The sequence below is a fragment of the Aythya fuligula genome, chromosome 20 (genome assembly GCF_009819795.1).
Source record: "Aythya fuligula isolate bAytFul2 chromosome 20, bAytFul2.pri, whole genome shotgun sequence".
Taxonomy (NCBI): domain Eukaryota; kingdom Metazoa; phylum Chordata; class Aves; order Anseriformes; family Anatidae; genus Aythya; species Aythya fuligula.
Genome location: NC_045578.1, coordinates 7271252 through 7342772, shown reverse-complemented (window position 1 = coordinate 7342772; position 71521 = coordinate 7271252). Strand labels below are relative to the sequence as shown.

General features: G+C 40.7%; 3 protein-coding genes across 4 annotated transcripts in view; 1 reads left to right on the top strand and 2 right to left on the bottom strand.

Moving 5' to 3' along the window:
• The window catches only part of SLC6A4 (solute carrier family 6 member 4), a 22579-nt gene extending 13742 nt beyond the window's left edge, over positions 1 to 8837 (top strand). Inside the window, exons 8-14 of the mRNA XM_032201094.1 lie at positions 118 to 245; positions 332 to 444; positions 1199 to 1330; positions 2469 to 2568; positions 2932 to 3032; positions 5737 to 5904; positions 6722 to 8837. Coding sequence (XP_032056985.1) covers positions 118 to 245; positions 332 to 444; positions 1199 to 1330; positions 2469 to 2568; positions 2932 to 3032; positions 5737 to 5904; positions 6722 to 6796 — 817 coding nt within the window. The 3' untranslated portion in view covers positions 6797 to 8837. The remainder of the gene's footprint in view (positions 1 to 117; positions 246 to 331; positions 445 to 1198; positions 1331 to 2468; positions 2569 to 2931; positions 3033 to 5736; positions 5905 to 6721) is intronic.
• Positions 8838 to 11956: 3119 nt separating this feature from the next.
• Positions 11957 to 27377, bottom strand: NSRP1 (nuclear speckle splicing regulatory protein 1). 2 transcript variants are annotated; one of them, XM_032200990.1, is made up of 7 exons: positions 27336 to 27377; positions 26443 to 26530; positions 19271 to 19327; positions 17466 to 17597; positions 16361 to 16568; positions 15587 to 15695; positions 11957 to 13648 (listed from the first exon to the last, which is right to left on the bottom strand). In XM_032200990.1, exons 1-7 carry the CDS (start codon positions 27353 to 27355, stop codon positions 12610 to 12612), a joined length of 1653 nt encoding a protein of 550 aa, XP_032056881.1. In that variant the 5' UTR covers positions 27356 to 27377; the 3' UTR covers positions 11957 to 12609. The 2 variants fall into 2 exon arrangements, with proteins under 2 accessions (XP_032056881.1, XP_032056883.1); XM_032200992.1 differs by lacking the exon at positions 27336 to 27377 and adding an exon at positions 27109 to 27124.
• A 793-nt stretch (positions 27378 to 28170) lies between these two features.
• On the bottom strand, positions 28171 to 58926 carry EFCAB5 (EF-hand calcium binding domain 5). The gene is made up of 19 exons (XM_032201006.1): positions 58361 to 58926; positions 55154 to 55310; positions 54484 to 54547; positions 52875 to 52945; positions 49400 to 49555; positions 45371 to 45470; positions 44438 to 44721; positions 43859 to 43997; positions 41750 to 41964; positions 40334 to 40490; positions 36751 to 37040; positions 35704 to 35876; positions 34742 to 34970; positions 33854 to 34006; positions 32546 to 32649; positions 31440 to 31693; positions 30393 to 30619; positions 29666 to 29762; positions 28171 to 28386 (listed from the first exon to the last, which is right to left on the bottom strand). The coding sequence occupies exons 1-19, from the start codon at positions 58924 to 58926 to the stop codon at positions 28244 to 28246; spliced, it is 3579 nt and encodes a 1192-aa protein (XP_032056897.1). The 3' UTR covers positions 28171 to 28243.
• Positions 58927 to 71521: the final 12595 nt, after the last annotated feature.

Sequence of the window (71521 nt, the reverse complement as noted above, 5' to 3'; positions counted from 1 at the left end):
TTTGCATCGCATTCCCCTAGTTTCTGTAGGACTCTGTTCAGATCACCCCATCTGGTAGCAACCTACCCTTCCCATCAGACGCCAATTCCCTGATATGAGTTAGGTCTTCTGTTGCAGAGATGCTCTGGTTACCAGTACCGTGAACTGCTTGACTAGTTTTGTGTCTGGATTTGTCATTTTCACTGTGCTGGGCTACATGGCTGAGATGAGGAATGAAGACGTATCAGAAGTTGCCAAAGACACTGGTAGGCTAACTTTTTGTACAGATCTCTCCAACTTCTAAGAGATTTAGTTGCACCGTGCTAACAATTACCTCTAATTCCTACACCAGGTCCCAGTCTGCTCTTCATTACCTATGCCGAGGCCATTGCAAACATGCCTGCTTCAACTTTCTTTGCCATCATATTTTTCCTGATGTTACTCACACTGGGATTAGACAGCACGGTGAGTAGACGAGACCTCAGGGAGCAGATCTGGAGAGGTGGATGAGTGGCATTGGGTGTATGATGGCCTTACCCCAGCAAACACCAGAAGAAACACCAAAGGGCTCTAAAGCAAGACCGGCACCTCCACGCACCTTCTGTGAGACAGCAGCTCTTCCTCCAAATTTGATGTTGGAGAAACTGAGGCAAAAATAAAATTAAATGCTTTGTCAAAGTCACTGTGATAAATAGTAAGAGATCTGGGAACACAGCTGAAGCACTGGATTCATAAACTCCTGGTTGAATGCAGCCTCCTTCTCTTCTGTACTCGTAAACTTAGAAATCAATTAGTAAATTCTGTTACTTTTTTCCACACTAATTGGCTTTAAAAGGTGGAAGCTAGTGAAAGCCTTCTCAATAGCACTGCAAAAAAGATGTTCTAACAATTTGCTATGTAAGCCTGTTTTTAGAGATTGTGAATCAGCTCCTTCCAGGAATGCTGAACTCGGCTGAGTGCACAGTCTTGGCTGCAGTCTTATCAGTAGCTTATTACTTGTAATAAGTGCTTATAAGTGCTACAGTGCTTACTCTGGGTGATAGGCACTTCTTACTGATGACTAAATCCCTGCCCTATAGAGTTAAAAAATTCTGAAGAAAGTCTGTTTGAACAGCAGTTATAACCAACTCTACAGGCAGAAGAAAACACAGAAGTGTTTCAATCATCTAAAACTCCTTTTCCTGGTAAAACTGTCCTCTGTTTTTCATTGATGTTTCAGTTTGCGGGACTAGAAGGAGTGATTACCGGAGTACTGGATGAATTCCCTCATGTCTGGAGCAAACGCAGGGAATTGTTTGTCCTCGGCCTGATCATTATTTGCTTTTTGGGCTCATTAGCAACCCTGACATTTGTAAGTATTTTACCCGCTCCTCAGCTTTCCTTACTGGCAACTTTCTGCAGATGACGTCTTGGAGAGAGAGTATTTTTTTTAACACAGATTGAGGAAGTCAGATTAAATCTCTCGCCTGTTTTCTTTACGCATTAGAAACCTGTATTTGTAATGAACATAAACAGTATCTCCCACTAGGAAACGTGCTGTGAAACAATCGCATTGCAATTCAGCAAAACCCTAACATGCCACAAGTCACAAATGACGCAGCTGCTGCCCCAACTGCTAAATCAGCAAGCAGAGATGTTCCCACATTGCATACGTGGCTTACTTCTCACTGTCCAAACCTCCATGTTTAAAAATGATGGGACTTGTTACTTTCATTTACCCAGTGTTTGAAAAGTATATTGCATTTTAAAAAATGATTTAAAAAGTATCTGCTAGAGATTGCTGTAACTATTGCTGAACTGCTCTCCAGGAATTTCTGCCAATGAATGTCCCAGATCTTCCTCATCAAATCAAGCTGGAAAGCATCATCAGTCACACCTTAATTGCCCCTTCATTTCTTGTGGGATTTCATTTTCCCAATAAGCTAAATTTTGAATTATGAATGCAATGATCATAAGGACACGGAAAAAATACTCGCCTTTCCTGTCACACTTCACTCCCCTTGCTCATTAACAACTCTCTTCTCGTTTAAAGCATTTTACAGTAAAGGCAGGCGTAGTTCCTCTCTGGGACGCAATGTCCTCCTCCTTCATCTGATTCTAGGCACCCCAAATGGAAGGAAAGCAAAGCAACACACTACATGTTTCCTGTTCTGTAACTATGACTCAGGTTGGAAGAAGAAGACACAGAGGGCATGCAAAAAGCCACTCCCTCACACCCCAATAAACCTCATTTTTGCATTAAAATCCAAGTAGAACAGCCAGCAGATTTTTAGCTTTTTAGCTCTTCTGCACGGCACTGGGGGAGGATGTTCACGCGGAGCCAGAACAGATCAGCAGCACAGCCAGGGTTTTCACAGGTCACAGCGCAGCAGAACTTACACATCTGCAAATATTTGGGTCCAGATGAAGGCAATAATAAAAAAAAAATATTGTTCCAGGACTTCCGTCACTGGATCTCTGGTTCACTGCTAATGTGATCTCCTTCACAGGGAGGTGCATATGTGGTGAAGCTGTTTGAAGAGTATGCCACCGGCCCCGCTGTCCTGACAGTGGTGTTCCTGGAAGCAGTTGCTGTGGCCTGGTTCTACGGTACGTCCGCTGCCGTGGGGCAAAACGATGCTGGCGAGCACTCCTGAGCACGTGAGGAGTGGCATTTCCTGTGTCTGCAGACAAGATCACTGTCATCTCAGGGAAAAGTTTGCCTTTTTTTCCTCCCAAAAACTCTCTAGTTACCAAATCTGTGAGAATTGTTACTGATTGTTCTCTGACAGATGCATCCTGACATCTAAAAACAGTAAGAGATACCACTCGAATAATTAAGGATTTAATGTAGTTAGGACTTACAGGAACAAAACAGTATTTCAAGATGGGTTCTGAATTGATTTGCTGTGCATGCGTCTACTTGGAAAAATGTGTTTCTTCTGCCACAACTCCTCCTGCTTGTCTCCACAGGCATCACGCAGTTTTGCAACGATGTGAAGGAAATGCTTGGCTTTGCCCCAGGCTGGTACTGGCGAATTTGCTGGGTAGCAATTAGCCCCATCTTCCTTTTGGTGAGTTTTCTTTACACTGTTTTTTTTTTGGATCCAGCACAAGAAAATAATCATTGTACAATGCAGCTCCTTAGACTTCTAGAAGTTGACAGGATTTGCTTGTGAAGTTCTTTAGAAACAATTCTTGCTAAATCAAAGATGCCCAACTAGTGAAAAACCTGATACAACGCTGCAAGGTCTTGCTACTAAACCACAATTTTAAGGATTTTTGGAGATGAGCTGTGTAAACAAGACTGGGTTATGAATAATTCTTCTCCATCCCCCTCATGAACAAATATTACTTTGTTTTGTTGTTTTATATTTGCCTCAGCAAATAAAAATGATGAGGAAACATACTGTCTGCGGAGCAAAACCAAGGTAGGTAAATACACTGTCCCAGTAACTGCTGATGGACACTTAGAGTACTCCATATAACATTTACAGCAGTTAATTGCAGCCTTTCTAAATCTACATTTCAGAATTGGAAATACTGTCCCGATGTTTGACTTGGCAGGATTATCGATAACATTTTAACATCAAGTGTTCATTTCCTGATCCCAAATTAGTTCGTGCTGTCTTTTATTGTCACCAGCCTTAGTGGGAGCAGGGCAGGTCAAGATGGAGTTTATGAGCACCGAACTAGATTTAAGACCTACAGAACGAATTCCAAACACTATTGTAATGATCAATGCATGTTTAACAGATTTTGGTTTTATTACCCACAGAAAAAAAAAAGAGAAAAAAAAGACTGTAAATAAAAGTGTTACACCACAAATAATTTTTACACTACTGTCCTCTTTGTGATCCCAAAACAGTAAAATAAACAGAAGCAAACAGCTTTGGTGATGTGGTAACTAGGCAGAGCTATTTGTCCTCGCTGCGGAAACTAACCCAAACTAAGGAAAGCCCAGAAGGCAGCATGTTAGTTTTCTATGGAAATTTTAAGGACAGAATCCTTATCTTCTAATAATAATCTGGAAAAACCAAGTCAGAGATCCTTCCAAGGGCATTCCCAAATATTATTCACGTAGTATTCAGCTACAAAGTACTTGTTGTTTCACAAGAAGGTTCTCAGTCATGAAGGACGTGCACACTGAAGATGATGAATCAAATTCTGAGTAAGACTTGGCTATCCAATTTTTTTCCTCCTGGGAACACACGGGACGAGGAAGACCTAAGAGCAGCACTGAAAAACAGGCACGTTTTGTAGGAAGCCTGAAGCAGTACAACCTCTCTCAGGACAGGCAATCCCGGAATCACACAAAAGTCATTTACTCCCTAAATCCCTCCTTAGGGACCTAAATCCATTAAGAACGGTTCTCACTGATGAAAATGACAAAAATAAAATGGGTGTAGGCACACTGGTATCTGCGGAAGTTGTAATGTTTGTTTAACTTTAAAAATCCACTCATTTATTTTGATTATACATAAAAATAAAAAGCACACTCAGATTATAGAATAAGGAAATGACCACAGAGGATATGAAAGAGTTATGAACTGTTAGGAAGCGTATCTTAATGCATCATTCTTCAACTATCTTAAGCAGGGAAGAGGGCAGAGCACCAGGAACAATGAAGTTGGAATAATTAAAATGGGTCCTAGATTACTTTTTTCCTGTTCCCACGTAGTTGTTTAATCGCTACAGTAGGGATTACTTCTCTTCCCTCTTGTTTCAGAGTAGACACTTGCAATATTTGTAGAATTTAATTGAATGAGCAAATAAAAACCATGTTCAGAGCTGGAATTTCAGATCTCAATTCCAAGCTATCTGTACATGTCAGGGCTGCTGTGATCTTTGGATTCACAAACTACACACAGGAAAGCCATCTAACAGCATTCATACAGGTGACAGCAGAATACCATATCCAAACTAGGATTAGCATTTGCAAAAGCTACTGAAGAACAACAATTACTCGGATGAATATCACAGAAAATATGCTAAGGCTGTAGAACATAAGTAACAGAAAAAATTGGAACCTGTATAGCCTATCACAGAGAAAATGGGAGGCTGCTGTGAGTACTGTATGTAAGTACTTTAATGGTATTTGAGAGAGCATGAGCAGGGTCTTGAACCCAACAAAGAACAGCATAAGGAAAACAATACAGGGGCTGGAGGTTAAATTCAGGCAAACCAGAACTGACACTGATAATGGTTAAATACGAGGCAAGTAGCTAAAGGAAACAGCACAGTTTTCATTTCTGGTGGCTTAACATTCACGTGATGCCATTCCCATGGGATTTTTGAGCAGAAACCAAGCTGTAGGGCTCAATACAAGGGTAACTAGATGAAATTCTACAGACTGGTATCGACTGATCTGGTTTTGTTCATCTAATCTCTTTTTCTTTTCCTTCAAATATACTAGTGTCGTCCTGAGTTTTCTCCCTAATGCTTCTTAGGCAAGAAACACCAGCACGCATATTTATGGAATAAGCAATCCATATGGCACTTTTTACCTAGGTCATTGTAGTTGCTGGTTGGCTTATATCCTAAAGCTCCTGAGCTCCTTTAAATTTCCTGAAGGAAAGTTTGGATATCCAAAAGCTTTTTATTAATTGATACTAATGTCATCTGAGATTTTTTTTTTCAGGATCAATATACATTTAATCCTTCTTAAATCCTAGTATTTAGGCTTAAGTTGACTGCTATTCTGGGCCAGAGAGCTCCCTAAAGAAACAGTGCATGCTATCAAAATACATGCTTATACTTTTCTCGTTTCTTTTTCAGTTTGTCACTTGCAGCTTTCTGTCCAACCCTCCTGAGCTACGGCTTTTTGATTATAATTACCCCTACTGGACCACAGTGGTGGGTTATTGCATAGGAACCTCTTCTGTCATCTGCATCCCGATCTACATGGTTTATCGGCTGGTCGTCACTCCAGGAACACTGAAGGAGGTATCCAGTAGGCTCTGTTGTTTCTATTTGACTGTTAGGAAGGAGGTGATATCTATAAGTATTATACGCTATTTTTTTCTAGGATTTGATGCCCTCAGCTGTTTTGTTCCTAGCCTGCTGACAGCTAATTGTCTTTTGTCCATTCTGAGGGATTTACAAATCTCCCAGGTCTCACCGAGGGGGTTGAGATATGTATTCATATCAATTTATTAATCATAGAATGGCCAGGGTTGGAAGAGACCTCTAAGATCATCTAGTTCCAACCCAAAATTAAATCAAGTTTTTTTTAAGCACTGGTGAACTGGAGGCATTCCCTAGAAATCACACATGACACAGCGCTGTCTGTGTGCCTGAGCCAGTGGAACACCAGTTCCCCTGGGTGAGCTTACAAGAACAAGTTTCTTTTGCTCTCCCACACTTAGTAAGATTTCTCCACCATAAATCCTTGATGGTCTGTGATTACATTTTGGGGATTTCTCGTAAGTTCATGTAAATACCAGCTCAGAGAGAATATGTTCAACTAGCTCAGGGTACCCACGTAAACATCAAAGTCCTAAAGCATTAACATGACAGCTATCAAACTGATTTAATTGTATCTGTTACAAATAATTAGTAAATAATGCTGTGCACTTCTGTAGCCCTTTACGATTTCATAATGCTAGGATAACATAACCCTGAAACATCCTTGTTTTGTAGCTGATGAGGTGTAACTCAAACCAGAGTCACGTTTTTATTACAAATCCCTTTTCAAATGGTGCTAGTGTTATTTATTACCTATAAAATGAATCAGCTTCTAATACTGATTTCTTTCCAACAGCGTATTCTGAAGAGCATCACTCCGGAAACAGCTACAGAAATTCCTATTGGAGACATCCGCATGAATGCAGTTTAAGCTCACCTGTCTTCTGGGGGAGAGGTGGAGCAGAAAACCTAACTTTCCCCGTACTCTTCCCCACCCAAAGAATTACGTTTCCAGCTGAGATAACAACTGGAGGAGCTTTCAGTGGGGGCTCTGTCACTGACAATGGGCATTTGGAAATGTGATGCCTCCAGCACATTTATCCAAGCAATCCGATGAAAACTGCCGAGCACTTCCAACCAGACTGAACCGACTGGGACCAATCCGTTCTGGAAACACGAGGACGTCTGCGTGCATGAGAATACCACTGCTCCACGCGTGGGCACTGGGGCTGGCTGAAAGCCTGCGTGATTGCCAAAGCCTCTGTGGGACGAGTGTCAGCGGGGGGGATTAGGTTTAGAATCGCACGTGTGTGGCAGTACCCCTGTATTTTCCTCAATGTGATCGTTCGTACTGGGCAATGTTGTATTCGCTTCTAAGGTTCTAATTGCTTAAACTACAGTGAAAAATACAAAGGTATTTCCGATAGCCATATATTACTCAAGTAACACAGGGTTTTATAAACTGAAATATATTAGTAAATTCTGCAAACCCTCGGTCTGTAGGGGAGTCATGATATAAGAGGGAACAATCCCAAGCAGCACTAGGTAGCACTCCGCACGAGTTAGCACACACATCTGGTAACGTTATCCTCCTTTTCATTTCCCACATTTCGTAGATTTTAAGTTTGTTAATTGTTTCTTGTTTAATACATTCTACAAAATCCATTTTTGCAACGTAGGCTTCACTTTCCTTGAGACGCAATCAAGCAAAATACATCATGGGTTACCTGACAAGTATTTAAGTTGCTAGCACTTACTCTAATGTTTTCATAAATAAGCTAGGTATTCGCAGAAGTCATTGCACTGACAGACCTAATGTTTATTCCCAAGGAAACTATATACCAACAGTGAATTATTTGGAGTTCAGATGCCAAAAAGTGGACTCTCAAAGATCTGCTTTTCTTTTCTTTAAGTCAATTCCACAGCTAAAATTGGCTGGAGCCTGTGGCTTTTTCTATTGCTTCCTAGAAAAGAACTAAAGCTTAGAACAACCCTTTTGACTGGCTGACAAAAGTACGTTTAACAAACTACACAAGCCTACTCTGAGGATTTACTAGCTCCATGTGAATTACATTTAGCTTTCATCCCAAAGACGAAAAGATCATTTTTTTAACAAGACATTAAGTAGAGTTCAGCAGGACAGGTTCTGATCAGAACTATTTGTGTCAAATTTTGAGGCACTGATACACAAATTGACTTCCATACACATACTGATCTCTTCCTATTAGATATGTACATACGCCTTCCAACAGGAACTGCCCTTTAGAGTCGCTGCAGCCGCCAAGTCAGCTGGAGGACATCAGTCTTGCTGCAGTTAGGTGGAAATTTAGATAAACCTAAGTAGTCATCATTTATGTAAAGACATTGTATTTTTACTCTACCACATAGATTATAACAGTCTATGAAAAGTAAAATAAAATAGAGCATATAAGTCTCTTTTGTATTTCATGGTCTACTTAGGCAACATACTGCTATAAGGAACGATGTTACGTACACATTCAGAGCAGCAGGCATTAAGAAACCCACTGGAAAGTTTACATCAGTACAAAGAACTTACCTGGGTAGAGGAAAGCAGGGAGGGTACAACTGCCTTTTGAAACCATTTCCCTTGCTTCTGTTGTTTTGCTGCTTAGGTGTGCAGATACCTCGTGGAGGAATGCTTCCTACACCTCAGCTGCTGACTTCACTTACCTTTAGGTCTTAAGCCCAGCTTCCAATGAGGAAATAACTTAAGTGAAGGTTCTTTCCAAACTACAAACATAAGTCTCCTGCACCGTTTTAAAAAAGGGAGTAGGTTCTCACGTTGCCACCAGAAAAACATAATAAATCTGTCTTACTGGATAGTTACTCATACAAGCTAGTTCTGAAGCTTACTCCTCAAGAATATTTGAAAACTACTTCAAAAACTGACTTCATTGTGAGGAAAAGACAAACAAGTTGAGAATCCATTTAATAATAAAAATGCATTAAGATCTGAAGTTGTCAATCAAAAAATTACTGTTTTTTTTAATAAACTTTTCTGAGTTCATTCATTGAAAAATTACATACGAAATGTCAATGTAAAATGAAAGATGTACTCTTATGTATCAAGTGTGGGAAATAAAGGAGAAAACCCCAACCAGCTTCTCCATTCTTTAGACTGGTGTCCAACTAATGCTAGGTATCTTTCCTCCTAAATGGGAATTTTCAATAGATATATCTTACAGATGTATTTCTTGCCAGAACTGATACTCTGTTCCATGCTAGGCTCATAAATAAATAAATATTTTAAACTCTTACAGTTCCAACTTTTAGTCATTTTTGTATGCCCGCTTGCAAAAGTCTCTTTTAACAGACATTCTGCTACCTTTTATTACGAAAGGCGACAGGATAGCAGAAATGGTTGAATTAAATATGAACATTATTTGCATCAAAGCCAAAGTTTCTCTTTCAGCCATTGCAAAGAAACTGAAACTGGGAACATTATTTCTAATGGAATAATTTGCAGGGTAAGAACTGCAGAAATCACTGCCATTTAGTGTCCAATACTACTGACATGTTATTCCTTTATAACAGCATTTGGAAAGGCAAAAAATGCATCTTTAGTTTGTATTAAGACACTAACATACAACAGCCATTTATTCTCTGGGTGGATTTAGCACAGAATGCTGGGAAACTGCCCAAGAAATGCCAGTTTTTTTCTAGTGAATTAAAACTCAGCCAAAAAGCCCCGATCTTAATATAGATTCCTGTTACAGTCACAGCGTAAAACTGGGCAAGTTCTCTCAGCTTGAATTTTGTCAGTTGAAAAAAACAGAATAATGCACTGTGACTACAGCTGTACCATGAGAGATGAAAGCTTTTAAAAATATTTGAAGAGAGATAGAAAAAGCAAAGCAGACATGTAGTCACAGGAAAAAAATATTTTCAGAAGAAGGCAGTCCAGAGGATCACTAGTGATGTTACATCTTTATTCTCTTTTCACCAGGATAATCCTGGGCGGGTAAGGAAACCCTAAAGAAGTAGACTGAAAAGGCTTTTCTTTTCCTGAATAATGTAAAGATAAAAAACATCTGTGTTTTCATTCTAAAAAAGCTGATTTTGCAAAGTACTTCAGTTCCCCTTCATTTTGTTTTAGATGGCATACTGGTTTGAGGTTTTCAAAATCTTCTTATGATAAATTAATTTTTCTTAGTATCTCTGTTTAGCTGAGTGGTTGAAAAAAATGAGAAATTGATTTCATTTATCATTGATCTGCCTTTCTTCTTTTTACACATCCACCTGAAACCATTTGCAGTAACCAATATTTATCAGGTAGCCCAACAAGCAGCCATACATAAAACACTCTTTTTGTCCAAAACATAGTTGTTTTGATACCAAACGGGCTGCACTGCAATTCAAACTGAGGCAAACAAAATTCTTCAACTCACCTTCTGCTTATCTACCACACTAGTATATCCCACCCTCTATAATGGAAGGTGAAAAGGGACTTACTGAAACTGGTAAATTAGGAATGCATTTGCCTTTCAAGCAGAGAATTAGGCTGGAGCTTTAGCTGTACAGAACCAGGTATTCCCTCCACCTTGTACATGGATGCATCTGTATTAATTTATGTGGCTGTTAAGTTACAAGTGTTGCAAGCTGAGTGTAAGTCATCAGTATGTGCCTTGTACTGTAAACTGTTATTGTAATAAATTTAATATTCATAATCCATCTGTAGATGACTCTTGTGCCTCTCTCTTATGGGGAGTTTCAAGCTGGCCTACAACAGTTCCCAGTTTTTTTAAAGCAAAGATAAAAGAATTCCAAGAAAAAAGTAATCTAGTTTACTACACCACTAAGGCCTCTTTGACAAAAAGCAGAGTATTTCGTTTGCTGTCTGAACCTTTTCCACTGCTAAATACTCCGCTTTCATTCTATTCCAACAGAAAAAACAATTTGCACGACATTTGTTTAGACAGAACATCAAAACCAAACTGATCCACACTTGGGATAAATGCTTAGCTACTCAATTTATTTACATAAGAAGACAAGGTAAAAACAAAATGGTAGCAAAAGAAAAGGACAAAAAGATAAAATGACAAAGCCTTTTTTTTTTTTAGAGCTTCATCTAGGAAAAGATAAATAAAAAATTGGAAAGAGGATTAGTCCAACACAAGTATTTCTACTTATATATTTCCTATTTATAAGCCTAACATATTTCCCGACCAAAGAAAACAAGCATATCATAAGGCAAAGGGAAAATACAGATCAAACAGAACTCCAATTGGTTCTATTCTAAGATACGTTATTTTATAACATGTCAAAAAGGAGCCCAACAGTTTTGGCAGCATTTACTAAAACTAGGACACAAAAACACAAATGACTCAGCTGTTCTTCCTACTACAAACCACTGCAGTTAAGTGAATCATACCATGCCCTTCCCGATGAGTTTCTTAAAATGACACATTTCAAGTTTCCCCACTCTTAGCAGCAAACGATCAGCTCACAAGACCTGGGCTACGGAAGTCTTAATTGAGAAAGCACCACAGAAGTTCTCAGAAGTAAAAGAATTAGTAAATCAGAAGGTTTTTTTTGGAAAATAATGTAAAGGGATCTGGAGAGAAAAAAGAAGAATATCAGTCCAACATTTTAAAATCTTGGCCAGGAATAAGGGTTATCATTTCCCATATAAACATTTGACTGTCACAGGCTTTGTTCTGAAACTAGGATTGCCTTAAATGACTTTGATTATCTAAGTGTTCAAAATCATCTTTGTGGCACTTATAAAAACTTTTATTTTTAGTTCACCTTATTATGAGAGAAAAGTGAGATTTACTGAAAAAATAAGTGAAAGAAACCATTGTGAAAACTGTTGAAAAAATATTCTAAAATCAATGCCCATTGCCAGAGAGCCTACTTACCAAGTTATAGTTTGGAGAGAACTTTATTTCTTGCTTATGAACCCCTAAACAGACAGAGTGACAAATCTAAAGTACTACCTCCAGCAGAACAAGCAAATGTGACTGCAATACATGAAAAAGAATTCATTTACCTTATTTCACATACAAAAAATATGAAGCTATTGCCAGTAAAAAGTAACTCAAGCATTCAAAAAGACCCGCACATTAGATGTAGTACATATCTTACACTTTATTTAAGTATTTCTGTACATTAGGTCCCTAAAACCAAAGCCCACACATATATATATACAAAATCCATATGTCAATATGCATTTAGCTTCCCAACCATCACACTACATACAGACATCTCCTGGATTGTTGTTTGGGTTGTTTTGCTGGCATTTCTGCCTCAGTTACAGGCATGTTTCCTATTTTTGGGAGCATCTCTGGGCATTGATAATTCTTGGTAAGGCCTGAGAGCCGTAAAGCATTAAGAGCTTAAAGAGCTCATTCTGCTTGAGCTGGTGAGAGGAGTAGGGGCTGCCTGGGGGAGGCATTCTCACTTTAGGCTGTTTAACATTCTTAGAACTTCCTACAGTCTTCAGATGAAAAACAAAACACGACAGGGATAGGATACTGCAGGCAAGGGTGGATTGATTCAGACAAATTTAATACTTTGACTGGATAAACTAAGGGTGTGTTATCAACTGATCCATTAATCCATTTCAAAAGATGTTCTTGTTTTTAATAGAGCACAGAAATTTTTAAATGAAAGCCAAGAATAAATAGCTAAGGTACACTTTTACTTCTGTACAAGAGTCCATGCAGCAGTGGATTTTCCTCTTGGTTGAGAGACCAAGTGGTTTTGTCCACCACAGCAGCATTAATCTTCTTCTTTCTCAATGTAAGTTTTGGCACTGACACGTGCCATTTGCCTTGCCAAGTAGCGGTCCCTTGCTGACATGACTGTCTCTTCATTGCTCCGTTTGGCAAATTTGCTCATGCTCTCGGATGCTTTGTGTGTTTGTTCTTTCTCCTCTTTCTCCCCTTCTTCTCCAGCTTTACGTTTCTGCTCAGACAAATTTCTAGAGCTGGAGCTCCTCTTCTCATCCACCTCTCTCTCTTTTCCCTTCCTCTCCATTTCTAAATCTCTCTCTCCATCTTTTTCTAAAGATGCAGGGCTGTCTTCCCTCCTGTCTCTGTGTTTTTCATCACTACCATGTTTCTCTCTCCTCTCCTTTACATGATCTTCCTTTTCTCTGTATTTCTCTCCTCTCTCCTTCTCTCTATCGCTGGACCTATCTTTACCACTTCTTACTCTTTCTTTTTCTCGTTCCTTTTCTGAACACTTCTCCTCTCTCTCTTTTGCCTTCCTCCATTCTCTTCCATGTCCCTCCCTCTCTTTTCTTTCCTTCCCCCTTTGTTTATCATCTTGTTCTTCTCTCCTTCTGTAATTATCTTTAGTAGCATGATCCCCATGTCTATGTCGCTCTTCCTTTTCCCTATGGTGATCCTTTTCATGGGTCCTACTTCTCTCGTAATCTTTCTCCCTGTATTGTTCATCACTTCCCCTTCTGTCTGATCTGCTCTCTCCCCTCTTTGTCTGATGATTTGTCTGGGCTTTTGTGCGCAGCTCTTCCTCCACACTGGATGAACTTGGTGACCTGGAATGCCTCTGGTGCTTGTGATGTTTAGCCTCCTCTTCACTGCTCACAAAGCTGTCTCTCATTTTCTTCTTTTTCAAATTTACTTTACTAGTCTTGTTTCTCTTATCATCATCGTTGCTATCACTTCCTATGTCGGTATCAGCATCTGGATTATCCTCTTCCTTAGCAGGGGGCTTGAGCCTTTGCCTTTCGTGTGGGCCTTTGTTCCTTTGGTCGGATTCATCATAACTAGTGTTAGTTTTTTCTTCCTTTATCCTACATTTTTATGTTAAAAAAGAGAAGAAACATTACACAGACTGAAATCTCAGACTTTTCTATAGAGTGACTTCTGGTCAGGGCTTAAGCAAGACTGTAAACAAACGATGCTGCTGAGAAGTCTAAGAAGGCAAATCTATCTGTAGCTCAGGTTCCAGGAATCCAGCATAAATGATTTCTATTAAAAATCTGCATGTGGTTCACTGGTGAATGAAAGCTGATGAATTTATCTAAAAGAATGAGTATGGTTAAGTATCTGCAGTCTCCTTCTAAAGAACAGAACAGAGATTTGAGTTCTTGTATAAGCTTTCTGGCAAGCTACACATTTTTTCCTATGCACTTACTCTTCTATTCACGTCAAATAATTGTCCAAAGAAGAAGCACGTTATGTATTTTTGTTCACAGAAGTAGGAACATAGCTTCCATTAGAAGTAGTAGATTTTTACTGCAGTATTTCTGAAGTTCTGATTCTTGTGACTAAGTAACACTTCTTAACAGCTCATAGATTCTCAAACAAAAAAGACAATCCATGAAGGACAAATTTGGGAACTGGGCAGAAAAAGTTATGCTTCGTCATTCTTTTCTGACTGATGGAAATGCATGTTTAATCACACATAAGCCATGTGTCTCCTCTTCCTAATCATACAGCTGCAGTTACAGGCTGTGGTACATTCTTATGAATCAGCAGACCATCCAGATAGTTTGAATGTTCGATGCATGCTTTAAAGTCTTTGAACGACGACTAAAAATTAAGTTGGGAAATCCAATAATCTGCTTTATTAACCCAATTAACTAGAATGAATGTAATGCAAATTCTGAGATGTGAAAGTCAAGCTGTGTTCTCTCTGTATCCTACAGTACCACCCTAAGAAAGATTAAAATATAAGCTGGAGCTCACACGAAAGGCTTTCTGGAAGCACCATCTAAAGTACTATTTGCTTTCCCACAAATTAATTTTATATACAACTTTCAAAAGAAACACTTCCTTAATATGCAAGATTAAGAAACCACCATTTCAGATATCTCTACACAGTAGAAAACCACATTTTACTGAAGAGGCTTTGAAAGACCTATTAAAGCAAACAGAAAACTACGTAGGCTGTTACACTACAAAAGCTATTGCTACTGTTTTACACAGATTCAAGAGAATAACAAAGATTGCATCAATAAAAAAAAGAAGAAACCATAAAAAGCAAAATTCATTTAACCACTTCAGTAGCAATCTTTGTAAGCCACTGAAATCAAGCAGGTCTTTCTCACTGGTGGATGTTTTTCCAAACATATGTGTATACTAATACTTTAAGACCGAAATGACGAAACTGTGGCCTCAAATTTCACACTTTTTTGCTTAAATTCAGGTGTTCCGCTTTTCTTCCAGTTGGTAATTCTTACTTCCTATTTCTTTTACACTACCTTTTCCTATTAATTCCAATAGGTGGCATATCTTTATACCAAACACATAATCTAGTACAGTAAGTATAGTAGAGTTCAACATTTTTTTCAAGAAATTCCTATCAAGATTTCCTCTGACTTACCTCTATATGCCCATTGTTTTATTTTACCTTTTGCCTCCTTTGTGATTCAAAGTATGTAACTTAATGCAGGTTGCAAAATACTTTGTAAACTAAAGTAAATATAGGTAGAATAATATAAAATACTGTTACAAGTATGACTGTCCTCTGACACTTTTTAACCTCTGACACTTTTTTAAATTTTTTAACCCTGTCCTCCTTGTTGCTGTCTTATAGTCTAGATCATTGATGATCATTGGACATTTTCCAAATAATTTTGTTAACTAGCTGTATGTATGAAGTAATCAGGTTACCCCTACCTGTGTGATATACTATTCCCTATTTCTTGCTGTATTCCAGTAAGTCTGGAACCACAATCAGCCAGAAGCTGTTTTATATATGAAAGCTTTCTGGAATTGCATCGTACCTGGCTTCACGGAAGCTGCATTTCGGCATCTCTTCTTCCCCTACCGTCTGGTTTAAAAGATGTCTGTAAAATCCACTGAGATCCTTCTGTTTGGTCACATCCAAGTATGCTAAAGGAAAAAAAAAAAAAAAAAAAAAAGCAAGGTTGGATTTAGTGTGTCATAAATATTCATCAGACATAATAATTCACAATTGGTAAAGACACAAAGAGTGCAATCTCTGGATTGCAAACCTGGAGGTTTTCAAGCCTGGAGTGCAAAAAGCTCTGCGCAAGCCGATCTGACCTCATAGCAGGCCACTCTTTAAGAAGGCTGGAACAGACAGAGGTCCACTAGACCAGAATTACCTTATTCAACATGCTGAAAATGCAGGAGATTACATAGTGATCAAACATGCTTTGTTTGTTATTCTAACATCTACTTATAGTTCTAATTTTTAAGCCCATTTCTGTGACACTACAGAATATTTGGTAGGGAGTGCAAGCATAATTGTACTCCAGGCTTACAAGTCTTCCTTCAGTAAGAGACACTTCCTCAAAAATTAAAGCCCAAATAGTACTGACACACAAATGGAGGAGCTTCTTCTGCTCTCAATAACTTGCACAAGGGAAAATAACAGATGGAAAGCGGGATCTGATTCAGTGTCTGTTATCTGCTCCTTTTTTATACTTAAACTATATCAAGTCTTACAGAAAGACCAGATGACAATGCTGTAAATCTTGTACAAGGCATACTTCTTTTTAAGAACAATTATACTGGTTTAGTGTTAATCTCACCCTCCAGAGCTGCCTGTCTTCTTTCTCTTTCCTCCTCCTCAGCCCTCTCTTGCAGCTTCTTCTTATAGGCCGAAGTCACAAAAGCCTCTTTGTGAGCAAATTCTCCTCCTTCCATTTCACGCTCTTTCTGAATTTTTCTTTCCATTCTTTTTTCTTGTTCCTTCTTTCTAATCTCTGCTGCTTTGAGGATATTGTGGATGTATCTGGGCTAAAATAGGAGGGGAAAAAAAAGTTTAATGCTGAGAGATAATTAAGGTGGCTAAGAAAACACAAATTGGGACTGATGTTGATGGAAGTTTGTAATAGGATAAAAAATGACAGAAGCTAGTATAACACATTCTCACACCAACAGCAGTTTTAAACTATCATCCTCTTTTAGGTCACTACTGTGGCATGCTCCCCAATAACAACACAGGTTGCTGTATTCAACGAAAACATTCAGCCTGACAGACTATGATGGCTTTTTCTCTGAGCGAAACTAAATCTTTTTTTTTTTTTTTTTTTTGACTTCTCAACCCTGTCTTCTGTCTTGTAAAGTTTTGCCTTTCTACTTATATAAGGGAGTAGAAAACTTTCTTTTATATCCCCATAACCTGACAAGCCCTTTCAAACAAAATAGAATAAGTAAAAACAAAAATATCACTTGTCAGGATAATTCTGCAATGCTTTGAAATTAGGCATTGGGCTGTGAAAACTGGCTCATATTTCACCAGCGAAAGGTAATTACTTTAGTCTTCTGACAGGTTTCCTGTGAGCACACCAGTGAGCAAGAAGGGACAATTTATGTTCATCGTCCTTTATTACCAGAAGTCATACTGCTGCAGGGCCCATTGCCTCTAACCCTATTATCCCACCATAACAGTCTCTTAAGAAATAGAGAAAGATATGCTAGACATCCTAAGTTGGGTGGGAAACTTGCAGTCTGCTGCTCTCCTGAGTACTCTGAAGTATCTGATGAACTAGTAGTTCTACCAAAATTGTTGCAAATTACTAGCTTAGGTAACAAAATCAGAGAATGAATTTAGCATAGCTTAGAAGTTAAGCGACTGTAGTTATTCCAAGCACACAGAGATAAGACAGACAGCATACATTTTCAAGTATCGACCTTTTTGTCATCGTTTCCTGATAACATTCTGGCATTATTTTCTTTCTTCTTCTGCTGCATTTCATCATAAATACTGTCATACTCATACACTGTAGCATCTTCCGACAAAGCTTTCTGAATTTCCAATTTAGTCTAAAACAAAACAAAACAGAAGTGTGGGGAAGAGAAGATAAAGGAACGAATCACGAATATGTTAAATGAATGATGCATAAATATCTTTTTCCTTCTAACTATGTCTTCCATAGCTTTTTTTAAAAGTAAAGCTCATGTTTCTTCTGTATAACTTACTCCTCAATTACAGCCACAGGCCCACTGTTGGCATATATTTAAATATTAAAAAAAAAACAAAAAAAACCAACAACACTTTGTAACATTACATTCTACAAACAAAACAGTTTGAGAAACTAAAAACATAAATGCATTTTATGCCATAATACAAGCTTTGCTTTGTATTGATTAAACTTAAATTTTTACTGTTTCAAGTTATGACCAGCTCTGTGTTAAACCTCAGCCACAGACCTTTCATTAGGCAGTTCTACAGCCACTCTGGTTATAGCAAGAACCTAAAAAAAGAACGATCTTGCCCACAAAACCAAAAGAAAATCTTTGCTGGAGGAAAGGCGCTGAGAATTTCATGTTTAAAGAAATTTTATGCTGTGAAGAGCAATGCATGAAATTATAAAACCACGAGGAATTTTTTAAAGGGTAACTCTAACTCTGAGAATACACAATTATGTTTCTGCAATTATTTAATAAAATGGGAAATGTAATTGGTTACAATTTTATCTTTCCATATTTAGAACACTTTAGATTCCAATTATTATGCTTCTGGAAAATAACCATGAGCATTTCCCTACTGGTAAAGTTTAAAAAAAACATTTTATAACATCCTTAATCTGTTGACCAGAGTAACAAAAAAACCATCTTGATTACAACGAGTCTTATCTTTGAAAGACATCTGTGTGGAAGCCTAGAATTAGGATAGTAAATTTCATTCTGTAACTGCAGTAAAAAATAGAATCACATTCTATTTGATTCTGATCGCACTTAAATACAAACCATATAATTTGAGTTATATTTTCATTCAGTCAAGACAGGAGGCCAAAAACTAGTAAAGGACTTTCTCACTTCCTTTGTCTTTTCAAGTATACTTCAGAAAAATTGGGAAGCGCACTGCCTGCAGGATGTGCGGAATCAGCAGGATATACGGCAGTGCATTTTGGGATACATTACCACATAAAGAACTGAAAAAAAACTAACACACTGGCAAACAATTTATGGAGGAAGTTTAGGAAGGGAACACATTTAATCAATACAGCAAAAAACAAATTAAAATGCACATCCATATATACTGATGTCACTGGCAAAGCCAGATTAGAAAGCTCCTCAGCTTCACTCACTCCATCGAGGTTTTTTTTTTGTTTGTTTGTTTGTTTGTTTTTTGTTTTGTTTTGTTTTTGTCTTCCCTGTGTCCCATTTACTCCTCTCTCCACAGCCCTGCTTTTAGGTCTGCACTGTCAGGCTGCTTGTTTCACAGGTCTCAGTAGCAGCACCGGTTCACAAGCCACTACTCCAACACAAAGGTGCAAGAGTAAAAGGACAGGAGCAAGAATTTCTTATTCTTAGCTGGAATTTCTGGCACCTTTGCCAGCAAAGAAAATGTGTGTGACTGAATCTGTGCTGAACTGGCTGCTGGCCTGAAGACAAACAACCAAAACCAGGTAAAACTACCATATCTCTGCAGATAGTAAATGCAGTCATTTCCAAATTTGCCATGGGCATGAAGAGTCTCCACTGCACCTTACCTGTTTCATCACTTGTTTTTTCAATGCTTCTTTCTGAAGACTTTCACCAACAGATGGCTGTAAGAAAAAAACATTGCAGAAATAAATTACACTGACGCAGCTCACATTATTTTTGTGCCATTTTAATGAACAGTTATCTAAACAGTCTCCTTACATTAGGCAGTCTCTCACTCCATCAGCATTTTTCCGTAAGCAAGAAAAGCTAAAAGTTCATTCATAGGCATACAATGAATCAGCCTTTTCCGTGAGCAAAATACTGCCCTACCTCAACATATGTATGTCTTTTATAAAAATGGTGATGAGTTTAAGAACACGATTTTACAGACAGCGTACCTCAAAAGCTACAAATAATTTCCTGCTATTTCACTAACCAAGCAGCCTCTGCTCAAGAAATGCTCAGAGATGTGAGGTCTGTGGAAATTGTTATGTCCCAATGCCTTTTTCCAACCACTGCCAAAAAACTCATAGAAAAGCCATGTCCCTCCACTGCAGCGTCAGTCTACTGGTGCATAAAGCTAGCATATCAGGAGTCAAAACACCCAAGAAAGGGTATCTAAGGCAAAAACTGAAGCAGATTCCTAAGAGATAATGCTTGTGATACACCTGTGCACTCTTATAAACACTGAGCTTCTTTCCGTTGTGGCTAAGAAAAAAAAAAAAAAAAGGAAAACACAGACTACCCCAAAATCAACAAAACCTGGAATTATATCCTCCTACCAATTTATGTATCAAAACCGTTTTAATGTTCTTGCAAACTGTTCTTAAGAATACAGAAGGATAAATATTCTCAATAATTTTTGAATTATATTTCTAATACTCTGTGAAATAGGTGCTGTTCAGAGTATACATATTGCTTCCCGTGTGTAAATTTCAACAGAGAAGTGACCGTGCCGAGCAGACATTCTTAGTGACAACCCCACAGGAGAACTGCATTCATACAAATATCCGAAAGGATTTGGCAATATTTCAAGTTTGATCAGTATCGTTAATTCTGTATTTTTAAAAACAAGAATGTTGCTGTTTTGAGCAGCATGTACTTCAGGCATTAATGGATAATGTTTCAAGATAAGTAAGCTAGAAAGCAGCAATACTAATCTTCCCCAAGAAAAACACGTATCCACTACTGAAAACGTTCCCTAATCAGCATACTTTCTAAAAACAAATAACAGAAATGAACAAACAAAAAACACAACTGAGTTTTATTTAGTTTTGTCTTTTAATTAGTGTTGAACCAGACTGCATATCCTTTTCTGAACCAAGAGATAACACTGTTTATTAAACAGACGTTCTATAAATGTCAGGACTCCTATCCTTGTTTATGTAATTACATATCGCTTCATCTTAAAAAGCAGAAATAGGAAGGAAAAAATCCTCTTGTGTTTTGGCAGCTTCCCCAGCTTTGTGACTTTGACTAGTACGTGGATTCACAGAATCACAGGACAGTTTGGGGTGGAAGGGACCTCAAAGCCCACCCAGTCCCAAGCCCCTACCACCTCCCACTCGAGCAGGCTGCCCAAAGCCCCATCCAACCTGTCCCAGGGCTGGGGCACCCACAGCTTCTCTGGGCAGCCTTTTCCAGTGCCCCACCACCTTGGAGCACACTCTCTCTCTTTCTAAAAAGAGAAGAGACTGTGTAATCAGCTCTTAATAAAATTAAGCTGAAAACCAACTAGTGGGGAGCTTGAAACAGCGACTAGGATCTTCTGAAATCAAACAAAACTAGCACAAGGCAAACCCAAACAGATTCCCTTATCAAGAGGGCTCTGAATTTCACCTGATGCTTACAAGTAATAACGTGTCACGACCTCTTTTTCTTATGCTATTGAACTTTTAACAGATGGGTCAACAAGGAAAGACGCCCAAGTGCTTTTCCATAATTTTCTACATGACAGACTGTAAACAGTTCAAATCTTTGTCACTGCTTAATTTCAGAAACAGAACAAGTTGTGCCATAAGCAGCAGAATTAATGGACTCTCATTTTATGTGACTTTGTGCTCTCTGTCTCTTTATTCCCATTATCACCCCCTCAAACACCCTACCTGCTTGATTTGACCCACAGCTACCCCCGTGCTGAGCAGTCCTTCAATTATGCCTTCTTTGGGCAGAGGAAAATTGGAATCACAAATTCTCAGCTGTGTGTCCTTTACTCAGATGCCGAATTTCACAAAAAACAAAGGAAGAGAGTGGTTTTGGGCCCTCAGTGCTGGGAGAAGTCGGTATGGTACCCCCTGACAGCATCCGCTGAATTCGGGATAGTGGATTATTTGGTTGTAACACCCAACAAGACTCCTGGCTTCAGCCATCAGTATTTCCCTCTAGCTCTCAGGATTGCAGAGCTAATGTTGAGAAATACTTACAGTACTGTATGTAATTTTTACGTCGTATGCTTTTTTCTAAAAATACTGTATCTGAATAGTGTGATTTCCTTCACATAAATGACAATTTTAACTTGGCAGTGGAACACACGCCAACATTTAACACAAGACCTGGATTTCCAGAGTTCCTCCTGGATTGCAGGGAAGACGATGTCACTCTGCTTGACATTAAGAGTCACCACTGCAGCATTCTTCTGTCACTCTCACACTGGCTTTCCAGAAAGGTGCCTGAACACCAAGGAGTTTCCTCTGTGTTATGGCAGAGAGCAAAGGCTCGGTAACAGACAGAACAGACCCCACGGCCCTATTGGCAAAGTGAGCTTTATTCCACTGAAATATTTCAGACACTGCTCAGAACATTTTCCTTGTCAGCCTACATGAAATGAATGTGTTGATCTACAAAGATTACACAAACACAAAAGTAATATATAATCCTCATTATTGTACATGTAATTGTAAAGAAGTCCACCTGTGATATGTTTGCCTAGAACGGCGGCAGGTTTATAGAAAACAAACACCTTCCCTAATGGTTTATGGTTGACAATTTCCTGTTGTGCTATGAGCTCTGATAGATGAGAACTTCCTGTTCTTTTGTATTGTTTTTACTTATCAACTGCCCATTTATTAAAGGCCCCAGAAGCTCAGCAATCTGTCTCCTACTTTCTCCTTCCCTGAAGTCAAGCTATTCTTCAGAAGCACAAAGCCTGTAGTTTAATATTTTCTAGAAGGAAAAGATGGTTTAACCCTATCCTTTGATTTGCGTAGAACCCAAATAAAAAGATAAATAAACTTAAAAAAATAATAATAAAGAAACTTAAAAATGAGTCTCTACAGTTTACCAGCTCTACAAGGCCATGGAAGAAAGCTTAGATGCAAACAAAAAGGTTAAAAAAAAACAAACACAAACACACAAAACAGTTAAAGAAATGGCTTCAATCTATGAACACTTCTCACTGTCACACATCAAAGCTACAGACCAATGTTTTTTGCTCATCTCAGGTGTGTTCAAATTCTAACAGAGCACTGCAAACCATTTGCAGCTTTATACAAAAAGCACAATTCAAAGTTCAAAAATCCAGCACCTAAAAAGGGGGGTTCCACATGTTTTCTCTGCCCTCCCACCAGAACATCCCTGTCTTCCCACATCTCAGGTCTCATCTGCGGCTCTTCCCTTTCTCTCTGTATTTTCTGCTTCCTCCCATCTCACCTTGGCGAGGCAGCCCTCAGGTCCCAGGCCGACCAAAGGGAATGGAGGGTTGGGACCTTCTTGTCTGTCCCTTCATCAGGGCAGGAATGGGGTCTGGGTCCTGCAGGCAGAGAGCTGTGGTCTCATCAGACAGACCAGCATTAGGTCTTGCCTCATGGAGACCTGCATGATCTAACTAGATCCTGCACAGGGACACAGTCACTACGTGCACAAGAGACTCAGGCCTCTATGAAAAAGAAAAGAACTCAGACAACAGATTCACCTCAAATCATACGCTGTACAAACCATGGTGACTGGTACAAGGTGACGAGACAGAATGCGTAAAATAACTCCTGTACAGAACTAGTTTTCCTTGGCATACCCACCCAGCTTCCAGCAACTAGGAGTCTTGGGGCTTCCTGAGATGGAGGATGCATCTGGACCATTGTTTGACACCAGCAGCATCCCCTGATTTGACGAATCCATTCCTGAACCCATTTATAGCTTTGGCCATGCCACAATATCCTGTGGCAGTGAGTTCCACAACTTAATTAGACATTGTGTGGAGAAAAACAACTTCCTTGTGTTTAGATGAAAGCTGCTACTTGGTCATTCCTTTAGATCCCCTACTGCTCATGTTATGAGAAATAGCAAAATCACTTTACTTTCTCTGAATCATTTTTGATTTTACATGCTCCCTTGGGAACCATTCCTCTCCACTTCCTTTCTGTCAGTGAGCTAAGAGCCCCTCAGTCTGTTTAGTCTTATCCTGCTTGCAAACTGCTGCATAAACTCCAGTCATTAGTGTTACTCTACCGACTTCTCTGCTCTTTTTATCAGTCACAGTGTCCTTTTTGAAAGGAACTGTAAGCAAAAATAAAAATTTGAGTCTACACGTACATGCTGCAAAACGAGCCTCCATTTACACAGCGATACTTTCCACTAAATTCCAAATACAAAACAGAACACAGAACAGTGCGCTAGGAACACTGACAAGCCACCTCTGAAAGCACAGTGCATGAATATTTTGGGATAATATTTTGGGAGAAAATGGATATACAGCAAGTAACAGTACACCAGAATAGAAGCTTAATTCTGACATCTCATAGTTTGCTGATGTAACATCTGTTCTCTGTAACAGGTTTTCCTAGGGATAACCTTCCCTTCAGTTTTTAAAAACAGTAACAGTTCCTCATTTTGAAGGCAAGTAATTCAAGACTATGTTGTCTAGAAATAACTGCAATCACCTGGTTTTTCTTTTTGCCACTCAACACTGGGAAAATTTATTTTAAGCAAAATTTCTACCCAAGGTGTTCTTGTTGTGAACTAACCCAAAGAACATCTTCATCAGCGACTAACATCCACTAATGTACTTAGTCACGGTAAAAATGATCACATTTTGAATTCCTTCAGCAAGGGTACAGGCAAAATCTTAATGAAATATGCATAGTAGCATTTTTTTTTTTTTTTAAAAAAAAGGACTGAAAGTTTGGTATCTAATATATAATCACAGACCAAGTCAGGTGTGCAGATTTCCCAGCACAAACTTTATTAGAGTTCAGTTAAAAATACATAATCTCCAGACATTTGAGATGTAGTTCTGACTGATAAGGCAGCAGACAGGAAATGAAACCCCTCCCAAATGCTGCTCCTTATCTCAAAAAGCTCTGGAATTATTATTGAACTAATAAAGTAATTTTGCTTTTTAAAAAATGATCCTTTTTGATAAAGGCAGTTATGAGATTATTACTTTTTGCTGGGTATGTACCATACTGATGTGCATGACAACTTTAAATAGTCTGTAGAGCAGCCTGGTAGCGAATGTCAGCTCTTCGGAAAGGAACGATACTTGATCTGTTAAGCTACAAGTTAGCTGACACCAACACACATTGTGATTATTACCAATATTATTATTAGCATTATTTTACTTTCATGTTGAGATATTAAAAAGAGAAAATTCAGAAATAGAAAATATGCAAGTCACGCCTCACCCACTGAGGGTTCCCAGTCCTACCATTTAATGTTTAATGACAACAGATTAATTCAGTTCTTGGGATCTGGAAAATGTGGGGTCAGTCCCTTGATGGAGGATACCAAACCCCATACTGCCACAGAAAGGGAAAGTGCTCCTGGCACTGAGGACAGTGGATCCCCATCACATCCACCAGCTGTGTTTGAAGGAAAGCCTCTCTTTAGAGCCCTGCTGTCAGCTGTGAGCTGTTGGAGGGACACACCTCCCTGCAGTACTGAGGAGAGCTGCTAAATGAGGAAAGGAAGGGGATTTCAGACATGTTCCTGCCCTCTGTGCTTCCTATAAGCTGCAGTTTCATGTCTGGGGTTGAGTGGATATTACTGGGAAACCTCTCAGTCCTCTCATGCACTATGTAAAGGGAACTCAGACATCTTCAGCAGCGACTTTCTGGATGCAACCTCTCACAAAGGTTGGGAATTGCTCAATTTGTCATAGAAATATGACAAAAAATAACAACTGCTAGTTCATTAAAAATGTTTTGATACTAGGAGTCAGAGACCAACAAAGGTTATTTGATGCTTTATTAGCATTGGTTTTTCAACTACACAATAGAAAGAGCATTTTCTGGGTTTTGGAGGAAAAAAAAAGGTTAATATTCACGTATTATGACTATACTATGCATAATGATTAAATAATCACAGGTAATTACTGCTTGATATTACCCAGCAAATTGTAACTTTATCTCAAGAAACAGAGAAAGAAATTGTAACCGTATCTCTCATCTGTGTAGGGAGTTCCTCTCCACAATTCTATCCTTTTCCTGTAACATATGAAACTACTGGCTCTAAAGTCTTCTAAAATTCTGTTTAAGAAGCTGAGTATCTGTAAGTGTTCAAACCAGCATACACTCCGAGCCAGTTCTTGGATGGCCCCATGTGTAGAGCAGTACATCCAGAAGTGTAATTTTTATTGTGGACAGCACCATCTACTGGATCAGGTAGAAAGCTAGTATTTTTAAGGTAAGGCTTAAAAAAATAAAGACAACTATATAAAATAACACTATAAACATCATGCAATATTGCCATACATCACAGAATATCAATAAACTCTGCAGTCACTGAAAAGCTGGACACTGTTTGATATGTTAAGGCAGGGATTGTGCATTTTGTTGCCTTTTTTTTTCTTTATAACTTTTAGTTTGTACAGCTCTGCTTTTGTTTAAAGTGAGTACCAACAATAAATCAATTATATTGAAGCTGCGTGGAATAATCTAAAGGATACAACACACTTAACAGCTGTACTTTACAGTTAATATTTGAGAAACAACTGTTGCTTGCTACTGGCTGTTCTGTTTGTAGACATAATCACCTAGGTAACCAACAAACCTATGAGCTAGTTGCTGTTAACTCTTGCAAATATAAATTTGACGAACTTTTGGAAGAGTTGTCAGAAATTAACAGTGAAGTAATCACTTGCCTTTAAGTTGCACTAAAGAAAACAGATCACATTTCACACCCAAATTCCAAGTGATAATAAATATCATAATACTGCTGCTAGATGCTGATGCAGGCATTATGGTTGTAAACAAATTGTTTGCAGAAAATGGGGCATAATTGGGAAGAAAATTGTTGAACTGACCTCTTCATCGGAGTCATCTGCGAACACGGAGAGTTTGCTGGAAACGAGACTCTTCTGCTGCGTTTTCTTGGGCATAATGAGCCCATACCTACGGAAAAACATAAAAAGTTACCTTTAACTTATTTGCTGCAAAACACAGAGGTTACAAATCAGAAACCTACTCCTCACAATTTTAGAAACAAAGGTCAGCATCAGCGTAACGTTTTGAATACAGATCTGAGCAGGATTTCCAGCAGTGTGCTCAGCATCGCCACACACCCGCCAGCTTCTCCCATGGCTGTGGTTGTTTTTTCCCACGTTTCTGACCAAAATTACCTTCCTAAATCATGTCACAAACCCCTCCTGCCCTGAGTTCCCTACGTGATGTTTTGTTTTTCCCCTGCTCGGAGCAGTACACAGCCCCTGTTGCCCAAGCTGCAGGTTTCCCCCACACAAGCTGTTCTGTGGCCGTGAACCCACCCCGTGTGGCACCAACCCGCAGCCCGGGCCCCTGAGGCAGCAGCAGCAGCAGGGGCCGCGGCCTGCAGCCCGCTCGCATCACCCAGACACCACCTAACCGCACATTTCAGGCCCTGGTGCGAACAGGGCGCATTTTTACGCTCAAAAACACCCCCTGCAGTCGTGTCAAGGCGTGCGCCCCTAACCCAGGCCCGCCTCTCCCCTCACCCTTCCCCTGAGCCCCCCACAGGGCAAAGGGCTCTCCACAGCGCGCGGTGCCACAAACATCGCCTCACGGAGCTGCCCGCGCTCCGGCTCAGGCCGGCAAGGCAGGGCTGCGGGAGCTGCCCCGCGGTAGGGTCGAGGGAACTCCCCCGGGGGCTGTGCGGGGCTCGCCCCGGCCCGAGGCAGGGCCCTGCGGCCCCCCGAGCCCCCCTTGGCCCTCCCGCACTCACTGCCTGCCGGCCGCCGCCATCTTGGGCCGCGCTCCGTCACAGTCGCCGCCGCCGTTTGACCGCCGCAGATTCCTCACGGCTCAGAGCCCCCCTCCCGGTCCCTCTCGGCGCCTCACCGCCGTGCCGAGACCCGGCCCCGCTCCTGTGGAGAAACGGGGAACGGACCGGGAAGGAACGGGGGCGGCTGTTTTTTTTTTTTAAGGCCTTTTTGTCGAGTGGCGAAAGTGCCGATCGGGGAGCGGCCGGCCCGCGCCGCCCTGAGGCGCCCTTCGTGGCGGGCTGGGGGGCGGGGGGGACGGCACCGGTCCCCTGGCGGCGTTGCCTGTGGCCGAGTGAAGAAAGAGGAGTTTAATTTCCCCCAATTTTATCAAATTTTATTAAAGAAGCCGGTTCTGCTGTAAGAAACGTTATTGCAAAGATGAAATCTTGCGGCAGACAGTCAAGTTTGCTGTAATCTCAGGCAGTTTTTTCCCTTTATATATTAAAATTGTGGGGCTTTTCCATAACACATGTAGAAGTAACTGTAAAAAAGTGCTGATTAACAACCTTTAGTTAAAATTATTTCTAAAAAGTACTTTAAGGACAGTGAGTCTTAAAAACTTTTGCTCTATCATTTATGAGCACTGTAGCTTGGTAGACGTAAACTCTTCCCTGCTTCTTTCTTTCTCATTGGAATTAATTAAAAAAAATTAATAAAATAAAAAAAAAAAAGGTTAAATAAGCTTTTAAATTTACTATATATACTTATAACAATAAAATTGTCTCCTTTAATGCTTTTATTTTTCTTAATAACACACAACAGACCATTATAACACCAAAATATAAAGCACCAGTTTATTAAATAAAAGATGTCAAATACCAGAACCACTAGGGTTAGATGAGGAACCAGTGTTTCAGCTGAAGGCACGCTAGACTTTGCTGGTGAAATCTGGAACTTCTTTATTCTGTAGGCTCTTTGTCATCTCCATCAGTGCCAAGCAGGTGTGCACCCAGTTGTACAGGTACTCGGATGGAACTGAGCCCTGCTTCCACAGCTCTGCTCTGGGTACACCTGAAACAAAGAAGAGCTGTAACTGCAACAGGCCAAGTCAAAACTGCGACCAGTGTTGCTAAGGGCTGCACAGAGAAGATCATCCCATCAGCAGAGTTTTCCCCAAGTCCAATAATTCTACCCTAGAAAATTCTGATGCTTTGAAATGGTGCATTATGATAGTGAACAGTTAAGCACATGAATGCTTAATTTTTATTATAATTTATTTCACATTGTGGTAGGTCCCCTGTTGTATGAAGTGCTCTATTGAATACTAAACATTTGATAATTAAAAATGTAGTGAGAAAAGTATTTTTGCTTTGTTTTGTTTTCCCAAGCTCATATTTGATTTTAGAGTAATTATCCATTGAAACTCCTTTATTATATGCTATCAGAGGTCACCCTAGTGTCATACCTCCAAAGGTTGCTCTGTGAGTAGAGCATGGGTTATTACTGCTTTGTTCCATATTACAGGGCATGCATATAGAATGTTGTCCAACATACACCATGTGTGAACAGTGATATTCATTTAAAAGGAATTCCTATAACTGTGAGTCATACCGGTATTCACACTGCTGATCTCACACTACTGTCTCACAGTAAGTTCCATCTGGGAAACAAGTCTTTTGTAGCACACAACAGTTGTTTGCCAAAGCTGTACCCTTTCTAGTTAAATCAAGGTTCTTAGTGAAGTAGGACTGGATGCTCTAGGCCTGCTTCATTGTCTCCCGTATTAGTTTAATATATATGAGGAAAACACACAAAAAGAAACGCTGACTGTATTAGGTGTTCACTGTTCATCAGTAGGCTGAACAGTATCCCCAGCTAAATTAGTAAGTCTCGTCCATGCTTGATTTTAACAGGCCTCAGTCTGGCATTAAATCAAGCGAAAGACGTCCACAAGAACAGCAGTCATTTCTCCTGCAGAGATGTTACAAGTAGTAAGAGCCTCTTGACTGCTCCGGTACACAGAACAGGATACTTGCCAAACAAAACCATCATTCTTAGCTTGTTACCTGCAGGTTCACAATGAGACCACCTGTTCTGGTAGATTTCAAAGCTGATTTGCTCCCCTTTTCTTAAGGCGGTGAATTCTGATAATAAATTTAACAGGTTGACTTTTATTGACCAAAAAAGACTGCAGATCTTTAGGCCCCCTTATCTGCTGTTTAATATACTGGGAAATCACAGTTAGTTTCAGAAGTAAGGATTTTAAAAGCATGCAGCTGAACGTTGCAACTGACAGAGTTTCATTACTGAGCTGTGTCTGGTAATCTCACAGTTACTTTACAGTATTTACCACCAATACAGTCCAGCAGCAGCTCTCCTTGAACTTGCACAGATGGAGCAGTTGGATCAAAGCAATAAATCTCCTGAATCAAATTGTCATCAAGATTCTGCAATGCAGAGAACAGAGTCAGATGGCAGTGAAAATCTGAGAGCGAGTTACAGAACTAAAGAAGGGTAACTCAAGTATATAGGAAATCTAGAAATGATAAGTAAAAAAGTGGAAATTGAAAGGAAGATGTCTGCAAGGATGGAGAAACTGAAAAGTAAAAATACAGGAAAGTGAGTGAATACCTGAGAAACAAAGGAGCACACAGTCTTTCAGATATTCTTGATTTGGAGGATATCCTTCCAATGTTTTAAAAATAATTACAAATCATACTCTTCATTTTGCATTTAGTCAGTGTATGGACACTTACTGTATGTAACATCTCCCTATCACTGTCTTAATGACTGTAATCACTTCAAATTCAACCATCCAATTCTGTTACGTTTCCACATCTGCAACTGTATTTACAATGTGATTTTTAAATAGTTCTGCCTGGTCATTGCTTTTACATGAACATATCTCCAGTGCCCACTTATCCGTTTCCTGTTCTCTTAAAAACAAACCTGGTTTATTAAACTGGACAGCCCCTTTCGTGTAATGTGCATGGAATTATTTCACTACCAATTCACCCTTGGCAAATATCACTGTATCTTCGTAGTGAAAGAGTAACAGAAAAAAAAAAAAGGCTCACCAGTATACACTGACTCCAGCTCTCAATCTTCTCTGAGCCCTTCCAGTTTGGATTGAAAAGCAACAGCACAGCCTTAACTATGTTATGTATTAGAGCTGGTGGTTCTTCACAGCCCTTTATTTCAGCAAAGCTCTCAGCACCGAGTTTCTGGACACACTCACGTAGGTCCTGCAGCATGAACCGGTGGAAAAGAATTCCTGCATGCCTTGAATTCATGTGTTCTGCCTCTGGAATCAAAAACCAACCTTTCAAGAAGTTGATCAGAAACATGTGATACTCAAGACTTATTTTACTGACCGAAAGGCTCTGCACTCTATCTGATTAACTTTTTTTTCTCCTTGACTAAGTGATTAATTTGCATACAGCCCAAGTATCCGATGAAATATTTCAAAATGGATATGTGCCTGAGAAAGAGACAAAATTTGCTGTAATGTAAGTGTGGTATGTTGAGACCGCTGACCATCCTAAGGGGATTAGATAGATGCCATAAATGTTACTATGCTCCTGGGGGAACTGGAGCCACTGAGGGAGTAATTAACATAACCTCCTCTGGGGGTGATAGTGGCTCGTTCTGGTTCCAGAGTCCAGACAAACAGAAAACACAAATGGTATCAAGATTGCACCCTGGCCTGGGGACCTGACATGGGCACCCTGACTTATCAGCAGCTTTGGCACTGTGCTTGCCTCGGTTAGGATCCAGGTGAAGGGTCCAGGCACGCACTTAATTCTGGAACTTTGACACTAAAACCCTCTTAACCTTAGGTGGGGCAGTTCTGTGTAGAATGTGATAGATCCCTGAAGGCAACAAAGCACCTTTGATTTTAGTGGGACTTGGGCACAAAAGTATCCAGTGAACCAGAGCCAAAATCTGAACATTCTGTTTAACTGTACTCTGCTCAGCACGTAGAGTTGCTCATGAGTAGTTCATGTGTACCAAAGCTTTGTATTTGTCTTTCTATACTTGTATGAACGATACTTCAGATGTGGTTTTACTGACATTCCTATTTCTACTCCTAAAAAGGTATCTTGGCTCTGTGTGCACAATACCTAGTACATAGGTTGGTTTTGTTTCCTCTGAAGGTATCTTCAGTATCTCACAGCAGGCAGCTTGGGCCATCTTCAACATTTTCTGCAGGTCTTTATATTCATGAGGAGGTAATTTCTGGTGGTGTCCGATGCTGATATCAAATAACCCAAAAGCTTGTCTCGATAGGTCACGGAGAGGTACTGCGATGTGGTGCTCTCCACAGACAGAAGTGCAAACGACTTCTGAAGTGTCTATGCACTTAAATAGGTAATCTCTGAAATGAGAGTAAAGAGAGAAAAATATCCTAACTTTTACCATTCCAGTCTCTTTTGGTACTTTATTTAGCATATTTTAGTTAAAGACCATTCATCTCGTGTTGTTAAAACAAAGGTATTACATTACAGTCATTGTTTATTCCTTGAACTGAAACATGAACATATTTCAGTATCATTCAAACCACTTACAGAAAGGAGAAAATAGTGTTTTGGAACACAATATTGCTTACCCAAGGCAATTGCTGAACATCATAAGAATTTAACAGACCCACACTAGTTTGTATTCTTGCTTTAAAAACAGATTCCCATTATAACCATGTTGACATTTGTTCTACACATTTTTATAAAAAGAAAAAAAAAAGTGCTGGAACAGCAAATTACTATTCAACCAACTTTGACAACAAGGATGATATACTTAAAAGAAAAGTCTGTGAGGATCTTGGCAGTTGAGGGAAACAGATAGTTGAAGGAAATGAGATACGTAGCCAGGAAAAAAAAAAAAAAAAAAGAAAGAAAGACAGATTACTGTAAAGAGCAAAATGCTTCACTACAGGCTCTGATCCTGCAAACCCTTCGCAACAGATGCAGAGCTTCAGAGCTTGCTTGGCAGCTCATCTGGTAAGCATTAAGTTGGAAGTTAAGTTTTCGCAGGCCTAAAATTAAAGAGAAAATTCACCTTACCCCTTCATAATTCAGTATCACATCAGCATCTACAACAGAAGCCTCAACAGTGAGACAACTACAGATAGTCTTGTAGGGTTGCATTACAATGGGCTTTACACAATGTACATCATGCAGACTAGAATCTAGGAGCAGAGGTAACTGGCTAGATTGCAGGTTCCAGAGCCTACCTTAAAAGGTTTTCTTTTCTGAGGAAAAGAACAGCAGAAGTATGAATTTCTTTTTGTTCTGTATTATCTGTAGTAATCATTTTACGTAGAGCATAGTCACATGTCTGTCAGAGAGAAAAGGGACATTTAGCTGCATCCAGGAAAAGAACAGCCATTTTGAAGCTTGGAGAGGGAGAAAAGTGTTTATTTCTCAAAGAAAAACTCCTATGTATATTCAAGTGAAATGTGATGGTTTAAAGACATCTCCCAACAATATCTGTTTTTATTCCCAAAGTGTGTTGCTCCAGATGCATGAAGAGTGTGCCCTGGACCTCCCTCAGACTAACTATTTAATCCATCCCCAGGCTCTACACTGAGAAACACCCACATGCCAATGAAGAGGTTTTCCTTCTTTTTCATGTCCTATTACAGCCCCCTTTCTTATATTATGTTTGTGTCAGCATGCCCTGAAACATGAAAAGCACAGAGGGGAGCAAACAACCTGGCTATCAGACAGTTAACAAGGGGACAGTGCAGAGCCTGGAATGACAACAGAAGGCTGCCAGCATAAACTATACTTATCAGAGGAAACAGATGAATTATGGCTTCAGCTGATGTCATGCAGACTTTGTGGTGGCATGGGATCAGTTCTTAGTATTGCATACACTTTCCTTCTCCTTAACTCACTTGTAGACTTGTGGACTGACAAGGTTCCCAGGGTTTGAGTGCCTGCTGAACAACTGGACTATGATCTGCAGGGACGTGGGCTGCCTTTACAGGCAAGTTAACTGGGAGCAGCCATTTCCTGAGTCAAATTTAGGTCTTGACTCCTGACATCAGTTCAGAATGAAGAGGTAATGCATTAGCTAGGGCATTCTTTTTTTTCCACACTATAGTTTTAACATGCACAGTATCCCCACAGAATCAGGCATTGCAGGCTAATCTTCACCTGGATGGATGGATGGATGGATGGATGGATGGATGGATGGATGGATGGATGGATGGAGGTGGGGGTTTGCTCTATTGATTGCTATGCACCTGTGAGCACTGAAGTAGGAGAATATTTCCTTGTCTGACGGAGAAAGAAGATACGCTAGCAGTGCTGTTGAATTGTTTTACATGAAAGGCTGAAAAGAATGAGTAGCCTCCTTTCCATAGGGAATCTTTTGATGCACAGGCAGACACAAGAATCTCAGGCAGCCTTCAGTTTTGACAACACCAGCACTGGGAAATATATACAGCTAGATATAGCATGTCCCCAACTAAAGTAGTCCTGTCAGCCACGCATACCTGTAATTAGCATAATTGCATAATCAGAAAACTACATACCTGATGTTTGCCAGGCTCCACCAGGTATGTAGTAACAGTGTGGATGCTGGGGACTCTGGGATACAACCAGTTGAGTGCAGTGAGGGTCATTTGCAGAACGTTTTCTAGTGCACACACATGATGGTAGGCTTTGCTGAATGCAAGGGAAACTCCCTGTGAAAGCAGAATGCTCCAAATGAACCAGACCTTTGTTTGGGGAAAACACCGGGGTAAAATGAAGCAAAATGGTTGTAATAAGTTACTTTAATTGCAGCTTGCAAAGGTGAAAAGTGACTGTGATATCTCCCTTATCAAATAAGGCCATAAGACTCCAGAGCACCCAGGTCACAGCCAAGTACTACAGTAGTCAAAATTGGTTTTAGTGGTGATTGATAGTCAAATACACTGATAATGTTGGCTTGCTATGCTCCCTGCTGCCCAGATGATGCATACACAGTGAGGCTGATTCTAAAGAGCACTGCGTACCAGCATCTCACGGAAATATGGACTGCTGTTGCTTATAATTAACCCACCATGTAAAAAGTGAGGTTTCACACCACTTTATACAAACAAACACAAATAAGATATTTAGAGCTTCAGTAACTAAAAGCTACTATCTTTGGGCTTTGCACAAATCTGCAATTGATTTACTAGTCAGGTCTGCAGGAGAAGTTCAAATAAATTACTGATGAGGTGATAGCTGACAATCAATTACAAATAAGATGCTAATCAGTAAGATATTGACAAGCTGCTCTGCTCACACCAGTTTTATCACATACTGTAAAATCACATCAGTTCTCTTCTGAGTTGTACATCTTATGTCTCTGCAGAGCAAACCTAAAAAATGCAAATGGTCTCCATCCAGTTTTTTGACGTGCAGGATACAAACTGCTTTCTGGTAGTACCCACCTGGCAGAAACTGATCTCATGGGTCAGAAAGATGGTTTTCTCACTCTGGTCCCGAAGAGTATCAATTCCTAGAATGCCAAAGACATTCCAGTGAGCATCTTGTAATGGCAGTACCAGGAGTGAACCTCTTCTCTCCTCAACTGGACGGTCATAGTTCCAGAAGTGGATATTTCCATGGAGCTGCACTCTTGGAACATGGGTTGGTTTTCCCTCTTCAACAGCTGCAAAGCTGAAAAATAAATGTATGAGCAGGTTTGTTATGAGTAGCAGAAAACCATTAGAAAAACAATAAATATTGCAGCTTTGAACTCTCCCTGCTTTTAAGCATTAGAGAAGGAAGGTTTTAGCTCCTTATTCCAACCACACCTAGAAATACCACATTTACCACTTGCATCCCAAAGACAGTGGTAATAAATAAGGCACTTTTTATCCTTAAGACATTGTAAAAACACCAACTAATGAATGTAATGAAAAGGAATTCAGAAGGGAGCAGCTGGTACATTTTATAGGTCAGAAGAAGCAATACTTAAAGAAATATGTTTATCTTATGGAAATAAGAAGTAAAGAGGCATGAAGGCTTTTTTTTTACTGTAAACATTAAGGAAGGGAAGGCATTGTTCTCAAAAATTATCCAGTGGATGTAACTGCTGTAAGGACATAAATTTTAAAAGAAGAAAATGTAGGCCCAATACAAGACATTTGCTAAGGGATGAGATTTATTAGACTGTGAGCTAATCTCCCCAAGGAAAGGAGCAAAATCCCAAATAAAGCAGTTCTAAGTAGAGCATGCAAAGTATAAGGATATCTGTATGATAACGCAACATCCACAATGGTCCCTGAGGGAAGTTCCTCTCTGGAGTACTACCAACTTCTGTTTTCAGTGCACCCTAAACCACTTCCAGGCACCCCTGCATTCCAGATACTTTCGAGAAGAAGGAACAGTTCTTTGTAGCTTTTCTTACCTTACTCCTTTCATGTCTTTGTACAGAATCTGGTTGAGAACATATGGAGCATCATCTGTGGTACACGCCACATAGTGTAAGAGAATCTGTCCCCGCTCTGGTGAGAGCTGGTTCTCTTCCAAAAGGGCAATATATGCACTGATCTTCTTGTTATCCCCGTGGGCTTCTGCATCCTAGCAACCAAATGGTTCCCATTACATTATGTACATTAGCCACTGGCCATTACACTTATTTCATGCACTTATCACTCGTCTCACTTATGCTGACATGCTCTTCTGGGTCACTGATTTTGGATGTCAGGCACCAACTGTGTGACTTATACATGTGCGTGTCGTGGTTGTGTCTGACTGGCACGCTATGTTAAAAGCAAAACCACATGGTATTTAGATTCTTAGAGAGAATGGATTTCTTTTATTCCTGCTGCTAGCAGGGAGCATTTCGTCTTAAACTAAAAGCTAATTATAAGCTGGGCCTAAGCAAAACTACTGTGAATTTCATCTCCAACAGGAGATTCCTTTGGAACAATCAAACAAATGCCACAGTTACTACATTTACAAAGCTAGACAACTTTGTAACAACGTTTGAACCACTTTGAAGGAAGTGTTTCTGTGGGGAATACATTAATTTTCAAGACAAACTTCCAGACCTGCATCTGCAAGTTAAAAATGAAACCTTTTCCACTACAAATTAACTATCTGCATCCCAAACCGAGTCTGGTGTGTTTAATTCCAGAAACTTCAGAACTGAGGATGGATTTCCAAATTTGATCCTAGTCAGCTATTCAAAATTTGAGATGTAATTATCCATGAAAGGCAGTCTGTGTTGGCAGAGCATGAACAAGAATTCTTTTATCACTGATCTGACCTGTGACTCTTTCTGTGCATAACCATTGGCTCTCCTGAACATCAGCTAAGAGCAGAAAGCATGGGGAAAAGAGCCTTAGGCCAGCTTCTCCTGCTACCTGTGAGTTCCACTCGAAGCACCAGGGTTTGAAATCAGTGGCACAATCCTTACAAAAAAGACTCTCACACTCCCTGGGATGCACACCTGGGAGAGGGCCTTAAACACTGCTTTGTAAACGGGTTCCATGCTTGCTCCGCTCATCTCAGCTGCTTGCTGGATGTTGTGCAGCCATTTCCTCCTGGTCAAGCTTTGCAGGCACTCCATCCAGCTTCGTTCCACACTTGTAGTCAAAAATTCCACAATGTTATCAATAACTTCATCTTCATCCCCAGTGAACTCAGAAGCCACTAGCTCAAGGAAAGTCTGGAATGCCTCTGGGGAGAGCTTCTCCACTCTGCTAGACTGTGGGTAACATGAGCTGAAGTGGCTTTTTGCTGATAGAAGAAACAGAAAATAAGACAGGGACAATCTGTGTGAATAATATGTTTTGCATTTCCCGTGCAAACTATGAATCAAGCCTTAAACTGGTTCTGGGTGAAGTGCTTCAGCCTAACCCATCATTCTGGGTTTCTTCCAGCTATCGCCTACAAGTGGGTTGTCATCATGAGAGGTAATCTCCAGCTTCAGGACTGGCTGTACCTTTTCCTTTAGATGCCTGTGTTCTCACCTACTGAGAAAGAAACCCACACACCATTGCACCTTTGCTCCTTTTGAACCTCTACAAGATACCTAAACAATGAAGGTCAATTAAAAATATGAAAAATCAGAGGTATCTGTGCATCAAAACCAAATTTCCTGGACACATGGGGTTCTGGTGGGACTGGGGTGCAGGTAGGCATGCTGCAAACAGCAATAGTAGTTGAGACCTTACAGGAAAATTACTCACCTCTCCCATTAAAAATGCGAAGGGCAGATTTTACAGATGATTTCACAGATCCCTCATATACCTGGATTTTCTATTACATACCATGCTTTCAGTCATTATATTTTTCTTTTGAGACCTTCCAAAGTAATTATCAGTCATTCTTAATTACCCTTCTTTAGGTGCCTTTGATGAAATATTGAAATAACATTTGTATTGTGCTAAAACTTATAAATGGAGATCAAAGAAAATTAAAGCCTCATTGAAGTCATGCAGAGGATGGGACAACAGTGCTCTGGAGTCACCTGCACTACACCAGCAGATGTAGATGTAGTGCGAAAGAACAAGAGCAATCTTCCTGGGTTTAGAAGAATAAATTAGCATGAGAAACACCTGAACAGAGAACAGCTGCTGCCTATTAGCTGCCAGGGATTGAAGGAATAAAGATCACTGTGTGATCACTCTGTGAGGCTGCTTTTTCCTATCTTGTACAAGGTTGAGGAGTATAGCCTTGCCCTGTCCCCTTCCTCATGTCCCAGATACTGCAGCTGAGCTGCAGTAGATATCTGGCAGAATTTTTGCTTGGCAGAGGAGGAATGCAACAAGGGTCAAATTCTAAAGAATCACTTTCCTCTACCTACTTTCTCCAGTTCACAAATTTCCAGTTTGCTCAGGGGTCCTAAGACAAATGGGTCTCCTCCTAGCCTTGTAATCCTAACAGACTGAGCATGAAAGAGTAAAATTACCACATCAGTTTCTATTTAAGTGTTAGTTAAATCAAAATGAGATTTTCTGAAGCATTCAACCCCTGTCCCAGCTGTTCCAAGACCCAATGTTGCTCTTCCCTGTGCTACAGCTCCAGACTCACGGGGGTGCTCTTGCACAACCTTTCAGAGCTGCAGGGTGGCTCCTTGCCTCGAAAACCTGGGGTTCATTGGGTGCTCTGCCCACAGCCGTGCTTGTCTGCTCACGCTCCGGGCAGTGCCTCTCCTCAGCGCTGCAGTGACTAACGCTTTCATCATTTGTTCTGCATCCTGATTTCAAATCCTGTTGGACCCGAAGAAGTAAAGAAAACGACAGATAGCTATTCATCACGCCACACCCTCCTAGCAAACTAACCAAGCGAAGATACACAGGTAGAAGAAGCGTGAAGTTGGCTGTTAGGCAGGGAGTATTTTGCGATCAATATGTACAATGGTCTATAAAGACCAGAGCAGTAGAAAACGCTTTGATTAATGATGCACAAGAACAGGCAGGAAGCTACCCTGGCTGCCTCTCAGCACGCTGACAACACCGGTGTTTATGGGGGCTGAGAGCCTCCTCCTTCCCCTGCAGAAGCCAGTGGGCATTTTATCACTAGTTTTACCTATAGCAGTAGCAAATACTAGCAGGCCTCAGTCATGGTGGAGCTCATTGTTAATGCTATCTTATCCTGCCCATCATCTAAACAATATTCAGTTGTTTTTTTTTTTTTTTCATGTAATTTTTGCTTTCTGACCAAACTAGGATGAAGAATGTTTTGATGGTATAAAAATGTTTGGATTTTGACCTTCACCTTCTCTCTTTGAAGAAAGACAGATGAAGCTGAACATGACATTATCAGTTCTTTCTTTACTGAGCCACAGCATAATGAATTATTTTCCCCATTATATCTGTAATATTACACTTTCCACTTACAAGGAAAGCAAATAATTCTACCCACTTTTCAGTCTGTGCTTTCATCCAGGAAAGTGCAATGTCTGTGAGCCTCTCCTCCAATCTGGCCTGTTCGATGACGTTGAGATTATGTTGAAGCTGCTAGAAATAGTTTTATGTTGCTTGTAGGTGGTATTGATTTTGCTATACTATCTTTCTATTTATTTGCCCTTTAGTTTATACGCCTTTCAAAGAAGGGACTATGTCCTTCCATATTTCTGTAGCAGGTTCTGGCACACTTTGAATACAGCAGAGCTCTAAACTGACAGTTTCTTCTCTGGCTGTGCAGCCTCAGGACAACTAACTGCAGCATGCTGGTGCACTCCCCATCCCACCAGCTGCCTCAGATGAGCTAAAGAATAGAATTTGTTGCTTGCCAAAATGAGCCTTTTTCGGTAATGCATGGCAGAGTGAGCCACATGCAGATGTTCATGCAGATGAATAAACCTGTCCTCTCCACCCAAGCACACATACAGACATGTTCTTAATTGCTAATACAGTATTTCAGAGCACCTGATGCCCACGTTTTAATATGTATGAGGCTGCCAGACAGGTCCAGGTGAACCTGCTGCACTTCTGTCTGACCCAAGCCTATTCTGTCAAGGACCAAAATTGCTAAGTTTATTCAGAGAAATGAACCAATAGCAAAGTGAGACTCAAAGCTGCTATCTAATTCATGAGAGCTGTGCAACAGTGTGGGATTACTAAAGGTCACCTGAGCCCAATAAAGAAAGCTGGAGTTCTCTGCTATGAGATACACGCTGTAGTAAAATGTAGCTGGATAACACAGCCAGATTAAAAGTGTGAAACCTGTCCTCAGGCTTTAGTAATTTTTTTCACTGCCATATCACAAGTAGATATTGCACGTTACAGTTGAAATAATTTTTCAACATATCACTATGTCATGAAAGCACTGAGCTTCTCTCTGACAAGGAATTGCTCTCTCTGGAGTGTCTTGCAGTGAAGGAGGGGGTGGAGCTCTGTATTAACAAGTAGGTCAGGATAACTGTTCCTTTTCATTTTGTACATCATGCCCTGTATGCTTATGACTGCTTGCAAAAACAAAAAAATACTGGTGCTCGCCAACAACTTCATTAGCACTGTCCTTGAATGGTTTAAGGCCTACTGTGTTAACATTGTACTTCTCTCAGAGCAGAGCTGTTTCCTTACCCTTCCTCAAGGCCTCTTTTTCCATTCCTTCCTTGAATGTGCTTAGAACAGCATCCACCTCTTTCAGGTCCAGAAACCCAGATGCATTCTTGTCCCACTTTTCAAAAAGTGCTTCCAAAAGCAGTTTTCGGTGGGCCAAGCGAGAGGTGCGGCGAACCTACAACAGAGAAAGAGCTGGTCTTTGAGAACTCCTGGACACTGGAACTCAATGTCTACACAAATATGGAAACTGCAGCAGTAGGCTGATCATAGCCCCTGTGTGTCAGGCCAAATCTATGTAAATACATAGCTCAGACCTAGAGATGAATCAGTAAACCTGGGAGATATTTGGAAACACTAAACACCGCTGACAATTTTATCAGGAAGAATCAGCTCTGCAGAGGGCATTTCCCAGTAAATGAATGAAACCCTTGATGGGCCTGAGGCAAGATCAACTCAGGTAAGTGGAAGTTTCCCAGAATACAAATGTCTTCACAGCAAGAACTAACCAGAGGCTTGTTAGTAATACCCAAAGATTTCACAGTTTTTATTTCCATACATCACTTTTGCTGGCACTGCCCTGAAGTGTGTGGGCTCCGAGGAAACGCATGTGCAAGTTGTCCTTTAAAACCAGTCTCTGCACAGCATACAGTGATAAATGGCTAGGAGTGGAATTGTCTCAAAGGCCAAAATACTGGCAGCGTGCTGTGCTGAGCATGAGGACAGTAGAGCCGTCAGATCCAATATCTCATCCAAATTAGGTCAGCAGCACAGAGGGAAAATAGAAAGAGGTCTGAGGAAAATGCAGCTAGAGAGGCTACTATGGACAGACCCACCATGAAATACATACATATACACATATATTCTGAAGTGATACGGGGCAGCCTGATGCTGTGCATGAGAATGTTGCTGAAGGGGAATGTATTTTTTCCAAACACATAGCAAGAACACCTCGTTCCTTAAACGCAAAGAAATGTGCACATTCACATATACCCATGCACATAAGCAAAAGCAGAATGTTGAAGGGTTGTTTTAAAGCCCTCCCCAAAACATCCACAACCTCATATGTACATGCCAGCATAGTAGGTCAGACATCAGGTTCTTGGCTATTATAAAGGTGAATAAGCAGAACAGAATGTTTTGAGTTCTTTCACGGTTAACTATCAACCTGCTGTCTCACTGGTTCCAGACACAGAACAGACAGACAACCTCCTACAGGATGAGTCTGTCAGCACTGCTAGAGCTAAGGGCTAAGGATGGTGAATCCATATCAAAACAAAGGGGCAGAACATCTCTAGAAGAAATACAGAATGCAAGGCTGCAAGTGAAAAGCTCTGCCAGCAAGAGATTAAAAGCTGACTTTGTAATTGCCTCTAGTTGTTTGCTTGTTTGGTTTTTTATTTTGTTTGGACTTGGGACCAGCAAATCAATATTTACTTTTTCTAGTTGTTCAGTTTTTGATTCTTTTGTCTGTTTGTATTCTTCTTTGATAAATTCAATAAGACTCTTCACAGTAGGCAGAGGAATGTCTTGACCAACAAATGTCTCCATGAGTTGAACAAATTGTGGCAGGTTGAGGCAGTGTTCATCAAAGGCACTCCTAACACGAGATGTACAACGGTTCTGAATGTCTGCCATGATGGGACGTAAGTCTGAAAGGCAGAAAGCACAGTGTGTCACAGGAAGCCAAATGCTGCCCTAAAGCCAGCCATGTGACAGTGGCAGTCCTGAATCCTGTGCTTCCTAGGCAGCAAAAGTATGGCTAAACACAGACTGATTCCATGCTGACTAAAGGCCTTAATCTGTTTGGACTTTTTAATGTGCTCTCTTCAGATTTTTGTTCCAGTCATACAATCATACAGTGAGGTCAAATCACTGAATACAGGTGAGCTGAAATTATTGTTATGGAGAAAGTAGGCTGTTGAGACTATGACTACACTGCTCTCTTATCTTGAAGCCAGCCTCAGGAATCAGTGTTTATATTCTGGACAAAACTCAGCTCACAGCATGTCTACAGACTCTGCCAATCTTCATGTGCCAAGTGAAAATACAATTTTGTAACCAAATACCTGCAAATCTGGTGTCCTCACAGATCCACTCCTCTGGAATTCTCTCTCCATAGCTGCTATACTTGAAGCTTAGGTCAAAGGTGAGAAGGTCACCTGATGAGACAAAATAGAGTCTGTAATGATATAATCTTTTAAAACAAGCATAAGGTACAGATATACTAAAAGCTGTTAAATATATACACAAAAACTATAGTTTCTGAAGCAGGTGAAAAGATCTGACCTGAGTACTCACCTGACCATGGCAGTTCAAACTCCTGGCCAGCTTCAGCCTGAGAATCCTGTCTGTCTGAATAAGCTGGACCTGCAATTTTAAAGAGAAATCTTTTGTGAACCAGAGCTTAATAGTCTGACCAGCTTGCTGATTAATATGTAAGATATACCACCATGTCTCTGGAGCTACTCTTGTTATCAGTAGCTATTTACTGTCTGGAAACACCGTGTTCTGAAATTCACCTGGTGACTATTACATTTCTTGAGCCCAGCTACAAATATCCATCTTAACAAGAGCAATTAGATAGCTTCTTTTCCAGTGCAGATGGAAAATGATATTCAGACTTCTTATTTCTATCTTCCTCTCAAAGATCATTCTACCATCACCCCATCATTTCTGTGAGAACAGAGCAGGTATCTGCTCTTAAGCTGGCAGTACTGCCTGCCCCAAACAGTGCAGGATGTGTGCATCCAGGGACTGGCTGAGTGACAGGCTCATGCTGTGCGCTGGAAGTTAACCACGGAAAGCTGTAGGTTCTAGTGGGCTGTACTATCAGCTTTACAGTCCCTTATGTAAGAAGTCTGTAATTAGGCTGCTCTGGCAATGTAGACCCAGTTCTTAGAGTTTTAAACTGTGAGATGCAAGAGCGTATTAACAGAGCACTAGCAAGGAAGTTGGTCCTTGAAGTATGTTTAAGAAAGCACCTATTATGAAATATACAGTTGCCCAACAACAGCCTTCCTAGAACAGGCCTGTGTATACACTTGAGAAGGATGGTATTCCTTTGGAGACACAGTGAGAGATTAAAACAAAAGTTTCCTGCTGCATGATCCAATAATGTATCTCCCTATGGGCAATCACATTCTAAAGATTATTAAAATCATTTCATATTTAATGTTCTTAGGCTCTTGTCTTGTTATGGTAGTATTACAGAGTGAAACAGAACATAATTTCTCCTTATTACAAAAATGCTGATGCTTCAGAAAGTCCCTACTTGAATTAAAGTGTCTGCTCAGTGCCTGGAATATAGATCAGCAGCACAGTGCCTCACCTGCTGTCCTGTGGGAGGAACACTGAAGCCCCGACAGAAAACACCATACTGAAAAGACACCAAAACTTTTAGTCTTGAAAGTACCAAAGCTTTTAGCCTTGTCTATTCAGAAATCACTCACATGATTGCACTGGTTTTGAGATGGATTAAAAACACACCTACAGGCGTATGTTTAAAAAGATTAAGGTCTGCCACAATAAAGGAGAACCCTTTACCTTTACCCTGGTCTTGCAGGTCCTCGTCTTGCAGTCTTGTCTCTGAGCTTGTCTGCTGTCCAAACTGGCTGCTGTGCTCACTAAGAGAACTCTCTTTCCTTGCAGCAGTTTCTTTCACAGCCTCTGCAACTGGAGCATCCTGTTTTGAAGCAATGACATCCATGTCTGCCACAACTCTGTCTTCAGAGGTCACATTCATAGCTTCAGGTGTTGGTCCTGAAAGTGTGTTGGCTGCCTCTGCAATCCATTTGTCCCCCACCCTACTAACTTCCCTTCTAAGACAGGTTCTCTGCTCAATATATGGTATTTTTTTCCCCTGTTTACTTCTGTAGCAGGTTCACTACCCAGGCTAAATTCTTCCTCTGTCTGTTTTTCAGATCCAGGTTCATCTCTACTGAGATTACAATCAGCAAAGGCTGATCCTAGCAAGGATCTGCACTTGCAGACTCAGTTTGCCTCTCAGTTTTGGTGTATTCATGGAAACTGGTTTTCTCACAATGTATTACATCTCCATTCAAATCACTACATTCAAAATCAGTGCTTTTCACCACTGATAGTTTCTTAACCTTCCTTTCTCACCTCAGCATCACTTGATTCTGCTGCTTGTTTTTCTTCCTTAGAAATTCCTCCAGTCTCAGCTTCACTCATGTCCATTTGTTCAAGAGGACCTTCACTGACACTAGTACTCATTTCATAACTGCCTTGGCTATTATCACCTACAGGTTCACATGGTAAAATCTCTCCCTCGGAAATCTCTGCTTGAGACAAGACTAAATTTTCACTGAGTTCCTCACAAACTTCCTGGTCATGAAGGTCTCCCCAGAAATCTGCAAGCTCAATCTCTTGCAGCTCAATTATTGGCCCTAATGTAGAAAAAAATAGGTAAGTTTATAGTTTGCTTGGGTTTTGTCCTCTATTACTGCAAAAGAAATTAGGAAAAAAAAAAAAAAAAAAGTATTCCCTAGCAAACAGAAATTACAAGAAAGTACCTGCTGCAAACATGCATCCCAGAAAATCAAAACTTCAGAATAGTATCTTTGCTTGCAAAGTACTGCTCTTTATTGTCTATTACACCATGTTTCTTTTGAAATAGTTTTTCATAATTCTCCATACTAAAACTGAAAGCTGTAATTTGCCTTACATTTAATCCCAGCAATTAATTAATAACTAATATCTTAAAGATACTTTACTTTCATGTAGATGATTCTCTGTTGTTTGTTTTTCTTTCCTTTATTATTTCAAGTTCCAGAGAAATTTTAGTGGAAACAGGAAATTAACTTCTAATAATGCACAATAAGAAAGAATTCTTTTGGGAATGTATGACAGAATCTTGTAGGAAGGAAAGGTTTGGGATGCTGAAGTATTTCTGAACAGTTTGAAAAACATTTGCAAATTATAGTGCATAGGTCACAGCATCCTTTTAGGTCCATTTTGTCCATAAAACACATATTAACTAGACAAATCCATGTGACCAAATGTTTCACCTACAATTGGAACATCCCATATACTTACACTGTCTTGGGTTACAGAATCTCCTCTTAGCACTCATGGGGCTTCTGTCATAGAATTCTTCCAGCAGGGCAAGAATTTTTTGTCTGTCTAAGAGACCAACCTAGACAAAAAGATTACAATTACTGGTTCTGGATTTTTTTCTCTAGTTCTTGGGACTTGAATCAACCTTTGTAGCACTACAAAGGCACCACATATTAGCTAAGAATTACATGTGGCTAAAAATTATCCATTAGCAGGACATCAGAACAAATTTCAAAGGAATCAATTTATTTTGTAAGGACCAAATTTTCTTCTCTGGGTTAGGTAGGACTCCTCATGTATATTACTTTACAAGCACATTCTTTTGCATATCCTTGACAAATTGCAGCTAGATGGCTGTGACTACTTCTGCCAAATGAGTTCTGCATATAAAGATCAAAGAACCAACATTTCTTACTATCAAGATAAGTATTGATTGCCTGACAGTACTATGGAAGATTTTCACTTATTGTGGGCTGTGCTGTATTATGATAGTAGCTGCACATTGTGGTTTGGTTTTGTGCCCCATCATTTTCATTGAAGCATTATGTATGGGAAAATAATTAGTTGAAAAATCTAAGCTATTATTACAACTTCCCTGATTTCCTTTAAAAATTCATACACAGATGACCACAGAGGTGAGAGAGGCATCAGTAGTTCCAGTGCAGAGGCAAGCAGAGAGTTTATTAAGTTCTTGTTGCTCAGTGTGAGTGTGTACAGACAATAAAACCAGGAAAAGACAATGAAATGGGTCATTTCCAATCAGGAAATTGTGAGCTTAAAAAGTAAAGCAAATCTAAACGAATGCAAGTTTTCCATTTTACGATGAATTCCTGTTGTCATTATTTCAGTCCCATCACCTTTGTAATCTCCCTCCCATTAATAGAATATGGTAGTTCATTAGAGAACAGATTTACTTAAGTTTATCTGTGGCAAGTAGCTTTTCTTTTGTATTATTGATTATTATTTTTCTTTTTCACTTAGAGTAAAAACTGCAAAATGTAAAATTCACCACGTTTGTAATTATGTCAAAACTCTTCCTGTCCTTAACTTGAAGAAATAACAGAAGAAGTTTGCTGTTCTTTTCTGGAAATGAGCTCAAGATGACTGCAATGTTTATAATCCAAAACTGTAAGCAGTGGCATAAATATAAGGATCAGAGCATTTGAAAACAATGGGGATACCCAGAATATACTGGTGAAGTGCCTCCCAAGTAGGCTAATTCTGAAAAGTAAGTAAATACATCACATTTTCTATTACTGTGACACCTTTCCTCCAAAGCAAATTGAAAGACTTTTGCAAATTCTGAGGAAAGGAACAAACCAGAAATGTAACCAACTATTCAGTCTAGTTTTAGTCTTTCATACTTCATACTTTCATCTCCCTGGCTTCCTAAGTTTATTAGAAAAAGGTCACATTTCTTTGCACTTCATGTATGACTAGGGAAGCTGATTAAGGATTCCTGCATATCAGCCCTTTGTACGAACTCTTGTTTATCAGTAGGATAGGTGCAGCATCCACTATAAATAACAGCAGGCCATCTGTGTTTGTACAACTGCCCAAAATTTGCCTCCACTTTTAACTACTGCCAACTGCAGAGGCTGGAGAGTTGAAACGTGTTGACCTAATTTCCTTGTCACCTAAATGTTGGCAGGTGATGATCCTCAGTTGTTTTCAGCAATGCTCTAGGATCTATGAGCAATTCCTTTATCAACACAGACTAAACCAGACTTGCCATTTAATCAATGATAGGTCAGTATTTAACTGCTTGATTGTTCTTCTGGAAACATAATATGCATATCTTCACCACCACAATATGCTTGTTAGTGAGTAAGATGGGAACAGACACTCATGAAAGGTCATGAGAAAGCAGACTTTGTTGTTGTACTGCGAGGAAGGTAATCAGAAGTGTCTCAAGCTGCATTAGTTTGAAAACTAATCTCTGATTAGAATCAGTTACATTTAAAGGTCTTGGGCTTAAAATGTCCCTGAAAATTAATACAGATTCTGTTACAACGTCAAGAGAAATTATACATGACACACGTGAGCACAGAGACGCCATAAGGTTCAAATTCAAAGAGCCATTTCCTTTTTGGGCATTGGAGCAGTGATTCAACTGCCTTGGAAAGTTACTGCTTCACTACACAGTCCAGGCTGTTCTGGCTGAGCTGCCATCCTTCTGGATGCATGCATTTGAAATCATAATAATGATCATGTGGATACCTTCTAATTTGACTGTAATTTAAACACTGCTTTCTCAGCTCCCTGGCCCTAATTGCGACTCACTGAGACAGCCAGCCACACTCACCACGCAGACTGGAATAACTGCCTGCTGCCAAACAAATGTAAATTAGGAACTGAAACAACTGCTCTGCTGTGCTTTGCAGAATGAGTACTACAGGTAATGGATCACATTCAAAATGGTAGAAGTCCTTGGGTTAGTTTGCATTTTTTATCTCGCCTGTGGGTACAGTACAGCAGGACTTATTAGCACTATACAAAAGAAACCAGGTCAGGTTTAAAAGAACTGCGTGGCCCATGCTACAGTTTAGCAGACTCAATTTGGAGAGCAAGTCTACCTCAGAGGCTACAAACCAACCAGGTTTGTGCTGTGATAAGTTTTTTCTGTGGAGTGATGGTGTCTGTGCTGAGAGCTGCTCAGTCTTGTTATGTTGTACTAGCATTTCTGGCTCTTTGCAGCTGAGATTCCACTGGGACTAGCTGCATGGAGATAGTGATTACTGCCACCAAAATAGTAGAAAGAAAGTCACATTAAAAGATGAAAAGGAAAGAAGGGAACCTTTCAAAATGCATAGCAAAAATAGGACGCAGCTTTATATACTACTCTGCCTGGGAGAATCCACCATAGCTCTTTGTGCTTGACAGAGCAATAGGCAAATGAAATGTCTTCTGACTGAGAAGTAGACACATTTCTTTCCTCATCCCTGAAACAGCAGCTCACCACCATCCTCTAAAACATGTCATTGGTGTTGAAATGTGCTCTGTAATTCCATTCTCTTAGAGCTAATGACATTATTAGCATGACATTGTAGAGCACAGTTCATTCATTCTGAGTAGGCATGATGTAAAGACCACTCTACGAGTGCTGAATGGAATATATAATATATGTAGAGGAGAAACCTGCAAGATCATGGCAACTGTTTACTGTGTAGTAGCCAGCAACTGGCTAACTAAGGCTACTCAAATTAAGTACCATACTTTTTGCACAAAGACCAAGCTTTTAGCAATAGTTCGTCATTGATTCTTCAGCTTCTACTATTGCTAGTTTTCTAGTAAGTCTAGCTTTTTTAAAATGGGGATGCAGGTGTATTCAGGGGATGACAGATAGAGATAAGAGCTGTTGAAAACCAAATTATGGCTTTTGAATTCCATTTCCAGTTCTGTAACTGACTCATTGTATTTTAATTTCCTGTCTATAAACTGCAGCTGAAGTTCATACTACTTACCTCAGAAAGGCGGTATGGATAGATTATTTTGCATTTTAACTTTATACTTTCCTGAGATTTTTTGATATAAGGCCTAAAGATGTATAAATTAATACATCACAATTAATGCAATTCAATATATGTAACTACTGTAGTAATGTACACATTTGTTGAGGCCAATCTATATCAGGTTATCTTTGCTGAAATATAGCTGAATAGACAAGTTAGCACCAAAACAGTCTAAAAGTGCTATGGGAACAGGTAACAACCAGTAGTAAAGTCTGTGGTTAATTTCTTCTCCAGAATCATCAAACACCAGCCAGTTATCATGTAAGGTCATTTAGTCTCTAGACAGCTATCAGTTCATAGGCTATTGGTATTTCTGTGTTTAAGTAAGAACTATGAATTTGAAAACAACACAACAGCTATTGCCCTCTAAAATAATGCTAAGTAAGTGCAAAGAGTACCTGGAGTCATAAAGAATAAAAAGAAGGCAGTGACCCAGAGAAATACCAAAGTAGAAGCATCATCATATTGAAATTAGGCTGAGAACTGCTTTGCTTACCTTTCCATAATCACAATCTAGGAAGAGATCAGTAAACATTTGCCTCCACATATCACATCTTATGGCTTTCTGGAAGTCAAGAGCACACTGATGGAGATGCTTCAGAATTTCTTGGAACATGTCATTTGAAAAATTTTCAGTGTAGGAATGGACATACTATGGAGAGAAAGCAGTAGTGTAAATCATTAGCTTTCTTTGAGTATTTTCACCGCAATTTGAACTCTCAAAAATCTATCATGTAATGAAATATAAAGGAAATTATTTTGTGGATCGATCTGCTAATGTGATACAAACTCGGTGTATGGGTGCTACACTGCTTACTTTGTTCTTTCTTTCAGAAGCAGCAATATTCTCCAGACAAGCCTGGGATGCTGCAGCGCTAGGCACTGCACAAATGCATATCAAACAGTTCCTTTCCTGGCCCAGAAACCACTTCCCACTTTAAGTTGTTCAGAGATGCTGGATCAGAATCTCTCCAGCAATGCCTAAGGCAGGTTATCTCAGGCAGGATACGAGTTCTCCATGGTTTTCTGCAATGTTTAGTATTCCTGGCTTTACTCCCAAGGAGGCCTTTTGAGACGTTTGTTTTTGCAGAACTGACACTCAGCTCTCTCATGCCACAAAATGACCATTGCCCACAATTTCAGTGTTTAGAGAACCACTCTGAATACAATAAAAAAAAAGGAAAGAACTTTTTGAATGTGAGCCTGCTGTCACCTAAGTCCTCTGACACTGGGAATACTACTGACTTGAGATTTATTTTAAGTTCTAGCCTTGGAGACACTTTTAATGCTTTGGATTTATAGCCATGTGGTTTTTATGAGCACAAGCAATATGGTTCTAAGAATGTGGTGTGCATGACATAAATAATAAAGGCCATCAGAACAAACCACAATCCCAAAGCCTGTGCTGAATTATTATAGCAGGTTTCTGCAGCCAGCCACAGTAATAGGGAGCCTATACAGTTAAAAGGAAGAATTTGCAAAACACAGAATGTTCCCCATTATCCCATTTTTGGAGTATGGATACCTGACATAAGTGCTAGAGCATCTTGAACTTGTTGAAATGCCACACAGGCACTAACAAACTGAAATATTAATATACTTGTTATTATTCATGTCTGTATTGCATAATTCCCAAATATATGGGACAAGTGGAGAAGAGAGGAAGAGCAGAAAAGCAGCAGCCAATGGCCTGAAGAGTGGCTGGTGGGAAAGAACAACTCCTAATGCAAAGTGTGTTTTTTCTGCGTTTCAGCATAAAAAGAAAGGATGTAGGTGGGTTGGAGAGAAGGTGGCAGATCTGGGGCTACATGAATCTACTAGCTTTTCAGAGCTATTGCAGCCTGGAACCCTGTGACAGATGAACCTTGAAGATGACAGCAGCTGGGAGGAGGCAGGTTGGACAAGCAGCTTGCTATTTTTTATGTCATCTTGATGACACATACAAAGGCTCGTATATTAATACTGCTGTCTAACAGCTCCACAGAACATTTTTTAGAAGCGTATGTTCAGCTATGTGGGCAGGAGGAACTATCGTAGAGTTATAAGCTTTTCTTAGCTGATGTGTGTAAAGCACTCTAGAGTGTAAAGTGCTGTACACACAATAAGCATACATTTATTTATTCTTAACCAAGAGATTTTGACACCTATCAGAAGAAAGCTGGGACACTTCCTAATGCTATCCAGCGTGAGACCTCAAGGTAGTTTGTAAACACATAATCATCAATAACAAAGGGTCAGTTAGTCTTTGCTTTTTATCACTACTGATCTCACTAGAAATTGAGTAAGTCACATGCACTCCTGGAAAACCATCTCACCTGTAAAGCCTGATTTGGACCCTACAAATATAAGTATTTTTATCTTGGTGTCACAAGCTTTGTCAGACTGCTGGAAGTTCCACGTTTTATAGTACAAAACCAGTGAAATAAACCATTGAGGACTGGTCTCTGGGATCTAAATGTTTTTTAATATAAAAGACCTGACCAGCTCATCAGCAAGGAGACAAAAATACAAGGAGCAGTCACTGAGCGTGTCCAGCAAAACAAAACAGAACAAACAAAAAAGCCACCAGTGTGTACCAGTGTGAGGCTTCTCTACTGAGTTTCTAACAGCCTTTAAGTAACCAAAAGCTGCATTGAATTCAAGGAAGGAAAAGAAAAAAACATTAATTTTAAGGTACATTAAAAAACAATGCTTTCTACATGTGAAAAGGGCTAGACCAGTGTGGAGAAAGATCACCTCTTTTTCTGGTTTTGGTGGATGATGCAAACTGATGACCAAAGGTAAATTGTAGCTGAGGATTAGAAACAGCACTATCCTCAGAATGAGGTCTATGATTATGGAAGCATTTCCCAAGGGAAGTGATGAAAGCCTCATCATTCGATTCAATTAAAACCAAGCTGGAAAAGCATCAGAGAATATATTCCGAGAACAATGTTGCACTGGCTGGTAAATCAGACAGCATGACAGTCCATGTCTTTCATATTTCTGATCTCGGTTCTCACATTTTTAATTGAGTTAAAATAAAGAGTGCACAAAATATATTTCAAAACATTTTTGCTAATGTTAATGTATTATGAATTCATTCTGTGCTTATACACGTACCATAGAGTTATGGATTGATGCTTCATTTCAGTGACTACAGCAATTCTCTGGGCTCCCATTATCCACAACAGTTTCCTTAATTAAATGCAGTTATTCTGAGGTTAAATTTAAAAAAAAAAAAAAACTCATTTCATGCTTAAAAAAGCCTTCAACAAGTTATTATAAAAATGCATCTTTGTGCAAAATACTGAACGTGTGAGTCTCCTGAGAGTGAAGAAGGCACAAAAATCACACATGGCTGCTTGAAATTAGTCTCTGCACAGCTGCTTTATTCTCTGTTTTTAATTATTGTAACTGCACCCACTATACTGCTGCAGTTGAGGGGCTGTCATTATTTCTATTCCAAACATCCCTTTTCACAGGTTTAATAACCTCGCCATAAAATTTAGCTCTGTCATAGGTAGAAATGGATGGCAAAGTCTTGGCCTGGAGAGCTTTTCAGTAATGTAGTTTGAGCTGATATGGTTGTTTTCAAATTGATGAAGAGTAATGAGGTGAAACTTCCAATCACCTTTCTTGATTTTGGTGAGTTAGAAACACGCTTCTGACGCTTCTCATTGACAGCTTTTGATTTTAAAACTGCCTATTTTTCATCCTGATTACTCTTTATGGACATTTTTGACATTTCTAGCTGTCTGGTTATGGTTTACACCAGTAACAGTTCAGGACAAAAATGAAAGCACTGTGACAGTAGAGAATGGATACAGAGATGTAAAATGAAATATCCTAACACAACCAGTTACCTGGGGTGCTGGAGAAAACAGAAGCCCTTCACTTACTCATCTTAGCTGTCCACAGGGAAATGGTACTACTTTGTGATAAATACATGCATCACCTTCTGAATCAGATACTCTTATTTAATTTCTCACCTCTGTGAATTCATCAATGTTTACTTTTTGTTCCAATGTGTCTATGATTTCCAGCTTCCTGTCATAGATGGCTAGTAAAAAATTAACAGATATTTGTTTAGAAGGCAAGCAGCCATGGTTTAGCATATTGCATACATTTTTTTTGCATGTTTTATGTTACATTTACTTTCTTTTCATGTTGGATTACATTTGTTTGAGGCTATCCTACACAATAGCTGAAAATTACAAGGATCTCAAGCATCTGACTGTATAAAGGCTATCTAAATCTGATCCTTACTGAGAATATTTCTCTTGTTGAGAATCCACACTTACCTATTCAGTACTGTATGGTCATATTTTTTCTTGATATATGCTGGTGAAAATAGCAATGATTTTAACAGCAGTTACCACTAATTAATTATGTGAGGGAAGAAATTATTTTTGATTTAGCAGATAAAACTGCCTGAAAATTCTGGGGACATCAATTCTGCCTTGCAAGAGTGGAATCTGAAAATCATAGTAATTTTTCCAAGAAACTCTGCAGGAAACATTTTACTGATTATGCTGTTCAAAGCTGCCTGTTGGTCAGCTCCTTGACTGCTGTAAAGGAATGGAGAAGCTACACCAAATGTCTGCACGGATTTCTTAATGAGGTCTTTGAGCACAAACACGCTATTTCTGTTGGGATCACTTTTCTGCTCTTTATTCTACAATACCTCAGGAATAATGAGAAAATTCCCCATAGAATGCACTTATCTCTTGTTGCTTAAGACATTCCTACACTGTACAGTATCTCTACCAAACTACAAAACAAAGCTTAATGTTCCATTAATATATATTGAATGCTACTAAATTAAATTCACTGAGAAATGGAGCAGCACATTAGTGAAATCTGACATGAAGCATCTCCAGAATCTGTGGAGCAAGCACCCAGACAGAAACTTCCATACGAGTTTCACATCCCAGGAACTGTTCATACTCAAGAACTCCAGGACCACAGCCACCACACCAGGAGTGTAAAGGCTCTGTTTGGCTACCTACATGATGTGCTACCAACACAGGATGACTATTCAGAGGGACAAATCTGTAATATAGAAAGGCCTGAGCAAGGGCAAGCTCTACACAGAAGTTACTTCAGCAGCAAGCAGAAATACCCTCTGGAGGTGCCCTGATTATTATCCCAACTCCCAGCAAAGGCAGATTTGTTATTATTGATGATCATTACATGCTATCTACGTAAAGGGCTGGCAGCAGGTTGAATGTTGCCACTTCACTGTGCCTGGCTCTATCCATCCAGTTATCATTATTCAAAGAGGTCAAGTGTGAACTATAAAGTGGACAGGATTTATGGAAATCCCTTCTGTGCTGAGTGCTTTGATACAGAAGCCCTTGTGCTGGGACTGGCATGCCTTGGACTGCAAAGGGAATGGCTAGACAAGATGTGCTATTTCGTGGAATGGTTCAGTCTCTTTCCAATCTGTCTCAAGATTTGTGATTAATATACTACCTGGTGTAACTACCCTTACAGATCCTTCGTCAATTATCAAATTCATTCATTGTTTGCTCAGTTTCCATTAGAATTCAGGTCACAGAAATAAAACTAAAGAAGAAAGACACATCAAAAATTTACCTTCTCTCACATCCATGGGAGCAGAAGCAACGACATCCAGGAAAGACCTCAGTGCACTCTGAATCTACAAATCAAGGTAATAGTCAAAGGCCTGCTTCATGCAGACAAATACTAAAGTAAATCGTGCTGAATAACCAGTCATGTGGGGCAATCACACTTCTTACCACAAACAAGTAGGTCCTGTTAAATGTAGACTTTGTCTATGACATGCTCTATGTAACCATAGGACAACTTCCTAGGGGATTTGTGTGACTTTTAAGGAAGATGCACTGCCAATTTCTATGAGTCTTGGGGCTAGAAAGGAGATTTAACTGGGGCCACAGGTGAGCAAGACTGGCTGTCCCAGGTCTTTTAAGGGGATTCTGAAGGATAGCCAGCTGCACAGAGGGACATCCAGAGATAAGGTAGGTATCCAACAACCTCGGGAGTGTCCAAGTACCTCACAATCCATTTAGCCTCCCACACAAACCTCTGTGGAGAACACACTGCAAGCCTTCCACGTGCTCAGCTTGGTGAGGGTGTGCTAGACACCGACCTGCACCCTGATCCCAAGGGATATCAGAGCCATTACCCGCCCTTCTGTTCCGTTGCTGCCATTCTAGGGCAGACTGCCCAGATTTCCTTTTTCTGGAACAACCATAGCAGTGTTAACAAGATCAACCCTAGTTACCAGTGCAACTGGTATTCTGCCACTGATATCCACTGTCCACTCTTTGAATTGAATTGCCAGCGCCTCCTTTCTCATCTCTTTCTGCTCAGACTTCATATTTTCCACCTGTTCCCTTTCCTTACGTTTGGTCTTTGCCTCAGCCTTCATCCTGGCCAGCCTGTAGGACATAGGCAGATGACTTAGAACAATACCAACATAAACCAGCTTTAGTAAGCTAGATGAAACCTCTCCTGAAGAACAAAAGGAAAGGAAATAACTTACTGAAACTCTTGTCCTTTAGCAAAAGCAGACTTTTTCTCCAAAACTGTACTTGATATTTGGGGCACAAAATTACTAGTGTTGTTATTGCGCTAGAGACTAGTGATCTGTGTTTTCAGAGGGCAGCTCCGAGATGAAAATATTTATATCCTGACATATAAAATCTCCTGAAATCTAGCGTAACTGTGAATCTAAAGAAATAACTTTTGAGTATCAGATATGTGCATGTGGAAAAAGTGCCTTGTAGAGTATACAGTTGACATTTAAGGGAAAATGATTTGTACAGCTCTTCTAGTTTATGTGGTTTCAACGGTGATAAATTTTACCATCAGTGCTTGCAAACATTTATAACGGCATTAATCATCCATTGTATAGATGTCTTTCAATTTTTCCTCAATTTTAGCAGGCACAGAGGTGCCTAATTTTGCCTCACTTCATTTACCAACAAAATTGCATCAGCATGCGTTTGTCTCAGCGCCTAAGTACCATTTCACACAAGCACTTCACTGGCAGAGAACAATGTTCAATGAAATTTCTGCAGTGAGGGTAACTCCTCACTGCAGAACGAAACATGTTCCTTCAGGAAGACAGCCGCCTAACTCCCACACAAGGATGGGTGACTCAGACTGAAGGACTACCAGCCCTGGACAAAATAAAGTCTCTGCTTCAGGTATCAATCTATTTAGATCAGGAATTTCTCCCATCTGTTCTCCCTCATTTCTTGTCTCCCACTCAGGTTGTAGTTAAGGAGAGACTGGAGGAAGCCTGAGGAAGGATTGGTAAGCTTTAAATAGGAATCTGCGGTGAAATCCTGCCTTTGCTGAAGGTAATGCCAAGGCTTCCAGGAGTTTCACTGGGGCCAGAATTTCCCTCTTCATTTTTCTGGTGCTTATGTGAGAGATTTTGAGCCCAGACTGGCATTTCTCTCTAACATTTTCTTTCTGTTTGGAAAGCCAGTGACTCTCGTTAGGAGTCTCAGGACTACATGGAGTCAGTAAGATCCTCTGCGCTGCTCTAGTTCGAAAATCCTATGCAAATTCCACAACACAGCCATCACAAATATGCAAATCCTGAGCTACTGAGAATGCAAATCCCACGATGCTACTACCAGCTGATATGCCAACCCTACTACTGCTATGGCTACATAAATCCCCTTGGCAGCACTGCCTGCGAAGAGACTGATTTGTCGAACCCTTCAAAGACAATTCCTGTGCAGCAGTTCTGGAGCTTCCATAGCTACAGAGAACCTGTCTCCAAATGCCAACATGAGCTTAACAAGATAAGCCAAGACATGTCATGGGTAGCCAACACTTTGTATTCTATAGGAAAATCCAACCTCTCCAGAAATAAGCTCTGATTCACAATCTAACAAACAAACAAACAAAAATCTTTTGAAAATCTTTTACCAGCTCTGTTTATGCTGTTGCATGTCTGTTTATGAAGAAAAGACAAAAAGCTGGGCTAGCTCACACTGACCATGATCGGTCAGTAATATTTACTTCTATCTGCAGGGGAAAAAGGGGGTAAGTGACTGCACAAAATTCACTTACCAAACTGCTTTAGTTGAATTCATACAGGACATATTCCTATGAGCTATAACTGATGTGGACTAGAAATGTAGGGAGACAAACTCAGAGGTGGAGAGAGATATTTAACTCTTTTATAACCTATGGGATAAGATGAGGGGAAATGGCCTCAGGTTGCTCCAGTGGAGGTTTAGGTTGGGTATTAGGAGAATTTTCTTTACTGAAAGGGTTGTGAGGCATTGGAATAGGCTGCCTAGGAGAGTGGTCGAGTCACCAACCCTGGAGGTCTTCAAGAAACATGCAGATGTAGAACTTGGTAGCATGGTTTAGTGGTGGACTTGTCAGTACTAGGTTAAAGGTTGGACCAGATGATCTTAGAGGCCCTTTTCCAACCTGAGTGATTCTGTGATTCATTATAATACTGGGAACATCAATTATCTTCATTTAGAGTCTATGAATAAGTCACGTCAACATTTTACTTCCCTAATTCCTCACACTGAAACCCTGAAACCAATTTTCAAGCTGTATGTGGTGTTCATGCAAATGGACGAGACAGCCATTCGTAAAGGAGTCGTCACACTGCAGACACAGCCAGAGAGTGACCTGGTAGCCATGAGTAACTCTGATATCATTTACAATCATCTCTGGGTATTCTACAAATACAAATGTTCACTTCTAGATTTTTCTGAATAAAGCAATTAAAATGACAGCAGTATTGTTCACCTGACGCACTCACATTTTAACGTGAGCATATTGTAAGATGCCATACAACCCTCTTTAAATATCCATTAATATTATACTAAACCAAGCAGCCTAGACTACACCCCACAAGTAAGCAACATAATAAAATACAGAACACTTTCTCCTTTAAAGGGGAAAAAGGATCTGAAATGAGAACCTGAAGTAAAAACCCTATGAGAGTTTCTATCACGTGCCAGCTACCTTGCCATGTGACAATATTGCCCTTGGTTTGGTCAAAAAAAAATCACCTTGAAGGAGAAAAAGAGGTCACCTTTATTAAGTTTGGAAGAATATGGAGGAAACAGTGTGAAGAGTCCTTAGACCTTTGATACCAACGCCACACCTAAAGAGCTCCTGTTGCTAACCCAGACTGGTTTGCAAGTAGTTTGCATTTCACATATGTAATTAAGATAGGGTCTAAATTGGAATTATACACTCATGAAGGGCAGAATATAGCCTTAAACAAGAATGACTCCTGTTTCATTGTATGTGGCATTCTGGTGATTGCCCTGCTTCTCAAGTTTTAAGAAGGAGACAATTACCATCTCTGGCACTGCGCTGCACAAAGTTCATTTTGTTTGACACTTTGCCAGCCAGACTGCAGCCATGCCATGCCTTTTGTAAAACAGAGACCAGGACCCAGCTCTAATCTTGTCACCAGCCACACTTTCAACTCTCTCACCTCTCTGGTGCTGTATCTGCCATTTCAGTTTTCAGCTCCTCTGTGACCATCTTCATTCCTCTCAGGTAGGGGCCTGGCTTTGTAGAAATATCATACTGAGGGTTATGTCTCATCAGATATTCTCCAAGAAAAGTAATGGGGTCAAATTTGGTTGGTTCTTTGTCTGGTACAAGCACATTCTTTCTTTCCACTTGCATTAACAGCTTTTCCACTCCTGGGATTAATGTAGGTAGGAGTTTGTCAAGCAAATAGGTGCAAGTATCCAGTGACTCCTTCTCATCACTGAACCACTCTTTGCACAGCCAGTCGCAAGGCTCTCTCTTTTTTACCTTTTCTTCTTCTGCCTTTTGTGCCTGAATCATCTTCACCTTTTTTTCCTGCAGATTCAGGGACCTCTGCTGTACCTTTTCATAAAAGCACTCTTTCCACGGAGCACAATTACTACGACATGGCAGCTCATCACTCCTTTGATTTCTCTTCATTTCTGTGGCAGTCATATTCTTACCTACAAGGCTGGGATGGTTTAGACCTGCAGTTTGAGCTGCTTCTTCCGGCTGAGCAGCCATTTGTCAATGACTGTGATAAAGAACAAAAGAAGTATGTTATATAATGCCAAAAGATGCAGCAGTGGCCTAGCAGATGACACAGGAAGAAAGTTTATAGCTAGGAATTAACCAATATTCCTTTTCTATGTGCCTATTTTATTCTCTTACTGCTGCTTTGTACTCTTAAACAAGTACAGCCCCTTTACTTCAAAGATTAGTAAATGATTTATAAAGATTAATTATGTATCACAACACTCCTTGGAGACAGAGCAACTACATAACTGTGATCCTCTTTAATGGGAGAAAAAAAAAAAAAAAGAGAGACACTGTAGAGAAGTGATTAATTCCAGGTCACTTAGAGAGTCAGAAACCAAGTGGTGAACAATGGTTAGAAGTCTTGTCCCCTAGTTCACACCGGTGGATTCCAATTGCCCCTAATATAATTATTTCTGTTTAGGGCCCTTTCCATGTTGCAAGGAGCTCCAGTGGATATGAGACAGAGGAAGCAAGCCAGGGAAAATACCAGATACCTGGGAGCAAGATTTCTCTATCTCCACACCACCTTCTGCAATTACCACTTACTCTTTGTGGTTTCTGCAGCTGTGAAAAATCCTGAGGAAGCCTGTACCATAGACTACTCAATTTCAACTTCTGCAACTGCTTTTCTTCTGGATATTTTGTTAATATAACAGGACACAAATATATGGGTCAGCAGAGTTCCTACAGAAAGGGAAACTGCACTATGACCCTGAAACTAAACTGTTCAGAAACACATAATTTGTAGATTATTCTGTAAAAGACCTACAGAGAGTTGCTGAGATCTCCCTTTAGTTTCCCAGACTACACTGTTCTCTTCTCAAAATATGAATACTGTGAAATACCAGGAAAAAACAGAATTGCTCACGAGGCACAATTGAAAAACTGTTGCTGTATATCTCCATACATAAATGTCTGCAACTACAGTGGAACTTACACGGATGTAATGGAGCAGAATGTGAGCAGAACCCACTTGATTTACTGCATGAAAAATCACCAGCATGCTGTGAAAAAAAAACAGCTCAGTGCTAAACAACAGCAAGGGATTGGTGACATTAATAGAGCCTGACTAAGGCCCTTCCAAATCAAAGATGAAACTCTGCTCTGAACTTGCTGCCATGCTATTCTTTTGCAGCTCTTACTTAAAAGTGCTTTTCACTAAGGCCTTCCAGTATCCATAGAAATAACATCGCTTTCGCTATGTTCTGCTATTCATATTTAAGCATTTGTAGCTGTTCTGTAGAGAACTTAGCCTTCTAGTGACTGCATAAATGTGAACTAAAGCCCTCCAGAAACACAAATGTAATTGCTAGTACGATGATCTTCTGGTTCATAACCATTGTTTGAATCCAAATACTGCTCGGATAGGTAGGATGCTTTACAGCACTGAATTTCTGTTTTCTAGATGGGATTGTTGGCATCTTCTGCTAATTTGTTTGTAATAAGCATAACCTGTTGGGAAGTGAGATGGATTTATGGATCAAGCTGCCTGCGTGACTCAGTGTTGTAACAATGGTGGCTGGTTTTGCCACTGAAGGACATGAACTGTGCAGTTTAGATTTATAATGGTAGAAAAAGAAACCTGTCAACCCTGTCAAATTGTTCCTTGCTTAGGTGAGTTTCAATCAGCTTTAAAACCAGACTCTTTTCGGTTCAAAGCAGCCTGTTAAACAAACGTTCTGGTCACATTCCAAATCAACTTTTTTTTTTTCTTTTGTGCCAAAATAAACTATTCTTGCAGAATCAAATACTCATGTTATTTCCGAACATCCTTTGTGAAACCTTTCTGCAGTTTCTGTGCAACGTTACGGTGACAATTGCACTCTGCGTTAGGAGGTGGCTTATTCTGAATGATGATGAACATATTTTCTACACTGCTCTGAACTATTTGTTAGGAAGATTTTGAGGATTAGCATATGTTTATGAAGTGCCTCTGTCTCTGAACAACAGAAAAACCTAAGTGCTGCTGCTCTGTCTTAATTCCATGGGATTGGCATATCTCCAGGAGTGGAAGCAGGGCACGCAGAACTATGACAACTACTTTCATGCGGAGCAGATAAATCAGGCTACGAGGGTATGGAAAAGCATACACACAGCACATAACTGTTAAAATAAACAACAAAGGGGTGCTAGAATCAGGGCCTAAAACTTGGAATTTATCAATGATTGCGGGGACAAACTTCCAGTTTGTGTAAGACAACTTCAGCTCATAAATTTCAATGCTGATTTACATCAGTTGAGAATTGGGCCCATAAAATATAAAGCTCTCAAGTTCTATGACATTCCCAAGTAGAGGCTTGATTGTCCAAATAAAAGTAAGCACTGTGCACAGACACAAGCTTTAGGAGCACCCAGGAAATTTGAAATGTGATATTAAGTTTCCTGTAAGTCTTTGTTCAAGCTGAAGGCAAGATGAGCTTTTCATTATTTAGTAGGATGCCACTTTCCTGGCTCCTTTTCTATGAGAGAAATATTCTTGCTGTAAACCCTGCAGGTACAAAACGATTATCTCTCCATCTTCTGTACAAAAAAACAAATCTGCTCATAAATAAGATTTTTATGGTTTCATTGTTATTCTGTTAGAGCATTCTGATGGGTGGGATAGGGCCAGGAAAGACTAAAATTTGTCTAGGAAAATATTTTGGAGATGTTGGAGTTCCAAAGTCCTTTCAAAAACAGAGTCCAATCTCTTTGACCCTCTATGGCTCAGGAATAGTTTTGCCTTTCCCTGAAGTTCTTCACAGAGCATGTTTACCACACCAATCACAAGGAGCCTGATACCCTTTTCACATCTGATCTTCTTTTCAATTAAAATTAAAATTAAACAAAGACTTTCTTTGCTTTCTGACACTCTAAAGAACTGCTTTTCTTACCTTTGGAGCAGGTATCAAAATAGATCTTATTCCTCCTGCTTTCAGAGTGGCTTTGCAAATGAATAGGAATTTAATATATGCCCATCTGCTCCCAGGCATTAAAAATCTTAAAGTGAATTAGGGATTTCTCAGACCTGCTGCGGAGCCAGGCTGTGAGTTTTACTCCTTTCTGTGTTTGCAGTTGCTAAGCAATAATCCCAAAGGTTGCTATGTCTCATCCACGACTCGGAATTGCCGTAGGTTGTCTTTTGGCTTTGGCAGGCCAACACACTCTTCTGTACTGAACTTAGCTCATTGTGTCACATGACTGAAAATAAAATAAAATAAAATAAAGACTAAGAATAGCAACAGGCAATATTAAGGGCACCAATAATCAGAGGGAATCCACAGGTGCACAGTGACAGAAGGTTTACCTTCAGGTTCAAATCCAAAACTGTTGAAAGTCCCTTACGAGCTAAACTGAGGATGGTATTAACCAGATGGGAGAATCTAAGACAGAAAAAAAAAAAAAAACAAACACATGAAGTACAAACTCAATTTAAACGGACCTTTTTCAGGTTTTCCTTTTGTAAAGAACTGTACCACTTTGAAGCAGCCTAGTGGGAAAGTCATGTACAGCACCAATAAGGGGGAAGTTTATAATGCCATTTTGTTAGACTGCCTTTAAACCAGAATCTAAAGGAATTTAATGAATCACCTTTAATAATTTCTTTTATATTCATGAAGAATATGCAACACAGGGGAAGGAGAAAGGAAGAGAAAATAACATCTAGGAATAGCCATTCTGCACACTTTTATATGTACCCACGTAATCAGGTGTCTGTTCAGTGATTTCATTCATGTTATGCAGGATTTCCAACAGATAAATTAATGGCAACTTCTGCCAGGAAATGAGGTTTATCTAATGCTATTTCTTTTGCTGTGTTTTACATTGGAAGAAGCTTGATCTTTGGATTATCTACCAGCATGAAAACTCTGAGCTGTGACTTCATGGTATCGTCACTGGAACAGCTGCACTGTTCCTACGTCCCTATCCTCTAGTAAGACTATTAGTCTCCATTTTATGGGCAGCTGAACATGTTACAAAACATAATGAGGAGATTTAATCCCCAAAATCTGATGCAGTTACTGTCAGAGTCACATTTCTTCTCCAGTTCGGGAACTAGAGTTTTAATTTCCGAATCCAAAATGTCATTCTCTCTTATTTTCACCAAGTCATTCATTACTTGATACAGAACCCACAAAACTAAAGTAAATATTATTCAATTTGTAAAAACCTCTGGAATTGGAAATAGCTGTAAGTGATATGCACCCATTGTCCCAACATAAACTTACTAAAATACCTAAGCTGCACTTAAAAAATATATACTTAGTTTTGTTCCTAAAACCTGCCATGGAAGCTAGAAAGTACACATCCTGTGTACAGGCTCTTTACACAGGAGGGAATTTGCTCATAAATGACAATAACAATTGTACTTTAGAGGACAGTCAAAAGCCTCAATTTTTTATTTTCTTTTTATACTTTCTTTTCCACTACAGAAATCCCTGGTGTTTGTACTCAGCAACATTTATTTTCCTCTGTCCACCTGTGCGTATTTCAGAAACATTTGTATGGCTGTAATTTCTACAGACACCTTTGGCCATCTGTGCTAAGCGTCTCACTGAAAAAATGTTTCTTCTGGACACTCTCAAATATCACTGGAATACCAAGCCTGCAACTGCAGACACTACAACACTGACTTGATTTTTGAATTCAGTAGTTGCTTGTAGAAAAGAAACAAAGCACAAAAAAAATAATAAAATATCAAATTTAGTGTGGAAAATACTGTAATATATTATAATTCCTTTGCTATTATGATTTGAACAAAAGAAGGAAATATGCTTATTGCAGTCTATTTCCAAGGTGTGTTGAAATATAGCATTGATTATGTCAATAAAATGAAGCAGAAAACTGATGCACAGGAATTATTTAAAATGAAGCTTTAAATTGAACTGTGCATTTTTTGATGGTATGGAACATCAATTAAAAAATACTCTCCCTTTTCTTACAATGATTTTTTTTTAACCTCCTGACAAGTGCATGCAAATAGAATTTGGAAGGAGGGATGTGCGAGGTTCTGTTTTTATTTTTCTGGAAATGGAATCCTGTGGGTTAAGCAAACCTTTAATCGCCCCCTATTTAACTTGGCTGCTATCTCGTAATGTTTTTGCTAAGCAAAGTGTATCCTTTTATTATGCCATCAAATACTTGCACTGTTGACAAAATAATGGACTGAATATGTCATCACAGATGTTTTGCTGGAATTGCCTCTTCTATCATTTTTTTTGTTGTTTTTCTGTTTAAGATACATTTTGGAAGCATTCTGTTGCCTGTTGCAGCTGATGCCAAGATTACGCAATAAAAGCCCTGACATGTAGTAATAATAAGTTGCGTTAGCCAGAGAAATGTTTGCAGTACATTAAAGAAATAAAATAGACAGTTTCAGAAATGCATACAAAGACAGACGGTGTGTAGCTTCACATCCTTCAGATGATACACTGGGCTAGAGGTCCAGGTGCTGACCACAGTGCTTATAGCACAGGGGAGAACTTGGCCACAGGCTTCCAGTCTCCTTTATGTACCAGCCGTGATGCTGTGACCACAGGCTGCCCTCTAATCGCTCTTTTCAATCAGAATGCATCTGCTTGTAGCCAGCCGCCTCCTTCACATTTAAATTCTCCTGCTACAAAACATTGCACATACAAATTATACCTTTCTAATAGCTCAAGGAACCATTACGATCTGTGATTATTGTAGTTAATAACTGATATGTTCAACCTTTAGCTAACTGTAGATAGAAACTCCATTATTTACTTGTGGTAAATATATTTTAGAAGTGTTCACTGTTCAAATACCTGGAAAAGCTACAGGATATCTGAATATTACACTAGAGTCTATTTTGGAAGCTGGTTTAAATAATCATTTACTGATAGTAATCCCTGCATTACTATTTCTCAAAATCCAGAATGAAACACCAGTCCCAGGTGAGGGATTTGCACGAATACTCTGGCAACTTGCACTCCTCCACCTATACCCTGTACCAATGTAGACACATCTGAACAGAACACGAGCAACGTGCCTTGAAGCAGCCCTGTATTTGCAGGAATCCATTTGCTGAGAACAAACCAATAAAGTAGATATCATCCTTTAGAGAAAGGTGAATAGCATTAAGATTCTTGTCATATGATTGAGAAGAAAAATCTTGGACCTTGTATGTTCCCCAAACCTTCTGCAAAGGGCCTACAAAGTGATGCAGGATCATTTTTAGCTGAAAGGAAGAAGTGCTGTGCCAGGAGACAAACCACTTTGTCAGTTTCAGAGAAAATAAATCAGACAGAAAAACATAGCTAGGAGAACCATGATTGTATGTGAGTGGATGTCTTACTGGTCTAGCTGTATTATTTGAAAATGTGGAAAAAGTCATACACGCTTTCACCATGTATGTGCACCTCTCAAACACAGAGTGCACCTTTTGCTCCCAAAACTTACAGAGAAGATCCTTTATCTACAAACGCAAAAGGATGTCCGTATTTGGAGTATCCTTTGCCAATCCATTTCTACTGTACAGACACACCAAAGACACATCTGCCTGGCACATTTGCCCACAGAAAAGATAAGGTGTTTAATAAATAAATGGGAGGGAGGGACTAAAAAAGGCTGCTTAGAAAAAGATCTTGTTTTATTGGGAGGTTGTAGAATATTTAGAACATGGGGGATATTAACTTAAAAGGGATCCGGAAGGCATTTTCTTGACCTTTGTGCCATAAATCAGAGTTCACTGCTAGCGCACTTTCCATAAATATTGTGTTTCAAAATAAAAACACGATGGTTGTATGAGGCAGGACAATGACTCTTTGTTTACCCATGCTTTTTGCTTATTCTCCCCATGTGCTGGAATCCCACTGGGGGTCCTTTTGGACTCTTTCACATCCAGGATTCTGGCTTGCTGAGCAATTCACTCTCGATGCTCAATTTTAGTCCCGCTTCCTGAGCCTGGCCTTCATCCTCTCTTGTCCACTAGGAGGCAAAACGCCTCATTAGCCAGCCTGACTTTTTCATTGTGGCAAAAGCCCAGCTTCCAGGGTGCGCAGAGCCTCCCAGCTAATTATTTTGACTGCAGGGCACTGGGGGCAGAGCCTGAAGAGCTACTTACGTGGGTCTTGTGGTGTGCAGAGTTCTGAATGAGTCTGAGTCTCTTACAGTCCTGTCAACCTGAGGAGCAAATAAGAATAACATGGACCAAGTGCTTCAAATGGGCTAACAATGGGCCAACAGACATTTCGGACAAGGAAATTGTTCTCGTTTATATTCAGACTGCCTTCTGTTTGTCGTCTGTAGTGTTTTTGCTAGATGCCCAAGCCAATTTTCGATCACAGTGGCAAATCTCCCCACAAATTTGGCAGCACCAGCCTTAAACCAAAGGGATGACACCTGACAGCGTCTGGCCCTTTGCCTAGGGGCCCAAAGCGCCGGGCACCACCTCATTTCTGGGGACATTTTCATGCCTAAAACCTCCCGTACGCGTATCGGACTTGCTCTACGGTACTTGTAGTTGCCCACTGACGTATAAAGAAAACCTTTATCCCCTTTCTGTCCCTGACAGAACTCCCACAGCCCAACCGAGGCAGCCACCAGGCGGAGCTGCGGCTCCCCCCCCACCTCAGTAGCCCGGGGCCTGCCCCCCCCCCCCCGCTCCGGCACGGCAGGGGTTAAACCTCCGCCGCGGCCCGGGGGCGGCGCCGCGCTGACAGGTGGCGCATGCGCCGTGCCGCCGCATTGTGCCCGGCCGGCCCAGCCCCGGAGCGCCTCAGTCGGCCGCGGGCCGTCGGCGGGTGCGGAGCTGCTGCCCCCTGCGGCCACCTCCGCTCCGCTCCGCTCCCCTCCTTCCCTTTTCCCTTCCCCTCCCCTCTCTCCCCCCCCCCTTCCTCCGCCTTCGCCATGGAGTAAGGCCCCCCGCCGGCCGGACGGGGAGCCCCGCCGCGCCTCGATGGCTCTGGTCACAGTGCAGCGCTCGCCAACCCCCAGCGCCACCTCCAGCCCCTGCGCCTCGGTGAGTCCGACCGCCCGCCGGGCGCTGAGGGCGGCGCGGCCGTTGGTGGCCGTTAGGGGCCGGCGCCCGTGCGCATGCGCACGGACCCATCGCGCTCCCCCCCCCCCCCTTTCTCCCCTCACCTCAGCGCTCCCCCCCCCCCTTCCGCCTCCCCCGGCCCTGACAGCTCGGCGGGGGCAGCGCCCCCCGACCCCCTCAGCCCCCCGTCACCCTCCTCAGTCGCCCCCCGTCGTCTCCATCAGCCCCCTGTCACCCCCCTCAGCCCCCCGTCACCCTTCTCAGGCCCCCGTTGTTCCCCTCAGCCCCCTGTCACCCTCCTCATTCGCCACCCTCACGCCCCCAGTCACTCCCCTCATGCTCCCTCCTCATCCCCCTCATGCCCCTGTCACCCTCCTCAGGCCTCCTATCGCCCCCTCACGCCCCCAATCCCCCTCCTCAGCTCCCCCTCAGGCCCCTGTCGTCCCCTTCAACCCCCTATCACCCTCCTCAGTCGCTCCCCTCAAGCCCCCTGTCACTCCCCTCATCACCCTCCTCAAGCCTCCCGTCACCCCCTCACGCCCCCCAGCACCCTCCTCAGCTCCCCCATCACCCTTCTCAGCCCTCCCCCCTGCTCCTTTGGGTCGCTGTGGCCTGGTGACAAGCAGAGGGAGAGGCCTGGGTCACCCCTGTCCCCCTCTCAGCCTGGACAAGCTGTCCCCGGGGGGGGTGGGTGCTGTCCCCCTGAACGGTGGGACCCTGGGTGGGTGCTGTCCCCCCCCCTTGTGCCTGGCTGAATTCTGATTTTGTGTGTATATGTGAGCTGGCACCGTCGGGCACGGGTGCTGTGAGGTGATTCAACCTGACAGCACCCTCTGGGTATCTCCAGTATGTGGCCCTTCCCTTGGGAAGAGCTGTGACTTCTATATCTCTTTTTTTTTTTTTTTTCCTTTCTATTCTATTTTTTTCATCTTGCATATAATTTTCAAGAGGCTGTGTGAAGCCCGAGGCTGGCACAGAACACCAGATCGCCCATCTCTGGGTGAAACGTGCAGGAGATGTGCCCAGCAGTGCCCTGAATCAGGAAGCGAGGCAGGCAACTCCAGGGCTCCTTGCTTTACACGCTCTTTACTCTTTAAATTCAGGCCAGGCTGGTGTTTTAGTGCCTGTGTGTTGTACAGTCCGGCACATTAACCCCTTGGGCTGCTGCCTACCGACGGCACAGCTTGTTTCTAATATTATAAATGAGGATGGGAATGAAAATAGTAAGCTTGCTTTCACTTTCTGTATGCTTAATTCTCTGTTGGCTTTTCTCCTTAAAAAACCTCATATATTATCCCACTGATGTTATGTCAGGCTTGGAAGTGCTGGGGGGGACACAGGGTGTGAAATCCCAGTTGCTTCCATCATGTGAGGATTAAAAAAGCCAGCTACTCTGAAAATATTTCTTGTTGTGTTAGGTAACCTCTGCTGAAACTAGATCAACTACTTGACAGGTCCTGCCTGCCCCAACAGCATTTTAGCTGTCAGAACACTTTTTTTTTTTTTTTCTTTATTTCACTCCCATGGCTCTCCTAAGATATGTTTATTTGGCAACACATTAATTTCCACTTGCGTTTCTCTGCTGTAGACTAACGTGCTGCATTGCTTCAGAGGTTGCTTCCTCCTTTTGACTTCTTTACCTTCTCCGCTCTTCCTTTTCGATGAACTTGTTGCATTTAAGACATCTTGTTGTGAGAAAGGTCTCTCTTGGTGTCCTTCTGTCTTCCACTTGGATGCATAACCCTTTTCTGTGTTAGATATTTGATATTACAGGAGCAATTAATTAGCAGCATTCTGTAAGGATTTCCCATCTGGAACAGCCAGTCTATTTCCTGACCAGGATACCACGTGTGCTTCTTTTGCTTACAATCACTCAGTATAACAGGAACATTTTTTCTTCTTTTTTAATAATCTATCTCAATTTTTGAGTTCTACATAGTTCTTAAATATACAAACAACTCCCTCCTGACAAGTCCAGCGAATGCAGGTTTCAGTGCGTTTATCTGCATTCTCTTCCTCAGTCTCAGAGTGCTCAGATGTAAGCTGTGCCCTCTCTCTTCCCAAGTTCCCAATGCAAAAGTGCGTGTGACTGTTTCCATGGCCTGGTTTTGCTTCTCAAAATTACTTCTTCTTTCTCAGACTTCTTTTTTTTTTTTAATTATTTTTTTTTGCAGCCTAAGGTGGAAATGCAATTCATCATATTCTGCCCTCAACAGCTATTGAGCCTACTTCTCAACTTCTGCATTTCCTGTCACAGCTTCCTAACCACGCATTAGGGGTTTGACTGCCCTTTTAGCCTCTTGTTAGATAGCTGGGGCTGGCTGTTTCTCCATCCTTCTGGTTTGTGTAATCTTCCCCTCTCTCAGTTGTTTCTTCTTGATGGCAGCAGCATTTCAGGGGATGGTCCTTCCTAGACAGCAAAGGGCTGGTGAACAGGGCAGTTGCCTTTTTAATCCTTGTGAAGGCTTTGGTCCTGCACGCTGGCCATGCTTGTTATGGATCACCATTGACAAGTGCGTTGATGGGAGCTTGATTCTTTCAATATTAAATTATTTCAACCAATCTCTTGTAGGCCGTTGATGACAGCTTCCTTCTCTATGGGCTGATAACTATCTCTAAGTTATCTCTTTGAAAGGAAGTTCATCTTGCTAAATAATTTCGGTGAGCAGCGTAAAGCTGTAGCTTGCTGCCCGAAACCCTGTGGAGAAAGATTGTCTGGTGGCTGTGGGAAGCTTGCTGTTCTGGCTTGTGGGCAAGCAAGACGTATGCAAGTGTGCAAGCATATGGCTCTGCCTAGTTCAGTTTCCAGGTTACTGAGAATTTTGAAGACAGAAATGGATTCTCGTTGAAATTGCTTGGTTTTTATTTTTTGTTCTTTAGAGATGAACTTGTCAGACAAGGAGAAGGATGAAATTGATGTCCTCAGACTGTATTTTTGCATTAAGCATGCCCTATAAACAGTTATAATTGGCTTTTATGGATTCAGGGGAATAGCTGATGTGAATCGCTCTGAAATTGGATGGCTTTTATTTATAGGTCTTTATCCTGTTCTCATTGCCATAGAGCATCTCGTGGGCATTCATTTCAGGACAGGCACAGTTCATGCAGTGCTGTCTGTAGATTTACAGCTCTCCGGTCACTTGATGACTTATGAAATTCCCTTAATTGTCAGTCCAGCTGTCTGCTAGCTGTTTGTTTTGGCCTTTGGTTATGCAGCCACTTTTGAGACACAAGACAGCAGCCTTCACCTTCCTCTCTAGAGCAGAGCAGTTGGCCTTCAGAGCACCGTGGGGGCAGAAGGGGGGGGGAAGGCAGGGCTGCTCTGCTCCAGAAGGTGCAGGTACCAGGGGCTGGAGAGGGGCTGCTTGGTGCAGGTCAGCACCCTTTGTTTATCCCATACTGCAAAAAGAATTCTTTTTTTTTTTTTGGGCACAAGGAAGACTTGTGCCCAAGAGAAGGGCCCTGGGAGCACGCAGCTGGGTTACAGCAGGTGGGCGCGGTGCTCTCCTTATCACCAAAAGCAGGGGAATAAAAACACCTCGTTCATAAGTGCCCCTCAGTCAGAGCTCTGCTAGGGTGATCTGAAGAAACTGGCCTCTTTGTGTCCTCCCCATGCCTGGGATTCTCTGACTCTGCTCCCAGTGTCTGTGCCGTATTTCCTGCCTTGCAGGTGGTGGGGTTTTCCCTTCTAGAGTTCTCATTTCACTGGAAAAGAATGGAAACGTATTTTGTCTGGGTGCTTTCTTGGCAACTCCTAAGATAGTGGACAGAAAGAAATCGCAATGGATCTAACTTGATATAACCTTTGCTTGGAGACTTAAACAAAAAAAAAAATTGCTCACCATTGTTCAATAAAATCTAACCTTTGAAAAGGGAATAGGATATTTTGCTGGGACTGGTGGTGTGCGTGCACTGTTGTTCAAGGCAGCTGTTCGTACTTGTTTACGTGTCAGTTTTCAGTTAATTTGGCTGTTTGTATCTCTAAGCAATGAACCATCTCTGAATCTACCTTGGTGTTAAACTGCAGGAGTCTCACTCCAACAGACCTGGGGTATTGCTCACCCCGTAGCTAAGGGTGGGCACAGCAGTCACGTCGTCAGCTCTAAGGATGAGCAGTGTGAAAGCAGCCTGGCTAAAGCAGAGAATCACTGGTAAAAGACGCCTGCCTCAAAATCCTTTGTGAGCCTTGTTCTCTAAGACCCTGGATGTTGTTGGGTAACGTCAGTCACCAGGCTAGCATCAAATCTGTGTCGTCGTGTTGATGCAAGCAGTGAAAAACAGCTCTTGAGCTCTTTGTAGCTTTCCAAAAGACCTCTGATAACTATGTGGAACGGGAAAGAATAGATTGAAACTTGCCTTTATAAATTAATTTTATGCACAGAACAAAAGCTGTAATTCCTTTTAAGTGCTGTCTTTCCTCTGCCTAATACTTATCTTTCTGGAAGTGAGGAAGCTGGGCAGGCAGTCTGCCTCTCGCAGCTCACTTGTCTTCCCTACCCTCAGGGACACAATGTGCTCTTATGGAAGGGAGCGACTGACCCAGAAAGAGAGGCTATGCTGCATACATTGTTCTAAAATGCAGGGTTTATTAAAAAAAAA

Bases quoted from the DNA above. Each gene is read 5' to 3' on its own strand.
- NSRP1 (XM_032200990.1), bottom strand. From the start codon at position 27,355: ATGGCGGCGGCCGGCAGGCA. The intron at 26,531-27,335 runs GTGAGTGCGGGA...GTTTTTCCGTAG, and splicing joins ATGGCGGCGGCCGGCAGGCA to GTATGGGCTCATTATGCCCA. The intron at 19,328-26,442 runs GTCAGTTCAACA...TTTTTCTTACAG, and splicing joins CAGATGACTCCGATGAAGAG to CCATCTGTTGGTGAAAGTCT.
- EFCAB5 (XM_032201006.1), bottom strand. From the start codon at position 58,926: ATGGCTGCTCAGCCGGAAGAAGCAGCTCAAACTGCAGGTCTAAACCAT. The intron at 41,965-43,858 runs GTAAAGGGTTCT...TCTGCCTTTCAG, and splicing joins CCTGCAAGACCAGGGTAAAG to ACTTACGTCCCATCATGGCA. The intron at 34,971-35,703 runs GTAAGAAAAGCT...TTTATTTTTCAG, and splicing joins AAAGACATGAAAGGAGTAAG to CTTTGCAGCTGTTGAAGAGG.